The following is a 71,698-nucleotide window of genomic DNA, read 5'->3' on the forward strand; positions in this document are numbered from 1 at the left end:
CCACGATTATACTTGTCCCTCTTCTCTTCACAATTCAGAAGAAAGATAAGTCCAGGATGAATCAAGCGATCCTCCCGGTCTTGTATTTGAATAGTCGGTACCGATGGCTCATTCAAATCTTATGAATATTACGTGCTTATTACAATGTATAACATTTTTCATCACATTTTCAAATTTATTTTAATTATTTACGTGACTTTAGATTCATAAAGAAGATTCTGCAAATTTTAAGAACCAAAGAAAATAAATTTACATTATGATACATAAATAAAAAAAATACATATACTAATTAAAAAATATTTATTTTTGTAAAATAGCAATCTATTTCAATATGGAGGAGTTTTCATTAGAGAAGCATCCCACCAGAAGTTGTCACTTTATTATTATTTAATAGCTACATTGCGAGTAATTACCGGTTCAATGACATTGAAACGATTGTAGAAAAATGAATAGTAAAGTTTATACTCTGTGTCTAGAACGAACAGCGGCAGCGAATTATATTAAGATGTAGTTTCTCCGTTTTTGTTGCGCAGGCAATATTATTACTCTATAGGCATATTATATGTGTCGATTACGTAAGCTGGCGCAATTTACATTATTCGCCGCAGCCAGACACTTAATGAAAATCGCGCGGAGAAACTGGCACGCGATTATAATCTTGACATTGATCGCAGATAACACCCAACACAAGTCTCTATCATCGATCATTAGTTTCTACCGAACGTCTACCTAGATTCTGAGGCGGCCTGAAAAACATTCCGAACGGTGAAAACTGACATCACCGTAGAGTATGAAAGGCCGGTTTATTCGTTCATATAATGCTGAATGACGTGTAGAATAGAATTGTACGAAAGGAGAAGTCGCCAGGTTTGAGAGAGATTTTATAATCCCTTACTTTTTGGCAGCACGCGACTGATCCGCACATACAAAAATAATACGTTATTTTTAACATATCTTGTTTAAATTCTTTGATTTTAAATACTAACTTATTATAATTAAGAATTTAAGGAATATTTTTTTATCGTATAAAACATATATAACTTTTTCATAATCTATTTAATCTATATGTATTGTGTGTTGTATACAATGTGCTTTATATTATATTGATAAAAAATTATTAAATAACTATATAAATTACATTTAATATATACAAAAATGACTTTATATTTAAAAAAAGATAATTATTTGTTAATCGTAATATTTATACAAATTTCTCATAAATCTCTCGAGAAGAATAAAGGTTAGTTTGGCGTGGGCCTATGCACTATGTGGCATCGTAGCGATTACTCGTCGATTCGATCGTGCACGGACGAGAATCTTCATCGGTCATCGGCGATCCGGATGCCCGTCACGTGGCGGCGTTTTGCGTGAGTACCCCTATAAGAACCTCGCGAAAGCGGTCCATTGAATGGAGGATCCGGCAGGAGAATCGAGAGAGAGAGAGAGAGAGATATAGCAGGAGATATACGGAGATGACGCAAACCGTACTATAATCCTGACGGCCGTGTCTATGCAAACGTGATACCACACTGATAATACGACGACAAGTCCGTCTGCTTTTTTTTTTGTATAATCATACTTATTAACTTTTCGGTATATACTAAAACTTACGATTTCATCGACATGTTTTTCTTCGATAATTTTTTAGATATCGTGATAAATTTCTAATTGTGAAGTATGTTTTGTCGAGTACGGGTTTGTTAGTTAACAATTATTGCCTTGGTTCACTTTGTTTGTTCTTCGCCGTTTCAAACGGAAATCTTTTTTTGGGATCGTACGCCTCGATTTAAGTCGAATCACGTTTACGACTACTTTTTAGCCTCGTTATTATATCATGGTAGCATCATTTGTAACATACGCATTAAGATTTTGTCGCGTTACGACACGCAATTTTTTATTTTTATTTGCTTCTTTATCCTTTATCCATCCTTGTGAGATATAATTCGAACTACATACATAAAACTCGCATTCTCACTTGCGCTTACAACACGGCAGTACAATCGCACCAATGTGACCATTTGGGAAACAATGATTTTGCGCGATTTTCAAAAGCTGGCATGTAGAAATTAACTGCGCATTTAGCCGCATGCGAATGACTGTACAACGAAAGAGAAAAGAGGATCGAGAGACAGAGAGAAAGAGGGGAAGACAGGGAAGAAGGAGCGGAGAAGAAACCTGGTCGCCGCAAGAAATTTCTGCGATTTAATGGAATTCGTTGATTACTACTTGATGCCAATCGCTATTCAGCCGGTCCATACGCTGCTCACGTATACCGCGAAGGCATTCGTAAGAATCGCGGCTTTAGTTCGCGCCGCGCGATTTCGGCGTGCGCAGATTTTCTCCCCGCGGACAAGAGAATGGAAGCGAATGGAAATCTGTGACGTTTGTGAGATACCGGCGATCGTTGACTTAACACGGATTATTAATAGAACGCCCGGATGTTTCCCACGAATGAATCGTACTTTTATCTCTGTCTATTATTACCGGGGAATCTTGAGACACACGCGGTGTGCGTATCAGATAGCCAACAGCTCGTGAAATATTCTTAAGTGAATAAATACATTAATGATAATGGAAGAATACACTAATGCGGGAATATTTCGGCGTACGAAATATGTACGGACATGGTAACCACGATCGTGCCGCTTCGTCCATGCCATTATGTAACTCGCGTATTACGTCGCATTACCACGATCGTTTGCGCCGTGATTTTAAATTTAGTTTCAAAATTGAAGCGCTAGTCACGTCATGAAATTGCAACGATGACGAGTATGCAGCAGCTGCATTACGTTTAATACGCCACTTCGATACTTCCGCGTGTGAAAAGAATTAAGCGTACGTCCGCAGGAATTATTTTCGCGGTCGAGAAATACCAGAACGTTGGTGTTTCATAAAAGTCGGACAGCGGCTAACTCATGCGTCTCAATGGATGTAACGTCAAAAAGCGTGCAATCCGCCATGAAGCTCGTCTGTTTTTATGCGATGAATAAAACACTTTGATCTACATTAATTAAAAAATACCTGCAGTGATATTATACATCAGCTGCGTATTCTCTCTTACATGAATTCGATCCTGTAATTCAGTGCTGAGTAATTTTCGAGCACGGATATCTCCCGGCCTCTTAATCGACTTTGAAAAATTCGCGGAACCCGCTTCTCCTCTTTCGCTCTTTCACAAGGATTGCGCTTCGTTAACGCCGAAACTGCACGAAATGCACGAGATTGTTAATAAGCAATCGCGCCGTCTAACTCGATGGGGCCCTCGAAGTTTTCACTGGGGAGGAGAAACGGAGAGTCCGCAGAGTGGCCTGAACGCTCAATTTTCTGAGCGAATAACGATCAGGCCCGGGTAGTCGAGAGAGTCTAGTCTCTCGATTTCTGTCCGTAATTGACAGGTGACTCCTTCCACCGTTGATGTAGCATAGGTTAGCCCTTAAACTTGGAAACCTTTTATCCCTAATAACTGTGGGAGCCTCTGTCACTTTCTCTCTCTCTCTTTCTCTCTCTCTCTCTCTCTCTCTCTCTCTCTCGCTTTTATAAATCGTCCTTTTTTCTCTCACCTTCCGTTTTCTTTCTCACTTTGAGTTCGTTTGAGTTCTTCATTCTCCATCTCTTTTCTGTTCTATCGCTGTTTTCGTTTTTCCATTTGTCGCGTCTCTCTCTCTCTCTCTCTCTCTCTCTCTCTCTCGCGTCTCTCTCACCTTCCCTAATGGTTAGTCCTTATGGCCACTAAACGGATTTGGATAAGTTTTTGTTAACGATAGGTAGGAAAAACACCTGTTGATCTCTACCTTAACACAACCGAGTAGGGTTTGCTGTATAAGAGAGTAGAGCGAATTGCTTCATTAAGAAGCGACTTTGCTCGCTTTTAATATATCACCACGGTGGCATGAACATGCCTGACACAAAAGGTCTTCCAGAAAATCGGCATCTTTCGAAACTAATGGGATTTTAACTAACAATAAGTTAAAATAGAACGTCGCCATTAACAGTCATATCTAACGATCGATCGGTTGGTTCTTTTTTTTGGTTGTGTTCTTCTAGATGTTAATCTGTACCGCATACAAAACAAAATTTTTCACCGAACATACTTTCTATATTTATTTCCAAAACTACCACATCTCTCTAATTATTTTAAATTGAAATTAAAATGTAATTTTTTGACATATTTTATATTATAATGAAATATTTTCTTATTTAAATCTTACAAAACTCTTGGAAAATTTACTGATGCTTAAAGCAGGATGTCTAAAGGCTTTCGAACTTTTATTCCAAGGATTAATTTGCGCGGAATGAAAAAAAAGTCATATGATAGGCAGCTGCAAGGACACAGCTTGCTCGGGATTCTAACGATCGTCTTCAAAAGCCGCCATGGGAACATAGTCATTGCCGGACCAGCCCCGGCCGTTCCCGCCGGATAGATTAGATAGGTCCTTACTTGAATTTTTACTTTGATCCCCATGTGATTGTTTAATTTAACGAGCACAATATGCATATCGAGAAATAGGACTCGTGGGGAGAAGCCTGTTGGCGGTCCGGTGGTGTCGTGGTGCGCCAAACGGACGCGCGCGCACACGAGACCCTTTATTCTTATCTCGAGCTTTTTTTTAACATTAATTAACTCGACCGAGGCTTATCGTGCGGGCTTTACTGACCCAACGTTTAAACCGATCAGAGGCCTCGACACGCACACACATACGCATTGTGTAAAATACTCGTGCCACGCGGCTTTATTGTGTGTGTGTGCGCGCGCGCGCTCGGTGTGTGTGTGTGTGTGTGTGTGTGTGTGTGTGTGTGTGTGTGTGTGTGTGTGTGTGTGTGTGTGCGCGTCCGTGCGTGTGTGTGCGTGCGTGCGTGCGTGCTGTGACTCGCCAGTGCAGAAAATTGAACGATCACTCTCTGCGCGCTCTCCGTTCGTCTCATCGGCGTCATTCGATTATTACACGCCCAAATATCTGTGCCCGCCTCCTCTTAAGACTGCAATAAAAAGCAGCGATTTGCGATGCGTTCGCCAAGGGGCGGGTGAAGCTTACTTTCGCCATCCTGTTCCGACCCCGAAAACTCTCACAGGACCGTAATTATAATTTTTTCTGGGACCAATCAGCCCAAAAGCCGGATCGAGTAGTCGAATGTTAATTATCTCGCTAATAACATTTTACCTCGTTATACGATCAGAGCGCGTGGAAAGAGGGATGATATATATATATATATATATATATATATATATATATATATATATATCTATACGAAGATAACTGGTCTTACATAATCTAATACATCGAAACACGATCGCGAATAAAGTCGTGATTAATTGACAAAATGTACACGGACAGAATTTTCTCCTATAATTTTCTCTATCTTAGTAGTATCTACATTTTATATTTAGACACAAATGAAATATGAAATGTGTTTAATTATTTTTACTATAGTTTACTAAACTGTATAAAATTTTAATAATTTTGAACAATATTGAACAATTTATGCTCCTTTATTATTTTAAATGAAATAAATACATAAGCAGATAAATATATACAATATCTTACATAAATTTTATTATAGAATTCAGTATAATTTTCAATCTGACTTACATTAGTCGCTCATGATAATTTAATAATGACGCATAATAAATTGATTCACCGATTTTTCTCGCTTTACTCGCGTAATTGATGTGTCGGTAAAATGGCGCGTTTAGTTAGAACGATAAATCTCTTTTATCCCTTCATCCGTCTATATATCTTCGTCTTCGTACCGCCCGGTCATCTAATCGTTAGTGACAGCGTCACTGAATTAACGGTACGCTATATCCTTATACCTCTCCGTCGTGCCAATATATCTTCTGAAAGAACGAATTAGCGTTATTGAATCGTATGTCATAAAATATATACGTTAAACATCAATTAAGTAGCGACGGGATACTAGGGGTAAATATTAGAAATATATTATATTGGCTTCAAGGAATCGAATAAGAATATAAAATTCTTTACAATGAATAACGTTTAACGATAATTACTTATACGAGGATGCTTCAAAAAGTTTCCGTATTTTATCTTTTCAAGACGACACACGTAGTTTGTGACACATGAAGTTTGTATAATAAAATAAATGGAGTTTATATAAACCAAAGTACGAAAACTTTTTGAAGCACATTCATATTATTTAAATGATAATATTACGAGATAAGTATGTACGTAAAAATGGAAACAGAGAAAGAGTTAATTTTGAAGAACTTTATTCTTAAAATTTAAATCGATAAAATATTTTAACATTTTATGCATATTAATAAGCAAGTAGAAAGATTTTAGTTTTAATTTTGATTTTTGTAATTATTTGAGTTTTTCTTATAAAAATATATTAGTCATCTACTGATGTTTAACAAATAAGACAAGTACATAAACAATGACTTAGATTAATTACAGAATGTTATTTCTGTCTGTATGAATAACGTATATCTTGAAAACTAGGAAATTAATAACATTAATTTTCTGACAATTCTATCACTAGGAGATTGTATTAGAGATAAAAACATTGCTTTACAACATAGTTGTAAAATACTTTTACTTTTATTCCTGAATATCTATCCACGTGCTTGATCTTTGTAAATGGAATTATTTAATAAGGTTTGAATGAATAGTGAGCAGAGAAAGTTTTATTTTATCTACGCGCTCACCGAAGCGCCGCTAATTACGCGCGTTTGTCGTAAAATTTGCATATCACTGATTCGTTAATTCCTTTAGCCAGAATCCGCATAATTTCGCATACGAAGGAAAGGAACTACGTGCTATTCCAGGCTCATGGCTACGTAACGGGCATACTTGCTTTCAGCAACAATTAGCGAGACGTCAAAAGGACACCTGATGGGATAACGGAACTGGAGAAACCGAGCTATCCTGAAGTTCATGAGACGTCTGCGAATCTGTCCAACATACATTTAGACGTTATAAAATTCTAGTAAAATTAGAAAACTACATAACATTTTTTATATATTTTACAGATGATTATACAACTGATTAAGTAAAATCCTTATTGAAATTATTAACATTTATTTTTTGTAAAACTAATGTAAATAACAGTATGAGGAATATTGTGATTTTATTTGAAGTATTTCTGAAAGATAAAACTAAAATATATTATAGAATATGTTGTATATTTATTGGGGCCATTATATAATACGTATTTTACATGTGCATGAGACATTGAAGCGAATATAAAAAAAGACATTGTTAAATATTTGTTACAAGTAATTACTCAAATCGAACGTTTACATTAGTTTTACCAGAAAGAAAGAAAGTAAGAGTGCATAAGAAGCTCGCGTTCTCGAAACAGGCTATGGATGCAGCCAAATTCGAAGCAACGTACGACTGCGGTCCAGGAGGAATCTGGTATCTATAGTCCAACGAATGTCTGAAGAACGATCATTAAAATCCTCCTGCGTGTGCATACACTCCGCGCGATTTGCACCCCGTCGCGTATCCATTACATCTCCCGCTTTTGCGAAAGCCCTTCAGCAACCTAAACATAAATTCATGAATAATGAAAATAGAAAGCACTAGGAGAATAATATGCCTTGGATCCTATCAATGACATACGCACAAAAATTATATATGGAATTCATTACAAAAGTACTTCTTCGAATTCTAACGTATACATAAATTTCAACACAAATTATATGTTGTGCTTGTTTATTTAACAGACGAGCCTGATAAACTGGAATGTCTTTAGAAAAAATTTAGCGAAATCTGATAAAAAGGAAAGCGGCGGAGCAAAGGCGACTTTATGATTCTTTCATTTTTGCCACGGCGATCTGCAACATCAAAATATTCATGATTACCGGCCCAAATAATCCTGCGTCCCATGCCATTTGGATGGGCTGTTAAAAAATGTATACGGTATTGCCGACTAATTCGAAACGATCTTGTACGAAAACGAGACCAGGGACGAGAAACCCGCCGAATGTGCGCGCGTGCGTGCGTGCATGAATACCAGTAGGCAATTTCTTAACGGACGGTCGGAACAGCGAAAAGTGAGGACACGCGAGAGAATTGCAAAGTGCGAGGACCGCTAAATGCCCTTATTGCACAAGCCTTGGCGTTTTTTCCGTTCGTCGATTCATGCGTACCATTTACCGAAAATCCACACGTTTTCTCGTTTGAGCTATAATTCTCCGGAGCATTTGCTGGCCGAGCTTTTAAGAAAACAAGAAAAGAAGAAACGACGAGTTATCCAGCAAATTCGAAACGATCTCACGACACGGAGAAAACATGGAAGAGACGAGGAAGATGAGCACGGCAGCAACGGCAGCATATCAGGCAGCACAGGTGGAATCTCGTATCTGGCTGTTGGAGAGCTCGACGCGGGACAGTCGGAGAGACGATGGGGAAGCTAGGAAGAGGAATATGTGAAGGGTCGCGCGGGAGGAGGAAACCGCACCTAAACACCCTTGCACGAACGCTCGCTCACTCACGTGTTTTCCTCATCTACCAGGAGAACGCGTGTGCGTTTCACCTCGTCTTTGCTTCTTCGCGAGACTCCCCGTGATTCTCGTGTCTCTCTTACTCCTCTTACGTCTCTATAATAATGTGCTCACATATTGGAGTACCTGAGAGAAGCACTAAGGGAGGGGGGGGGGGCGGGAAGACGAGAGGAACATAGGGAACGACGCTGAGCACGAGAGAGGAGGGAGTCCGGTGAACTTCGAGATGGACCGTACCTTGTATACGCGTATGAGTTGGATTCGCAAACGCGCGCGCGCGCGCGCGCGCGTGTGTGTGTGTGTGTGTGTGTGTGTGGTGGAACATGTCTACATGCCCACGGCGGTAATAAGAGAAAATAAGTAAAACCCTAAGGTACGAACCGGAGGGGGCATAGGGTGGCTTGGCGGTGATGCGCGGCGCAGTGAGGAAAGGGGAAAAGAGAAAGAGAGAGGAAAAGGAGGAGGAAAGGAAAGAGAAGGGGTAAAGAGAGGCGGGAAAAGAGATGAACCTGTTCCCGAGGGAGTTCCTTGACCCTCGGGGGGCACACTCTCGTGAGCTTTCGAGAGATGCGAGAAGCCAACGGAGTAGCCACCATAATGCCCGCCGGCTAACTCGGGGCCCTCGAGTAAGCAAGTCCTCGAGACCAGAATGAAGAGAGAGAGAGAGGGAGGGAAGGAAAATGAGAGGAAGGCGAATGGTATAAGCAAGAGTAAGAAGAGGATGAAGGACAACAAAACGGGACGGAATGAAACGATGAGAAAAGGAAAGAAGGATAGACGAGAATAGAGAGACTGTAACGAACAAAAGAGAAGGAAGAAACAAGGAAAAGACTACGGATAAGCGTGGATCAAACAGCATCATCGTGCAGCATCCCCCTACTGATCGTTCGCCCGTTCGTCCATCCGGCCATGTGGACCACGATACACCATACTGTTGCGCTACCACACCGGGTTCGTCGTCAGATCCAAGAGACTGCCGCCAGAAGAGCAGAAAGAGAAAATAGCTCCGCCGCGTTGCAATATACCGCCCGTTACAGGCTCTTTCAGTCGAAGAGAGTCCCGTCGCAATTGGAATGACCGTGCTAATCAAAACTGGCGCAATGTTATGAATTAGAGTTTTATTTTTCAATACTTGCTTCTCGAATATTTCTATTAACTTTATACTTTTTTTTAATTATAAGTGATGTTTAGTAATGTTTGTTAAAATTCGTGTAAGTTTATAATGGTTAAAATGCCCAATCTTGTTTTAATAAATATCTTCAATTATTGTATAAGTACGTGAAATAATTAAAAATTTAATAAAGTTATCCTTTGTTTATTAAAATAAATGCTTTTAATGGTGCAAATATGCTTTTACGTAAATTTTAAAATTGTATGTAAATTTTCTATTATGATAATTTTAATGAAAACGTCAACGTTCACATATAGATTACTACTAATTTTCAGGAAAGACGCGGTATTACGCGTTAATCCGCGTTTATAATTTTTCGATTATCAGACGTCACGTAAAAGTGACATGTATCGTCATTATGTACTTCTTGAAAGGAGATCAGTAAAGAGGTTTCTTACAGCGATAATTTATAGCCATTTAACTCGACTCGACTTCTCAGTTCGCACGATACTTCGGACACGCGAATTACGTGGAACGATATATACTTTATGTATGTGGGGCAGAAATTCAATGACGATCGTCACGACGCGACAGCGATGGTATCTCTCTTTCGCAAGGAACATAGCCCGCTATCCCCATAATAACGATGGACACGCGACATCACAGGACTTGTCCATTATTTATCGTCCAAAATCATTTTTCGTGGACATATATAATTTCATTTGCCAGTCGGAGAAGCCTTATCGGAAACTCACTTTTCCGACTTAAACAACTGATTTCCGATATTTAACGATATTTAAACACTTTTTTGTCTTTACAAGAGAAGATAGTTAAAAAAAAAATAGAGTAACCTATCGAATATTTTGCCAACTCGAGTTCAACATATCCACACAATTATCGATTATATTGTGGTTTCTTCTGATTTGTTAAATTAAGACACGGACCATCATGACGCGCGACATGAGATTACGCGTTAATTCTTTCTGCTATGAAAAAATAATTTTATTTTATGTGCAGATTTTAATATTAAGAAAATTTTTACTTGAGATTATTATTTGCATGAATGTCTCGCTTAAAAAATTTTTCATATTTTTCGCTTTTATGGAAACAAACACGATTCTTATTATTCTCACAATTGTCATTTTGCTCATCAATCCGCTACTATACTTAATAAGTAAGAAATTTATATTTCTTGCATTGCGATTCGTTAGATAGTACTCCGGTAATTCCCCGCAAAATTCATATCACGAGCAGAGCAGTCGGAGAGCGCGCCTAAGCCACGCGTTTCTCGCCTCGATCGCGAGAGAAGAGATGAGAATATACAACCGCGCGCGGCGGCGTTACCGACTCTGCGATGCCGCTCGTGATGAAACCGATTGTAAGATTTATATGTGGACGCGCGCTCGCTCGTGTTCAGCATCTCAGGCTCCAGCATCTCGGCACGCGGGGCACAAGTGTACGTCGTCGTGTAATGCCTCATAGAAAGGCAATAGAGAGAGAGAGAGAGAGAGAGAGAGAGAGAGAGAGAGAGAGAGAGAGAGAGAGAGCGCAAAGGGCCCTCGAGATATTCGCGCGGCCTGCACACAGTCACGTATGCGCGCGCGAGCAAACGCGGCCCGATACACATGCGCATTCGGACATGCGAGGTGGATAGAGTGAGTGAGTGAGAGAGAGAGAGAGAGAGAGAGAGAGGGGGGAGGGAGGGGGAGAAAGAGCCGACGAACGTGTGCAAAGTCGTGATGCGCGATGCGGGAGGAGAAATGGAGAGAGGACCCTGTGATGATGCGAGGTAGAGCGCGCGGGGTACACGTAAAGGGTCCTCCGTGCTCCCGGAGGTGGAATGACTTGGGAAGGAGGGGGACAAGCCGCGATGGATAGGGGGGAGGCCCGCAGGCCGGCCTGCGGCTCCGACTCAGTAGTATCCCCGGAGCGACCGAGTCGTGTACCCCGCGGACGTTAATGCGCTCCACGAGCGTGCACACGATCCCCAGTGATAAGAACGGTACACATACACACATACACATACGCGCACACGCACACGCGCACATACATACACATTCACACGCACGCGTGCGCGCGCGCGGAGGCGCATACATTCATGCACATACATACGCGTATACCTGTGCCTATACATACATCTTCATGCACGTCGGCTACTGAGCGGCGTGCGTGCGTGTTCACGCACACAGCGAAGGCGCGTTGCACGCCGTACACGTACACGCTGAACACGTGGACACACCTGTTCGTCGCGCGTTTTCGCCGCGGCGCCGACGCCGGACGACCGATTCTCTCGCGGACTCACGCGTGTGCGTGAGCAGTGTCACACGTTTCGTCCTCCTAACGTATCCAGACTCCAGTCTCTCTCCACTTTCAAGGAATCGCTTCTTCAGAGAGGAAAAATTTATCTCTATAATTCAGGATGTGAACAATTCCTGCGACATTTTTCCCCTTGTTATGCACCGAGAATTAATTGACACGCGAAATGAGAGTGGAATTATTTGAGTGTCAAATTGTTCTCGTCTTTCATGTGCCGTAGCATGTCTATAGATTGAGAAATTGCCCAACGAAAATCAAGTATAAGATCAATCTTTATGAACTGTCGTATCGTCTGTATCATCTGTATATACGTATCTGTATATCTAAACACGTGCTGGACGAAGCTTATGCGTGCGTCAAGGAAAGTAAGTGTCGAGTGCTGGAGTAGTGCGTGCGCATCACCAAGCTTCGCATCACCACCACGATCACTTTCCCCCGACAAATTTGAAGGCACGAATCGCGTAATTAGTCGCGACTAGTCTCGCCCAAAAACCGACATCGACGAAACGAGTGAATTGCAGGACGAAGAAAAAAAGAAGAGACGCGAGAAAGAAAAGAGAACCGTATCTCTCTCGCGGTAATTGCTCGTGGTTGGAGCGTATTCTTGAGAGCGAAAGGTACCTGTCGCGTCGCGAGAGCGATATGCGAAGGAACTTGGGCGAGTCTCAGCTCACAATCAGTTCTTCTCGAATGTCGCACATGTAAAGTGAGGGAAAAGTGAAGATTCGAAAATCTCCGTGGACGGAAAACGACGGAGAAAAACGTACGTGAGTCCTCCATTTGTTCCCCAAGTGTTCGCGTGTGCATGTTTAGTGCTCAGCAGAGAGGAAAAAAGGATCGTCCCTCCACGCGGAGGACAGACGCCAGTGGATATTCGGTGTTGGTGCGTAGACCGGAAGAATCTGCGGAGTGCCGTGTGTCGATAAGAAAGATCGATAATACATATTTGGTGAGAGTGGTGACAGAAGGAAAGAGATCGAAGGATACATACAAATACGGCGTGACGAGAGGATAGTGGAGGACCCATAGAAATCGCGGACAAGTGCTTGAGGAAGCGGCCGAGAAGCGACAGCAGGGGATATCGATGATATGCGGTAGTCGAGGGATTCCCCAGGGAGAGACATGAGGGCGGCCGCCACCTACGTCCTGTTCTTAACCCATCTCATACAGGTACGTGCCGCTCCACACTTTCCTTCAATTCACCAAGGTATTCTCTCGCGTGCTTCTCTTCGCGTTTCGAAACAGGTTTGAAAAGAATCACTTGAAATGTCAAACCATAATAGCGATATCGTTGCTTTCGAGAAAGTAGATGAATAGAATAAATCTTTATATTTAGAAAAATTATATATACTTAAAAAAAGAGAGAGCAATTTTATAACGCACATGTTTAAATAATTGGAATCTCCAATTACTACATCCATCCTAGCAATGCAAACTTCGTAGCCACTGCAATATCTTTCACTGCGGGCATTTAACGCGGCATTTAAGAGCCGTAAGGAGCACAGCGTGCGAGAAGATCATGATACTATTTATACTCATAATCACACATAATCAGTGCAATATACACTTTTTGATCTTCGCGATTGTTTTCGCGATCGTTAAGACACGATTACGTTAACGTTGTACATTTGCTCGATCGCCAGCAGTAAAGCTTTACGCAGTCCAGTGAAAAGTATCCCCTTCTTTCTCTTTGCTCGGCGACAAGTGAGATCAGAAGAAAAAAGTAAATGCGGCGGTACACTTGGTATTCGAACAGATGATGCAAGCATATAGAACGCAGTGTGCATATATACCCCGAGGCGTACACTCGCAAAAATAAACAGTTGTGACAGGCCATTACGATACACATTTGTGTATAATTAAACCCAAGTCTTTTTTATTGCACATCTATCAAATAGGTTTTTTTCTGATAGATTACATAGTTTAAATTAATGAAATTTTTCACACACACACACACACACACACACACACACACACACACACTACACACACTACACATGCATATATAAAATATATAAATGTATAGTTATATATATATATAGAATGCATTCTTGGATCAAAACAATATAATGAAAAAAACTTATTCTCTCCCGGAATATTGTTTTGTTCAGTATCATGACTGACACAAGTTCCGCTACCATTGCATATCGGAACTTAATTTGCAAGATAGTGCGGGATTTCCATACTAGTCCTCGCGAGCATTATAGATCATTGCAATCTCAGCACATAATGTTGGCTCCTTTCAAATGCTTAGTTTACCACTTGTTGCATCATCGCACAAAGTGCTATCGTGTGTGATGCAGCATCTGCGACGTGAGGCCGTTCTCACGTACGTGTTTTGATCTCACAAAGTGTTCCGCCTTGGAGCGATCAACGATACAAAATCAAAATTGCACAAAAGTAACACATAAAAAGTAAAAACGTAGATTTTATCATTATCACAGCTCGATCTCAAAGAAATTTTACTTTAACATACACATGTGACAGATAATGACATTTGAATACATTGCGAGATCAAATTAATTAATTAAGAAGATTATTGCATCTATTAAAAGTATATTAACCTTAGGGTCTACGTGTAAAAACGATTATATTAATTACAATACTTACATTAAAAATCAAGCAAACTACTGTAAAGTGGAATGTAGATAAATACAGGCGAGAAAGACGATAATTTATTCGATGCAGTTTATTAAATCACTTAGCTACTATTGTAATTAGCTACTAATATGAAACTTCTTTGTTATTTTCTTGCAACCTTTATAAGAAAAAGTAGCGCTTGAGCGATATTTTTACAGATTAATATATTCTCGTTTTTATAATATTAAATAATTATGAATAAATGCATTGAATTATTATAAGAGAAAAACAGCTTTTTATCCTTGGCAGAATTATTTTATTATATCCTCGATGGGATTGAAAGAAACTATGACTTATTACTACACCTTGCGTACAAGGACTACTTGAAAATGCGATTGAATTTCATATTATAGAAAAAAGATTTTATTCTATTCCATCAGATATCGATATATGATCGGAATTCGCTATTAATCAGCATTTTTTAATTATTCTTCGTAATTGTTAGCTGTTTTCGTGTACCATTGTACGTAATATGATCTTAACGCGTCTCTCCCGCGAGTTGCACAAGGATAGGAGAGGGGCGCTACATCCATCTCCTTGTTCTCAGCCAGGAAAGATTACGCACTTACGGTGTAAGTATAGCTTTTTTTGCGGATGTTGCCCCGTCACTCGCACTTGATAATTTTCTTACTGTGTGTCTCCCTCTGTACTCTTGTGCACTCTCGCAAATAATTTCGTCCAGACAATATCGTGCAATCTTTATTCGTATTGTAAATTTACATTTTTTTATTGAGTACACTGATAAAAAAATGTTGTTAATTGGACTAAATTTTCCAACTAAATTAAATTTGTCCATTCAAGTATTTATATATTTAAATTAACTATATAAATACTTGAATTGAAATTTGTGCATTTGTTTAAGTTAAATGCATAAATTCTTGAATTAACAAAATTTTAATTTAGTTGGAAAATTTTGTCAAATTAACAATATTTTTTTCTCAGTGTAAAAGATACATATAATATTGTTTAAATTCTAAACTTATATATTTTACTTACACATTTTTATTATAACTTGAACTTACATATCGTAAACTTGAAATAACAAAGTGGAATAAAAAGAATTCTGTATAAATATTTTGCACAAAATTTATATTTTTTTTTAAAGATAGCGCGCGCTAAAATAAAAATGATTATAACTTGTTTCTTTCATAGCCATTCCGTCGTTTCGCCATGGTATTTCGGGAAAGAGCCACAATCACGAGCGAAAATGATAAAATTATAAATATCAAATGTAAATTGCCGGGTTTAAAGTATGATGCGTGTTTTCACCAGCGAGGAGGCAAGCAAATCCATGCTTCCGTAACGATCGACAATTTCGGTTGAACCCGACGAATAATGGGAGCTTAGGAGCCAGAGCGTTGGTTGCCTTGCTCCGACCTGGAGTTACAGGGGGTCACTTCCTCTCCTGGCCTTCTCTCTTGTAAACGATTTTCGAAGAACGAGCCGCGGTAGAGAAGAGGGTTCTCTCGCCGTCCGTCCGTCCGTCCGTCGTTCCCTCGATGATTTCGACCTAGTGCAATTAAGCCGCCGCCATTGCTGCTGTTGCTGCCGCGTTGCTGCGCTGCTCTCTTTCAATTACAGTCTGAACGGAATTACCGTTATAACGTGCGATGCCAAAAAAAATTCCCGAAAAGTGGTCCGAAGAAGCGCATATCTCCTGTCTATAGGTTTGTGCCGGCGTGTGTCTTTTCACTCCTTCTATATGTGGTCTGTTTTAAAAGAAACATCATTAAATTTGAGAGAATTTCTATTGTGTCAAAATATCTTGTCTTTCGACTAAAAATTAGTTAATTATTATACTTAGTTTAAAGTAATACAAGTAATGTAATTTTTCAAAGATACGAGATTAATTTAATGGAAATTATTAGCTATTCCATTCGTGAATTTTATCACATGGCACATTACGATTGCCGTGCACATGAAGGAGCTAACCGCGAAAAAAAGGTCCACGAAAAAATATATGTAAACCTGAGAAAGGGAACTTAGCCTTCGCACGGTTGCGTTGTAATTTGCAAAGCGATTACTTCCGCGCAATTTCTTGCGCGATTCTCGAGACTTTCCACGTGCGCAGCTGACGCTTCCTTCAACCACGGCGATCGATGAGCCCGCGATTGAGATCAACCCGGAAGTAAGCGCATGATTTTTTAGATGTATGTGATGAAACGATTGTGCTTCATGCTTACACACAGATCGTTACTGAAACATATGGCATATGAGAAATTATTCTTCTTATAAATATTGATATCTTTATGATTAAAAAATATTGCTACACTGATATATCGTAATTAATCTATTATTTTGAAGGGCGAGATATCTTAAGATATGATGTAAATGCTTTCTAAAATTTGCATTTGCATTATTTGTCTTGCATTTTTACGATTTTTTTTTATCTTAACCTCCAAAGTTCCTTGCAAATTGAGTATTTAATTTCATTTTTATTCGACGGGAGTTGCGGCGCGCAATTGCGGTTAATCGAGCGCGATCAACTTCGGGTCGACTGATTAAAGACAATTTCACGGGAAGCCGTGGCCTTGCGGATCGGAAGGTGTTGATGCGGCCTGACTAACGAATATCGAATCACCAGACGGGCAGATCGGCAGACCGGCTTTCTCATCGCGATTTTCCGCGGCGGAGATTCCGCAACGACGCGAACGATCGCACGGTGGGGAAAGAAAGATGCCGGTCTATTAAGTTTGAAATTGCATGAGGCGTCCGACAATTATCGTAAACCCTCGTTATGGATTCCTGGTACTGAGATCAATCCGCATATGTCTGCATACATGCAGCGGGATACATCTGAGATTCGCTTCGGTCGGACTTTTATCAGTCGCCGCCGCCGCCATGATGATAATTCATCGTGTCTCCCATCATCGCAGCTTAATTAGCCACTGAACACGCCATGGATTATTATCAATTCTGTAATATGAGAAGTTGCATTGTCCGATTCCGATTCCAACTTTTAAATGCACCTGTGATTTTTTTTTCTATTCTTACAATCAGCTATCTCCACCCCCCCCCCTCCTCTCGCTCTCCCTCTCTCTCTCTCTCTCTGGTATTCTATCTCATATTATTATTATATTCATTGACGATTTAGCCAGTTACATTTATATTTTGACCAACTTGATTATGTTATTATTGCGTATGCAAATACGAGTTACATAATTGTGTTATTACTTTTACTAACGTTTATTGAATTATAATAATCTTGATTGAAATTATTTGAAAAGTAGCTGTGATTGCAACTACTTGTGGAAACAAATATTGTATTTCTTCTCGGTATTACGTAACGTATCATAACGATCGAAAAGAGTATATTTCTTTACAAATAACAATGATTATTAGTACAACGGTAGAAAATAATAGATGCAGCAATAGGTATCGCTTTCTCATTGTCAGCGTCTTCTGCTATTTTTACACAAAGTTTTCCACATCTTAGAAAATTTTGCCGTGAAATTATATTGCTGATCTTATCTTACCGATATGCGCTGTTGCAATTTTCTCGGATAGTTCTTACAGTTTCGTTTAGACAAAGTCTTTTAGGCTCGACAAAACAGTTTCGTTTGACGTGAGTGGAGTATAATTAATCGAGCGTGATTGATTAACTAGCCGATTGACTCGCGGAATCTCGAACACGATTATTTCAAGCACAATCGGCTCGATCGCCCGTCTTAGTTCCGGCGCGCCTTGTTGGGGTCCGAGTTTAGAAGAACCTGAAAGCGGTCCACTGAGACCGTAATTACACGCTCGCGCGATTACGAGCCTCTTCGCATCGCGCCAGTATTATATTTCGCGCTGATGATATTTCGAGGCGCGGCTAATTAACGTAAGCTCGTTAAATTCGATCTATCGCGCGGTCTTAATTAAAATCTGCGGTTACGCATTCGCCGCAGCATAGACCGATGGTTCGAGTTCTTCCTCGTGACACAAGATAAAGCCGAGAAAGACGTATATACGTTCTACGCTACCTGCGTTTCTTGCTTGACGACGACGACGACGACGACGACAACGATTTATGAAGCCTCCGCGGTTGTTCCTTCTTCTGCTTTCGTCTAGAGAACCGACGGATCTTCTCGCACATCTTTCACCTCGATTCACCCTCTTTTCTTTTTTATCTCTGTTACCATTCCGTTCCGCGTCCGTTCCGATCAACGTGGCCAATTATCAACGTTAGGAAGACGAGTAGGAATGCTCCTTGAAAGTGAAAACTCCGATTAACTTGGAAGGATCCGCGGAACAATCTGTAAGATTCAATGCTCCATGATTTACATCACGAACAGTAACAAAGAAAATAATAAAGATTGATAACAGTGGAAAAGAGAGAAAAGAAAATCAAACAAAATACGAATGTCTGAGAATGGGCTGAGAAAAACTTGAAGAAATGAAGGAGCAAAGAGCGGGAGGACGGAAATAATGCGGAACGCGATGATAGCCGGGGTGTAAATAGGAAACCTCCAGGGCAGAAGAAGCGCCTTCCGCGCGGACGAGAGTCGCTGGGCGAAGACGTGCGATGGCCGAAGCGGAGCTCGAGGAAAAAGTTGCAACGGGACGAACGAAGAGCAGGCCGGGAAGAGAGATGAAAACAGAGAGAGAGAGAGAGAGAGAGAGAGAGAGAGAGAGAGAGAGAGAGAGAGCGGGCGCACAGCAGCGAAAGCGAAGCCGGGGCAGGGTTAAAGCGAAGCGTTTAGCTGGCGGTCACGCGAATCCTCTATAAAAATCAGCCCCGAGGCGGAGAAGAGGCGAGCAGCCTCGGCGAATGCTCGGCAGATAGACAGATAATGCGATCCGGTGGCGTTGCCCCGCGTGGCATGGCGTGGCGTGGCGTGGCGTGGCGTGGCGTGGCGTGGCGTGGCGTGCCGTGCCGTGCCGTGCCGTGGTGTGGCGTGGCGTGCCGTTGCGCTGGGTCCAGCCCGACGTGGTACCCTGTGGACCGCGGCGGCGCACAGGTGCGTGCCTGCGAATCCTTTTTCCCGTCGGTTCGCCGGTAGTAAGGGGCAACATCAGGTGGAGAAGCGGAGGCTGCCGAGCGAACTTACACAGAGAACTTTTACGAGTTCGTGGAAACGAGCCGCGGATCCTCCTCACAAGTTTTGAAACTTACGCGCCGAGCGTAATGAGGCGATCTGTGATACGGCACGGCTGCAGAACACGATGGGGAATTGCCAAAGTAGCACGTGATGATGTCGATATATATTAATTCCACTGATTATTCTACCGAGTTAGTTCGCAGCTTCTTCGCGCTCGTAATTTATTTATTGATTCAATTTTTATTGTATATAAATACCTGTGTAGAAACTAAACTCTCATTGCGATAGAAACGACAAAAAGGGATCGTGTTCCGACCGATGGCGGTTTGGGCGGTCGACTCGACATGATTATCAGGGTGGCTATCTTTTTACGAACATTGGCACGATTTCTTTTGATTGATGTAATCGAATTTTCTTGGTCGATCATCTCCGTTATTCGATCGAAAACCGATGGTTAAGAAAAACGAGAGCGAGAAAGAGTTCGTCAGTACGGGAATTGCGCGAATATTGCCTCGAGAAGAAAGACGCGTTTTTTTTCCTCTTCTGTGCTTCATTGGCCACCTCGTGTTTTCTTGTCCTCTGTCGACGACGACCGTGGACAAAAGAATGACAATTCGATGAACGTTGGCAGGTGTGTCTGGTGAAACTCCGAGACAGCCCATTAACAGTTACTCCATTTCGCATCGCGTTCTTTGAAGCAATGTCGCATCGACGTTAAAGATATATATTTTAATATCCCTTCATCTTCTGTGCAAAAATACAGCTTCAACGCGATATGCCGTATTATCTTTACATACAAAACTAATAAAGCACTCAACTATATCTCTTTTATTATATATTAGACCTAAATTATAACTACTATACAAGTTCTAGCAAGTAAAATCACTTATATTATATTATAGTATATAGCACTTATCGTTTGAGAATGCGAGTTCCTCTTTACATCTCATCTTAAATGCATAGTGCGTATATTTTGCATGTTACATTTCGCGTAGCATGAATAACACACGTGACAGAAATATGCGTTGCAAACGGCCGACCGTTTAGAAGGATGACGCAGCGGGATTTATCGTTGACAGTTTATTTTATTTGGAAATTTCAATAATGAGACTATCTGAAATTCAAACGGGGCCTCCGTACGATCGGACCTCGTTGCTCATTTTCGTGTTCACTGAACTCGAGCAACATCGATTATGATTAAGTGCGCGGCTTAACGCTTAGTCGCCCCATCAACGGGCGACGTTTTTCCTTTTAATTTATTATCGCGTTTCGCCCCACTCGACTTACCAGCATAATCGTTCCACCTTGGCCACTGTCGCGAGTACTTACACAACGTGTAATCGAGAATAATCGCTCTCGTAATCTATAGTCCGGTGATTAGAGGCTGCAGGCACCGCTTTTTTTTTCTCTGCGCGCGGATCAGCGCGACGGTCTTTTGTGTTGAGTGCCTCAGGCAGTTCGGTTGATTGTTTTACACTTCCAATTCGTTACCGCGAAAACCAACCGCAAAATAAAACTGGCAAGCCAGGACAAAACTCGAGTTACGGTTTCGTGAATTTGAGAGTAACACCCGCAGTAGCAGTTTCTTGGTTGAGTATAAAACTTGTGGTAGTATCATTTACTTATCATCAATTTAGATGTTAAAAGTAAAAATTATGAAATTTCAAAAATAACAAATTCCCCTGTAATTGCTGGCTCGCGCATTAAACACCTTGTAAGAAGGCACAAATTTCATAAAGGATATCTGATTAAGTCGCAATTACTGATTTGGAATTAATTACGGGGAACGCGAGAACGGACTTTTTGGGGGAGAGGAAAGCGATATTATGAAGCGATAATCACTCGACTGAAATAAGATGATCGTTATTGAGATTTTATCGAACGCCATGCACTTATTAGTTAATAGAACGAAATCGATACATCTGCCTGCATCCAGACAGACCTTACGCGTAAAAGCGTAAAACCAAGCGTAAAACAGTTCTGGCTCACACCTGTTCCCGTCGTTTCTCGGATCTACAATTCTCGCAGACAGAACAGGTAAAAGACTGTTCAAACTGAGAAGATTGCGGCCGACCTCTCAGTTTAATCTTCGATTGATATTAGGAGTTATTAGTTTCAGCTTTTAATGATTTTACGACTGTTTTTACGAATGCCTAACAAATTTTACTATTTAATCAGATGGTCTGATGATCATCTTATCGGTTTCGAAGCGACAATTAAGCAGGTACGATTAAGCGAAATACAATTAAATTAAACGACGCACGATGGCATTTTTTCTTATATTAAATAATATCTAAGAGTACATGTTACACACAGAGAAAGCATGCTGCATCTCGCGAATAAAGCATACAGTCTGTAATAAGCTTTGTAAGAGAAATATTCAGACTCGGACATTTCGATTCGGATCTCTCTTACTTGCCTACCTACCTATCCAGCCAATTAATACAATGGTAAAGGGAGAAAGCGACGGTGGTTCGCGAAACTTTCCACGCAAAGTAAGACTTTTTAATTATTTCGATAATTTGTGGCCAGGTTAAAGGTAGTCTGGCGGGTTTGTCGTGGGGCCGGCGAGTGGGTAGCAAATAATATTAAGTATAGGTCTCCCTATCTCTCGCGGAGAGGATGAACACACACACAGAGAGAGAGAGAGAGAGAGAGAGAGAGAGAGAGAGAGAGAGAGAGAGAGAGAGAGATGGACTGTAGGGGCACGATCTAAGTCTGTGGTACTGGGGCAGCATACAACACAAGTCTGTAAAACGCGAGCGAACGCGCGAGACACACGGAGCGGCGGAGCGCAGAGAAACGAGATGTGCAATACGGACGACCAACACCAATACCAATACCAACACCAACACGAACACGAACACGCACATGCACGCCCAAACGATTTGTCCGTGCAGATCCTACGGTATAAAATTAAATGGTGTTCGGTAGGTCTATTTCACTCGGGCAGGTAGCGGCCACCGGTAATTACTACCTACGACTTGGGAGCTCAGAGATAAAATGAAAGGCCCAGACGATTTTTGAAACCGAAATCGCGTCAGTCGCTGATGCTGTTACTGTTATTGTTGTTGTTGTTATTGTTGTTGTTGTTGCTGTTGTTGTTTCTGTATGCTGCTTGCTTGTTTCTTTTTTCCTTTTGCCAATTTTTTTCTTTCTCTGTTTCGCTCTTGCTCCCGCTCTTCTTTCTTTCTTTCTTTCTTTCTGCAATCAGAATGTTTGCGCGCCAGTTGACTCGCAATAATCGGCAAGATAAAAGGATGATTTTAAAAATTTATAATTTCTACGGCTTTATTAACGTATAAGGTATGAAAGATTACGTTTATGTGTAATTAATTTTAGAAAATTATTATGCCGCGCCGTGTCGCAATTTTTCTTTCTCTCTGTTTAGGTGCATTGATTATCTGAGGTCGTTTATTGTATATGTCTATTTAAGACAATGCCGAGGTACGTAACTAATTTACTTCATTCAGATGGAAATTTTTTGTAGACTCGTTGCTGTTTTCCAGTTAGCGTTAGCATTTAATGATAAGATACGGGCACTTTCATCGATAGCAGTTTTCAATTAAGATATTAAAGGAATACTTCTCTGCTGTGGGTTTACATAATTATAACTGAGTATAATTATACGTATATATAATTATATACATATATATCGTGCGCGTTTACTTTGCAGCTAATAAAATCGGCGATAACAATTGATTTGTACAGTCTATTTTCTGCATTTATTCATTTTTTAAACCTGTTTATCTTTGAGTTAAGTACAAGATTATAACTACAAATAGATATGCATCAAATTCTATAATCTTACATTTTCATGTAATATTCTCAATTGATTCGGAGCGTTATCAATAGAACTAAGATATATTGAGCTGAACTAAGATATAAGAGCTTAAATTAAAATAGTTACTTTTTTGTTATTTATTTATTATTATTTGGTGATAATAAAACTGGAAACGTTTACAAACTGTGCTGGATTTCGCATTAGTTTTTCATTCAGCGTGAGGATAAGTGTGGAAATGCACCGAAATTTTCGAAAGCGGCACTTCTGATTTTCGCGGATGTGGCTTGCAGCGGTAAATGAGTTTCTTTGGAAGAAGACAAGAACAAAGGAAGGAGGAAGACGTATTTGAAGAGGACACGGTACAGTCGTTACTCAGTATGCATTCCGCGAGCGTTTTTTTTTGGCCGTTCGAGCGAATTATTCGTACTTGGCGAGTTCTATGAGAGTGTATATAAAAGTAGGTGCACTGAAGTATGGCTCGCTGCACATTGACTATGCGGAAAGGAAAGGCTCTTCTTTCCCGACGAACGCCGACCGACCGACCGACCGACCGCCGGCGCCGTGCGAGCAAACGCGCACATTGGCACGCATGCTCGTACAATTTGCTACTACATACGTCTCTTATATCCGTACACACACACACACACACACACACGCGCGCGCGCGCGCGACTAATGTTGCAACGGGTTACGAAGGTGTATACGCACTAACGGCAATGGTACACGCTCGCGACGAGAAGACAAAATACTCTGTTTCATCGAGTTGCACTCAAAAAAATTAAAATTAAAATTTATTGTTTTTAGAAGTTAGATTGGAACGCCAAATTTGTTCATCGTTGTGAAAGAAATAAGTTTCACAAAACATTTTTCGATTGCGTCAATGCATAACTAAGAACATCGGGTATAAAATAAAAAGGTTATTTTTTAATGTAAATTACGACAACCTATTTGCACAATAGAGTTATTACAATATATGTGCAATATATGGTTAGAAATGGATGAACCTTCAACCTAATAACCGCGAAATCGAGCGTTGCTGCGAAATACAAAAGAAATAATCGTTCTGCAGAAAGCGCGGTACCAACTAGGAAAGCGATCATTAATTCCAGGTGTTTAGTTTTATTACACCTCGACAGCTCGCAAGAAACTTCAATTATTATTGGGTAGCGGTTGACTCCTACAATGTGAAAAAATATTGGGATAAAGGCTTGGAATAAAATTATAGAAAGAATAGAGAAAATGTAAGCGTCGAATTATTATCAAGTCAATTTTCTGTGTCGAGTTTTTTAAATTCGAAACATGGGACATTCCGGTTGTATTCGCGAGCGATTTTCTTGAGCTTATCTCCCAGCGGAGGCTCCGTAGCGTTCATCAGCGAGTCTCCGAGTCGGGGAGGCTCTTCCGTGTCGGCCAACTTAAAGCATCTCCAGCTTGCTCGTCGTCCGACAATTTCTCGTCGGCACGTGAGCGGACTGTGCAAAGTTTGCGGAGCGCGCGTTTGCAAACGTTCGCGCGCGTTCACTCGCCGTTAAGAGAAAAAGAGAATGAGGATCTCTATCGCTGGACCGCACGGAGGCAGGAGGTTACCGGCGAAGTCGAGAGAGCCTCCAGAATAAGTATGCTCGGCTAATAAAACGCGTACGCGCGCGCGTCGTTACACACAGCGTTCGCTTTCCAAACAAACGCGCGGCTCTCGTCACCGAGCGCGCACTCGGAAACTCGTACGACGGGATTTATCGCCGTACGGACGTCCGTCGTCGTAAACGAGAATCGCGACAACGACGACGACGTCGACACGGATCGAAGAAAAAGAACTCCAACCTTCATTTTCCGACATACAAAAAGCTCCGAGCGATGTTAATAAACGCTATATGGCGTTGCGAGGATAGTTATTACTATTGCTGAATGGGTCGGGTTAACGCGGGGATAAATCGCGATACTATTTTTACGGCGACGGAATCGCATGTACGCAGGGTCGTCTTCGTGAGCAACAGCTTGATCGTAAAGCACAAAACGGCTTTCATTTGAAATTTATTGAAACGAGTCTCCTTCCCTGCATTCCATTGCGAGCGGAATGATAAACGGTGGAACAGATTGCTTTGCAGATTGCAATATTTGGAATTGTCTCTAAACACGTACGCTTACGTACGTGTTATTGAAGTACTGAATTTAAACGGCGCGGCATTTCGATAGCTTATTTTCATGTAGTTTTTTTTGCTGTTCTTTTTAACGATTTCAAATTGCTCCAAGGTGTACTTATATTATCGTGTATATCATAATGCGAGTCAAAGGCACAAAATTGCGGCTTGTATAATACCTTGGGCGAATTTCTATACGTGCCGTGCGCGCGCGTATTGTCGGGACGCACACAAAAGATTTGATTCTTTACGAATTCCATTGTGTTATCGCTCCCTTCGTTCATCCGCCTGTCTCGAATCACTCGATTATCGTCACGCGGACGATTGCCAAGTGGTTTGCTTTTCAATTATTCTTTGATTTATCTCCCGATGTCTTTCGAACCGGAACTACGGGAGCTCAGCGCCACGCCGACCCGTTAAAATGTCACTCGCTAGACGGGCTTGTATAACACGTAGAGGGAAACGCGTTATGGAAAGCAAAGGCCAGCAGACGATCCTTTGCGCTTTCTATCTTCGATCTTACTCTTACGATAATTACGTGTGTCGTAATACATATACATATACGTACGAACACGTGCACGTATCGAATTTATCCTGTACACGCACTCGCGGTGTATAGTCACGAGCAATCCTTTATTCCTACTTACAACTCTTAAGTGAATTAAACTATAACAAAATTACTTCCTCCAGAAAGTATATTTGTATAAGCTATTCTTATATTTATATATCACGTTGATTTCTAAAAGTATTTCTTAATCGATTCTATAAATAATTTAATATTATATTATTATATGAAATTAAAAGGAACCCAAAAGGACACACTGCAGAAATGTATTCGATTTTTACTTGGGTGATTCAATTTTATTTGTTATCAGAATTTGCGTATAAGAAACTCTGATTCGCAAAAGTGAGAAAAAAATAATTATTCATTGTACCTACATGTAAAGTGTATGATGCATATCGCGCGTAACGGCACGCAGTATCGCGGCGAGCTCGAAAATTGCCCGGCCGTGATTGCAGTTTCGAAACCGCTCGATTTCTTTTTTGAGATTGGCCCGAAGCTACTGCTGCTGCATTCGGTGCACTCACCTGAGGCCTCGCTCTCTCTCTCTCTCTCTCTCTCTCTCTCTCTCTCTCTCTCTCTCTCTCTCTCTCTCTCTTCCTCTCTTTCTCCTGACTTCTCAGATGCCAACATGAGATTTCCGTTTTCACGATACGCAATAATGGACAGCAATCCAAGGCCTTTTCAGATTCCCGCGCTTGGTGCAAAAGCAGGAACCGAATTTTACGAAAAAGTTTCGTAATACTAGAAGGGGCTTCTCATTTCTTCCCTTCTCTCACTTATCGTTCATTTTCTCTAAATTTCACAATTTACGAAACACTATTTACTCCTAACAAGTTAGTGAGAAACAAGTAATTCTATACTTAACGAGTCGTTATGCAACCCTCTATGCACAAACACACACACACACACACACACACGCGCGCGCGCGCGTGCGTGCATCATATTGTGTGTGTGTTTGTGTGTGTCATCTAAGCACGGATTGTTTTATCTGAAATAGTAAAGATCTTTTATCTTAGAAGCATTTTTTTCTTGACATTAGATATTTACGTAATATAATTACGTTAATGATTATCAATACAATGAAAATGACATTGAAATATAAAACAACTTGAAAAATAATGTTTTGATAATAAATTAATTCTAAAGACGTTTTTTTTGTTTTTGCTGTTTGCAGACGACAACCGCGAGCGGATACTTTGAGGTGCAGATCCTTTCGCTGACGAATAACAGAGGCACCCTGGTGGACGGTAGATGTTGCGGAGGGGGAGGCGGGGGCGGAAAAGGAGAATTCCCACCCTGTACGACTTCCTGCTCGACGGCCTTCTGGCTCTGTCTCAAGGAGTACCAGTCGAACGTTACCGCCATCGGCTCCTGCAGCTTCGGCAACGTATCTAGTCACGCCCTCGGTCCGAACACTTTCACCCTCACCGACCCCGTCACTCTGCAACTCCACTTCACCTTCCGATGGACGGTGAGTCGTTACTTTACAACAGTCTGCACCGAAATGTGCGTTTTTTAAAGAAATTAATTATTATTCGCGTTTTTCCTTTATTGTGCATTATAAATACTGCACAATATCATGTTGAAAGGATTTCACGAACACATCCTATATTTAATTCTGATTTATAACCATTACATCTACTATGATCAATTTTCCCATTTATAACATTCGCTAATAATGTTTACTTAACACGGATTCAATGCTGACACTGTCAAATAAGAATCAGACGATCGTATTTAATGTTAAGTAAGCGTCGAGAGAATCAAGAAAAGGAGTATACTCGGAGAATCTCTGGAGTGCCGAAACACTCGCGCAGCATCATTTAATATTCGTGAGAACGCGAACGTCGGCTGAAAATCCCAACCGGTCGCCGTTACACACCGCATACGTTATATATACGAGGCGATGAGGCTTAATTCGATGTCTCACGATTAATGACGCTGTACGGTGTATATATACGGGACTATAATTTTGTTTGGTCACCGGCACAATGACGTCGCGCCGAAAGACGAACGAGCGAGAGGATGAAGTCGTAACGAGGGGACGACACATTTGGGCTTACGAATCGGCCGCTACGGATCATTTATCATCGACGCCGTGACACGACGCCGACGGAGAACGGCGGCGTCTCATTAGCGACGCCGCCCCCGGGGGCCGACACTACATGTGTGGGTATATGCGAACAACTACCTTCGCTTCTTGTTCGAACTCCCATTCTCGAAATCGCCGAAAGCTGGCCGAGTGTTCACACTATTCATAGTGGCGAACGGCGCGCGCCGTTCTTTCGCAACGTATAAGGCTAACGACCAGCAGCGAGTACAAGAGTCGTCCGCTTATTACTCATTATATCGCCGCCGGTCGGATGAATCGTGAATTTCTAGTCCCGATTTCCTTCGTCTACGCGGTGAAGCGTGGCGGTGGCGAAGAGGCGCGGGAGAGTTATCGAATCCGCGCGATTTCCGGTCGGCTGCAGGTCTCCCTGCATCCGCGCGAGTTGTTGCGTAGAATTCCAGTTTGGTTCCAGTCGCTTGGTAACTCCTCGTCATCAGTTCCATCATCTCTCCCGCTGCGTTCCTCCTTCTTACCACGTTCTCGCAGTGAACTCTCGAGGCGAAATTTTTACAGTCGTGTTCACCCACGTTGAATTTTTCACCTTTCCGCTTTTTCTGCAGTTACGAATCAATTCGTTCGACCATGAAGAATTTACGATTTTACATATGCAAATTTGGCATATTTAAAAAAACTCGCCAATTTTCTGTAAAAGATGTCTCACGCTAAACAATTTTCTCGTACATTAAAGGTAATGAAAGAAGTCATAGAAGCTACGCGACTTGAAAAATAAAATTTAAAAAGATACTCGCTTATTATACTATTATAATGCTTTATTATTAGAAACATTAAACGGTTTATCTAAACAACAGTTATGATAGGTTATCGTGCACGCAGTGCACCAGAAAAATTCCATCCTTGTCAGGAGCCGGGGGAGAGTCTTGTCGGTACCCAATTAGTAGCGCACCACCTACGATCAGACCGCCGTCATCCTCTAACGTAATTACGGCATAATGTACGAGCGATTTCGAGGATGCCCAAACAGTCCTCTCAAGAGATGTGTTGGAGTGCGCGCAAGCAGGCGTGCCCTCGCGAGCCGGGTGTACTCACAGGACCGTTGAGAGTGCCTTCTTCAGATGACGATGGGTTTGGTGGGTGGTGCCTGACGAGTCCTGAAGGGCATCGTATTCGAAAAAACGCACCAGTGTACCTACCTACACTCGTTCGCGTCGTCGTGGGTTGTTTGAAGAGCGTCAGTCTTTCTATTTATATATTTCATAACTCGCTCGCGGGTATCTTTCGACGAGAGGACCCGTTGCGCGACAAAGGAATTCGACTATGAGGTTTTTTTCTGTTCCCCCCCCCCCCTCCTCTCTTTTTTCCCCAACTGCCGCACAAGTGGTACAAACAGAAACCTTTAAATTGCTTCTCTTTCGTGAGGAATTTCTTCTCCTACGTTTTCGACGCGCCTTCGATCGCTTAGCGCTTCGCTAGTCTAATTCAATTATACCGCTGCTGCGCAGTAAATAGGTAATATGGAAAGCATACAGGTGCACGGGAATGTGGGCATGTTTGCGTACAACGAGATACGTCAAAATATGGGGACAAAGGGGAGGGGGGGGGGGTAGAAGACGCGGAGATAAAAGCCCAGATGCCTCGGTATCCCGCATACTCAACATCGTGTAATAGCTATAGAACGGTTTTCACCTAGTATCCACCGTGGAAAACGGTAAACTGCCTGACTTTCATCGTCCTTCCACGGATAATGCCATCATTATCGTCTCCGCTGATTGAATACGGTATATATAATCTCTCGTCCTCTCGACTAGTACGGCAGTCTGCGAGTGAGCGGCAAGCACTCTCGCGCAGACTACCGAATGCCACTTGTGCTTAGCGAGAATGGCTTGAAAGAATATCCGAGAGTCCCCTTCTTGCAGCCAATATAAATCTTACGACTCTCATCAGTGCTAAACAAGCTACCGATCGCGCGACCGTTTGCCGAGATTTTCAATCTAAATCTATCATTTCCATTTCTCACTTAAAATTGGAAAATGATTTAAAGAACGATTTCTCCACTTGCGCTATACGAATAACCAGTTGCGTGTACGTGCGAACATTTCGAATTTGAAGTTTTTTACATGCGGTAACTCATGACGGTAAAATAATTGGATCGTTACCGACAGTCTCAAATATTTTAGACATCCATCTAATATCTGACGCATCCATCTATATACGCGTATAACTTTCGATAAGTTATATATACGGATATATATCACCGGCAATCGCAAGTTTTCTAATAATGACCTACTTTATTCAGACATAATGTGATCGCGATAGCAACGTTAGTCATTGTAATCGTTGTCGTCAATTTTCTTTGGTCCTAATTTCAATACCGACGTAAGGAATACGAAATGGGATAAGCATCTCTCTCCTGTCTTCGGCAATCGCTTAATAGTACGGGAAGCGATCGGCGAGATCGGAGAGTGTACGGGGCCAAGCTCTTGCACAATCCACCTCGGAGCTATATGCATCTGCGAATAGTGTGCTCCGTGACTCCTTTCTCCATCACGCATCTTCTCGTGACTTGTTCTCTTTTTCTCCCCCCCTCCCTCTCCCCCCCCCCTCTCTCTCTCTCTCTTTCTCTCTCTCTCTGGCTCTTGTTCTCCGCAACTTTACATACAAATCCTTTTCCCAACTTACTTCCTCTCCTCTCGACTAATCCCTGTTCGTTCTCGATAATTTCTCCTTGTCGTTTGACCGTTGCCAATGCGACTGTATGAACTTGACTATACGATTCACGTACGATGGGCGCGTATATATATTTGTGTGTGTGTGTGTGTGTGTGTGTGTGTGTGTGTGTGTGTGTGTGCGTGCGTGCGTGCATGCGCGCAACTTGTCTGCGCGTTTTGTATGCACCGGCACGCACGACTGGCCGGTGTGTTGAATGCATTGGAACACATACAAACCATACAATGTCTCCAATCTGGGCGCCACTATGAATGGTAGAACGTCACGAGACGCCGCTGGGTCCACGTGGACGCTACGAAATTGTTCTAAGAATAACGTATCTGATTATTCAAATCGTTTTGTGATTTTTTTGCAATTTTTTAATTGTTATACATTAATTGATATTGGAAAACAATTAGTCATAAATTTTTAACATGCAATGACCATTTCCATTATAGAACATTTTGATAAAAAAAATAGGGCCTTCAATTGTGAAAATTGTTTCATAAGTATGGCATTGGCGCACAGTTGCGCGAAACATAAAAGAGAAAGAGCCTCTTCGGATTGGAAACCGTGTCCGTGGCACGTTTAATCACCTTTCCCCGGGCATGTGATTAATTCCGACAATCGTAGTTTCGATAATGGACGTATAATGATAAACGATGTTTGGCCGAGCGGTATTCACCACGTAAGAGGCGGCGCGGCGGCGGCGGAGACAGCATCGGGAGCGGGGAATGAAAATGAAGAAGCCCGTTCGAAGACGCGTCGCGGAACGCCACGGGGATCGAACAATGTGAGTCAGAGGTCCAACAGGTGTATACCTACATCCGCGTCTCAAAACGTGTCCCCCACGGCACTATAAGCATTTTCCATTCCTCCCAATATCTTCGTTGGCTTCCACTTTTTAATCTACCGCGTGTACTAGAACTATATGACTCTAATTTAGAATCGATCTTCTTTGATCTTATTGTTTATTTTTATTTGAGGCCTAAAAATGATATATCTGAATTTAATTTTCTCTCTCTTTGCTTTCCGGCTATGTTCCTTCAAAGTCTATTGAATTAAATTTTCAAGCTATTATATATATCTCTTATTTTCGTGTTTGTAATATCGAAAGTTGTGCTAAACAATTGTGTTAGTTATTAAACATAATGACATAATGACAATGATCTCTTCTTTATAAGAAGGATAACTTTGAGCGTTTTATTTTGTTTAATGCTATTCGCAGAATTGCCGGTTGCACGATGCAATCGCCGGTCGCACCATGCACTTAATAGCGTCATGAATAAATTGCGCTAAGCCTGCGAGCGGCATCTACGGTTGTTCAAATATATTAGTGCCGTTAATACGCGACGCTAACACGAATAATGAATAACGCTCGCGGGATTTACATTGCGCGGCCATTCGCGTCGCGCATCCTTGCGCGTCGCCGAGTCTTTTTCTAATCGTACGTAAATTGCACCATTTCGAAATGCGGAAGCGTGAATGATTTGTCAAAACTTCCGTGCAAACCGGTCTTCAGGGGGGAAGAGAGACCGGTGATCCGAAATTGCTCTCTTTGCGCCGATCGCCCGCGGGGGTTACAATCACGGCCAGCCGCATCGGTCCCGCCATCGAGATTTACGTTTGCGCGAATTAAAGATTTCTTGATTGCCAGTCCTCGATTGATCGGCTCCTGGCGAAGACAATTTCTCTCAACGAAAACCAGTACTGCAACGACACAACGCACACTTATGTGGTACTCCCACGTACGTGCACCGACATTAATCTTAATTCCATTAACGTAATAGCTATGCTGCTAATATAATGACCTATCCAATTTGTCACCGATTGTTGAGCAAGATATTTCCTCCGTCTGCGTTATTAGACTTATTTTTACGATATATAATAAATGCAATGTATATTCATACGCTTTCTCAAAATGATAATGGTATTAGCGAATAAATTTTTCGTGAATTAATTATATATAAAGTTATGTAACAATTAGTTAAGTATATTAATAATATTAAATTCACACTAACGAAGAACGGAGAAGACGAAGAACGTCCGACAATCGCTCTATTTTTGTTTTTACTCGCGAGAACGCATAATTTCCTTCTTAAGAACTGTGGCTCCCGGGCAGATCAACGGGTGCCGCTCATTGAAGCGGGATTCATCGTGCGGCGAGTTCACTGGGAACGCATAAATTGCACGTTCTTAATGCGGAAGCGCAGCTGATTTGTCGAAACATCCACGCGCGTGAACCGGTCCTCCCCTTGCCTTAATTCTCGCCGCGGCGCGACGCGTAGCGCGCCGCCGCTCCTAAATTGCTCTCTTTACGCGATCGCCTCCCCCCCCCCCCCCCACCGAGAGTGCAGGTTGCAATCAGACCACGGTGTGGTCTCCTCTTTTCTTTGCAAGATTAACATTCGACCGCGTTTATGTTATTGTATATACGCATCCGGATGCGCGCGCGCGCACACAGGCAGGTGTAAAACGCAATGGCGTGTTACACGAGAGGAAAAAATGTCGCCACGCTTTTTTGTTACTTGGACGATACTTCTTCTCGCTTTGGAGTATCTCCGCGTCCACAGGGGGCTTGACGAGCGTGGAGAAAACGGCGAGGCCCCGGGGCCTCCTCGATCCTTCGGGCCGGTCGTGTGTGAACCCACTGCGCGAAGCGCATACCAAACTCGTCCCTCTCTCTTTTTCTCCGTCCTTGCTCTCTCCCTGTTCCTCCTTTCCCTCGAAAGGCTGTCGAGACTGGCCGTACGCGAACCACGGCCAATAAAATGCAGTGTGTCTCCGATTCGCATTTTCTTTGATTGTGAGAGTAATTTGTCTACGAATTTTTGAAGAAATTTTATATATAGAAGAACATATGTAAAAGAATTTATAACTAAATTCTATTGTAAGTACAGCCGCTTTGGTTAAACAATTTATTTTCTTATTTGAATGTGTGTTATAGAAATTGATTTCGATAATTTCTAGAAGTCAGTTTTGGCCGTGTCGATTTCAAACTTCACTTTTGCAATTGTGATGCATGTGCGCACAAGAAACGCACGTATTACATTGTCTCGCCAATTCATTCATACATACGTATATTTTCAACGTAAAGGACATTCATCGTGAAGTAACATAAACGCAGTCGGACGATCGAGGCGAGTATTTAATGCGCGTATCCCAGACTCGTTATATATTATGCAGATAACGCACCACTACTAGCACTACCAGCACTACCAGCACGATCATCAGCATATCGCCGTCCGTGGCGTTTCCACTTTAGTTCCTCCAAGCGGGAAGAAGGCGCGCCGTGCACTTGGCCTTGTGCCCTCGCGAATGCTGGACGCTTCTCTTCTACGAGCACCTCTTCGTTCACGAAGACGACGACGACGACGACGACGACGACGACGACGACGACGGCAGGATTCTCTTCCTCCTGTCGTCTTTTCCTTTTCCTCTCCTTTTCTCAGTTCTACCTTTTACATCGTTTTGCTCTTCCTTTCATTCTCGATCCTCTCCTACCCTCTCTCTCTCTCTCTCTCTCTCTCTCTCTCTCTCTCTCTCTCTCTCTCTCTCTCTCTCTCTCTCTCTCGAAGAATCTTTCTGCAGTTCTGGCTACACCGCGAGATTTATTAGCCATCCGGCTAATTGGGAAGCGACTGCCGCGCCGGGATTATAGAACGGAGATTTCCGTCGCCAAAGGGAATGCGTTACTGCGAGAAAGACGCAACGCAACCGGACGGAATCTCTGGTGAACGAACCAGAATCGCCGGCCGCAAAAGCACCCATTGCGTTCCTCGCCGTCGCCACGTTTTTCAATTACGGCGCGACGCTCTCTACCGCGTGTTCCGGCTTGGTCAATTAGCGAGATTGATTCCCCGCTACGAGTCGAACACGTACGTACTTATTTTCCCGAGGACAATCTGCGTTACATAATATAATCCATAGAATAATATTCAAGAAAAAGATATTAGCAAGTATAGAAATTTATCTATTCTGTTTAAAACTTAATTTGTTGTAAAATATTTCTTACCTTTCTCGATACTACGCCTCGCGAACTTCAATCGAAAAATCGCGAGTTTCCATTCCCAATCATTATTCTCGAAAAATAAGGCTAACTTTGCAGAAATCCATTTCCTTTACTATCGCCGGTCACTGTTACCGACGTAAATCCCGTCGGAATGAGGGGATACGAATGGCTCTTCGACACATGCGTGAGAACGTTCCGCGTCGCGAAATCTAACGCGGTGACCAAGTGGAGAGAGGAGATCGCATGAGAAATCGGAGGAAACCCTTTGGTACTTTCGTTCGATCGTACGCTGTCGTCACGTCTTTTGTACGCGTCCTCACGTACGGCTCGTTCGATCTTTTCCGCGAAGACACGTCGCCTGACATAGAGACAGGAGACTCGGCGCACTCTATTCGGCGTACGTAAGTACCTATCTACCTGCTTGTCTACCAGCTCGTGAGCCTACCAACGAACGCACACACGAGCATATGCGCGCGCGTACGTAAGTCATAGGCTCGATAGACTGACGGACGAGGTAGGCAGGCGGGTAAGCAGACGGGCAGGCAGGCGGGCAGGCAGGCGAGCGGCCAGATAGCCTCGCAGCGGGATTCTACGTGCTTCACGTGTCCGTTCCTTCGATCTCTTTAGACTCATCTCGAATCGCCTGCGCCGCCGCGTGATGCTCTAATACGCCGGACATGCAGATTGCACGAATTCCGGACCGACCCGACCGCCAACGAGGGCCTGCCCATCAAAGGTCGAGAGGTACGACGCGTTCGAAATAAAATTCTTATTAACATTACTACGAATCGCTCAAATTGTCAGACACTTGGGACTCGAAAAGTATTTTACACTGTGTATAATGTAAAAAATTTCTTTTGTGTGAAGACTAAAAATTATAAGGTTGATATTTGCTGCGTTTCGCACATACTCTTGAATCAATTAATGAAGATTTTACATCGATAAAAATCGACGATTACTTTTAACTATATGTACCATAAAATGTACTGTAAAATTGTATTTTACAGGCTAAATTTTACACACATACATACACTCACAGACTTAATCTGTGAAATAGTCGTGCATCGATTTCTCTGAGAATACCGTTCGGCTTAATTAATTTCCTACGCCTACACGAGTTGATGCGGCGATTTTTTTCCACGTCCCGCGAAAAGACAGTAGAATCGTGCCAGCAATTTCCAATATCGAGAGATTTTGTTCTCTCGACATCGAAGCCTACGTCTACTTTTCAATTTATTTTGTGTATTTTGTGAAAAGAAAAAAATTGTTAGATACATTTATACGGTATGATCATAACAAATTCCTGCCCGCGATGCTTTATGTATTTCGGCGTGTTTATGCGCTCTGACACGCATTCAAATAATGGTTTATGCGTGTACCCCGCGTCGCACAATTTGAGAAACAGGATAATTCATGTTACGTACTGGACGTCCGTGGAATACAAGATGACGCATACGACCACAAGCAGCACGTATGCACATCCCACGCTCCCTTTCTTCCGCATTATATTTATTGTATCTTCTTAAGGTCGAGAGAGAGAGAGAGAGAGAGAGAGAATAATACACGATAAAATTGATAATTGCTATTTTTAATAACTGTTGAATATGTGTACTTTTACTTATCACTTGCAATGTGAATATTATTCTAATTATTAGTAATTGATTTTATCGTCATATTTACTGAAATCTTAATTTTTCGGCCTTACGATTGATTTTGTTCCTTCTTTCTCTACCAGGCATAGATATTTTTGGCGTTCCGAAAAAGATTTGAATATCAAATGCTTTGATCAGGTTATTAGCCGCAAGTTGTTCAATTTTTCCCTCGATATTTAACGGTGAAAGGAGAAATGTATGCGTGGTTATAAAGCTACGAGTAGAGTAACGAAACGCCCACGTGAATTCCTAGATGCACGATCGTGCTGTCTTGGTGATTCTTGGTTCTTCTCTCTTGGCGCATTCCTTTGTTTTGGGACCGCTTTCATGATAATTCCGAGCAGGTACAGCGAAAATTTAAAGATTCATTTTGCATAATATACGAATAGTCAGAAATGGAATAACCATGGCTTTATTTATGGCTGTTATTCTCATGTCTTTTTAAAGAATTTTCATATAAAGTAGACGATTTAAATATGTTTAAAATTTATAAATAAATAATTTTATTTATACATTTCAATTGTCCACAACTTTTCCGAAGGCGACGAATTAGTAAGATTTCACGTGGAGTGACTTGCGCTTATCGTGTCGAAAATTAAAAATTTGTCGAGTCCGAAAAATCTGACGCGATATTAGACACTTCCTCCGACCTTAACCTTAAACCATTTACGTTTCAATTGCGGCAAACTCGTTGTAAAGGAATAAGAGCGGCGCGACAAAGAAAGCGTCACGACGTTCGAGCACAAAGAACGTTCTTTTCACGGGGAGCAAACGCGACGGCCGGCCGTCCGGCCGCATTAGAATATATACGAGGTGTAAAAAAAAAAAGGCGAGCACGAAAGTCGCGGGCGTGGGAAAGCCGGCCCTCGAGCGAGCCACCAATTAACACCAATTAGCGCTCATCTGCTCTAGGTACTGCCAGCGAGCGAAGCTGACTTTACGTTTAGCGCGCGAGACGTCTGACTCGCCGCGGATTGGCTACAACATGCTCTTTGTACTGCAAAGATTGCATCATCGAGTATCATATTGCCTCGTCAAAATAACAGAAGCATAGCATACTGGACAGTCATTATTCCTTTTTGATAGATTTAACACTTGTAAGCTCAATGAAAATTTTCAATTCTTTTGATAAGCAAAACTAATTCGTAGAAATTAATCGATGCGATGCATAACATACAATTTCGATTTTAACAAATTTATACGTTATTAGTTGCGAATTGATGATTAAATCACGAACGTATAATTATAGTTGTGCGATTATTATTTTGTCAATATCAAAGTCGAGATTCCGAAGTTGTGTTTATTGTTTAATTTCCGAGGATCGTCAAGTTCATTATACCGATGCAGGCACATTTGCGAGCGCGCGCGAGACGCCAATGCGCGCTGATCTTTTTTTCGCCGAGACCGGTTCCATCAGAGGAACACTTCCAGCTTTCTACCATCGCATCGGCGCGCGGCGCGGCGGCTCGACTCCCGTGTAACCCCATCGGGAGTTACCTGCCTGGAAGAGCGGAAAGTCGCGTCTTCCGCGCGCAGCAGCACGATTCAAATTTATTTATTACATTAGCCGGCCGTCGCTCACTCACGGCCCTTGATTGGTGGTACCAATCAGTTTCCCCTTTGCGAACGACGCAACGACGATGGCGAAGATGAGCCGGCTATGTAAAGGACGGAACGATGTCATGTCGATACCTCGTGCAAAACGGCGTTGTAATTATCCTGATTAACGGTGATTCTCTGAGTTTTGCATTATCATGCAGGTTTTATCAATGTATCGATAATAATCATTACAACAGGGCTTACGGTAACAACCAAGTCCTACGCATACCGTTGAGTTTATTCGCATAGCGGAGTATGTCTTATGGCCTGTAAATCGTATTATGCTATCGTATAATTTAAGAAACAAGGCAATTTATATAATGCACTTTACACATTGGTGGAAGCAGGAGATGACACGCTTCGGCATCGTATTCATCTTGTTTCGTTATCAGATTTATATTACATCGATTCGAACAATACGTTTTACACCGTCCCGCTTACACCGGAAGTTGTTTTCTACCGCATCATTTCGCAGGACGAATGTGCTTTCATATACTCTCGGTTACATAAGCTCAAGTCCTGAAATTGGTAATCTTACACTATCATATAATTTAAACCGCCCTCAAAGGTCAACAGACGCTGTATAAATTTGCAAAAGCACCAGGCTTCGAAGGTCCCACTTAGAGCCATGCTTGGCGAGGAATTATTCAAGCTGGGCAAGGGTTAATTGCTGCCTTCATCAGACCACCTCCCTTCCTCTTTCAAATGAGCCCTTGTCGTCCGTGTGACATCACCGTTCTGTATTTAATTCGACTTTGTTGCGTCACGGCAGTGCTGGATCATAGACGAGGATTCGGAGAAATCCGAATAAAAAATATAATCTCAATTATAATATACGTACGTCCTTTTTTATAAAGATTTAATCAAACAATTATTTTACACAAGAATTAAAATAATACTTCTGTATAACAATAAAAAATTAATAAAATAAAAGAGATTACATGTAATGAGAGAGAGAGAGAGAGAGAGAGAGAGAGAGAGAGAGAGAGAGAGAGCAACAAAACAGTTTTTAATCTGAACGTTATCGATTGTCGCTTTGTAGCTTTTAGGAAAAATTGACTTTAATATATTCTGTTGCAGAGGCAATTCACGTTGATTCTACAAGCGAGGGACGAGTCGAGCGCCGGCGTGATTGAGGAAGCGAGTTACAGCGGCATCGTCTTGCCAGGACCCACGTGGCACACTCTCAATCATCAAGGAAGAAACGCTCACTTGGCGTATCGGGTGCGAGTCCAGTGCGCCGATCATTACTACAATGCGACCTGTACGAAATTTTGCCGACCTAGAAACGACATTTTCGGCCATTACACCTGCGATGAAAACGGGGACAAAGTGTGTATACAGGGATGGAAAGGCGTCGACTGTGAGACAGGTAAGTTTAAGTTTGACCGTTACTACTTGTTGCTGCATAACCATATGTCACTTTATCTAAAATATATCCGACTTAATTGCGATGCTAAACTCAATATTTCGCTAAAGGCTTTTTGGGGGAAATACTTTTTTCGATAAACTGATAAATTATTTTTTATTTTCTCTAAATGCTAATTCTCCTGATTTGCTTACATCGTGCAGGAATGTACGGCAAGAAAGAAAGGCAAAGAATTCTCTTAACATATTTCAGTATTAGCACCTCAGGTGTGCATCGACTTTAGAATGAATTATTACTGATTAATCCCGCATTTACTACACGCGCATAACTACGTATTACCATGCGCGTTATTAATTATACTGGACACGGTATAACGTATAGGCAAAAAACATCTACGTAAACATGTGTTTGTATTTCTTGACCCTTCTCTGAATCCTTTCATGGAAAATGTTTGGCAGATAAATTACTTTTATAAAAGTGTTACACAATTTTTTGTTGCTACGTTTGATTTTAACTTATTATTATTGCACCTTGCTTCCATAATACACAATAGCATCAATTCTTTTGACTGGGCGAGAAGAATGTGCGTTTAATATAAAATTGAAAAGGACTTGTATAATTAAATTAGATTTACTGATATAATTTTTTATCTTTTATAGCAAAATTTGCTTATGATAGATACATAGTGAGATGCACATGCCATTGTATTTTTGCTCGTCATTGTTATCATCTTATTATGCATAAAGGCAATCTCCGGCGATATCGGTGGCATATGCGGCTTAAGCTAATTTTTTGCTTTCCTCGCGTACTCCGGGACAACAATTAGTCGTTCATTGGAGCGTGAAATCTCGCGACAGGCCCTACTTACCGCTTATGGCTGTCGTTTAACTCGAATTCTCATACACGCACATACATGCATCTCTCAATCTAACCTAACAAGGCTTGCAATTTGATTACAGGCCATTAATAATCATCATATTAATAATCAAGCCATGAGTTCAATATTTTTTAAAACAGAAAAAAGTTGGATTTCTTATCTAAGGATTCTATTCTGCTTTTGAGAAATTCGTAAGTAATGAAAATAAGCAATATTACACAGTGACATCTTCATATCTTGATGTTAAATTGTAGCGTTAGTTTTTGATTCTGAAAAATATTTATTAAGGACTTTGAAAATTTCCAAGAGATCTCATCGAATATCTATAGAAGTTTACGGAAACGGATAGTACAAAAAAGGGATCTATAAGAAAACCGATTGCAAAACGGAAAGGCGAATGGAACTTACCTTCCATGTTCCGCCTTCCATGTCCCGTCTTTATTTCCACTATTTCGTTTCGGATTCTCATGGTTGTTCCCCGGGGGAACGCAATTCCATCACATCCGCGATTTAGCGTGCAGGAAGTCGCCGTGGCAAGTCCTCTCGAGCCGAGATGAGCGTCGTCGTGCGTGGTCCCGTACGGATCGTAAAACACGCGAATTATCCCGGAGCGTGCCTCAATGAGGCGGACGTTAGACGCATGTCGTACGATCGCTACAAAGGTAGCGACACATCACGCTAGGTCCCGTCGTACAATGCTGCGCCGACCAATATAACAGCTCTTTCTTCGCTGCTTAATCGTTACTTCCGCCTCGCCGTGACCGCTCCGTGGTTACTGTCATCCCTTCCCTTTTGTAACGCACGCATAAGGTCGATCACAAGCGGACCGACGACGACGACGTCTCGAGGAGACTCTCCGACCGTGTTCATTTGATGATTCCGGTTGTTGGATAGAGATGAGCATGAGTCCTCTTTCTACGTTCCGGCATTTAAATCATGCGATTCATTTTCAGAATAATTCGACTTTTGCATAATATCGCGATATTATAATAACATAAAATTTTATCTGGTGCTATTGTAAAAGACGAGAAGAGGATAAAAAGGATTTAAAAAATGAGTAAAGCCTCGATTTTTTGTTAAAGACTAGTTACGAAAAGAATCAAAATCTCGCCATGCGTAGAATTCAAATAATAATTTTGCTCGTCTGTCATTTTGCCAGTTTGAATGCTATATTATTACACCAGAAGGATTTAAGTAACATACGATTACTTCGATCACGCTACTTATTGTTTTCCTTGGCACTGTAAACTTTGAGATTTTATTGTTTAATAACCAGCAACCACAATCATCTTTGGTCGCTAATCGATAATTCGCTTTTTTCCTTGTATCAGACACGCGCGTGCAACGACGATAGTTATACATTGCAATTTTTTTGTTTCGAGTAAACTTATGATCTCATCAAAAAATTAAATCTTCTTGACACAAAGCGTCAAACCTAAAAAATTTCTTCTATTTAACAACATAGAAAGATCGAGTTATCGTTTTGAGCACGTTCTACTTACGGGGACGAAAAAATGCCCGAACTCCAATTAGAAACTATCGACGAAGATCGCGTGTTTGTGCAGGGCGATGAGTCGCGAGTCTCGACAACGAGAGAAGATACAAGGAAAGCGCGCGCGCGCGCGCGAGAGAGAGAGAGAGAGAGAGAGAGAGAGAGAGAGAACTGGCTCCGACATTTTTGTTGCGCTGTGAAAGGTCAATAGGAGAATTTCACTCGTGCATCCTCTTCACACGATACGCCAATCTCGTCGTGCGCGATAGAAGTAAAATTTGTACGTTAAGTGCATGATACTCTATTAATATTTAGCAACCGTAAAAAGATCTTATGAGTTTGTGCACTCTGCACAAAATTCATAAATTTTGTTTTTAAAAATGTTACACCGTTGTAATTGGCTATAACGATAAAGTTAAACTAGGGGGAAAAATTCAGAAAATGAATAACGTACTTGCTTGTGCGTTATTCAAGAGACAAGCCTTTAGCTTGCACGCAAGAAAAATATAATTATACTCTGGAAGAAAGGATCGCGTCAGGACAACGACCCTCCCGACGCGCGGACGAATACAAATTTTCTCGCGGCGCGTGCAGCCGGGAATGAATTTTCCTGGAAAACGCTTCCGCGTGAGCGGTGCAGCCCAGTCGTAGTATGATCGCGCGAAAAATTGCAGACCGCCGTGCCGGTCCAACAGTCCGTCTTCTCTTTGCATAGCTGTTTCGCGCAAAAAAGCATACGACGCGGGAAAAGGAAGAGAGGCCTCGTGAAGGCGCAAGTTAATTTACCTAACTGCCGGCGTATTAATCAACCGCGAATCGTACGCATGCGAGTAGCAGCAGCGCGATCGCTTCAGCCTAGGGGGGGGATTTATAGTTTCTAAATTGTGCGAAAGGACTCGTACGGGACGCACGAGAGAGTCTCCGGAGATTGTAAAAGCATGAGGCAGGGCTTGTTCGATTAGTTCGATCCTCGACGGTCCGACGACGGAAGATGACGACGACGACGACGACGACGACGTTAGCATATGCAAGCAGCTATCTCGCGGGAACCGTGGTGCAGCGCAGCAAGAAAAGTACTGTCGCGAATGCATCGTCATTTAGGGGGCCCCGAAGTATCGCGACGCACTCGTATAAATATCCGTAAATGTCCGTTGTCCGTGCCGGACGAGAGAGCGGGGCTATTAATCATTAAGAATGCCGCGGGCGGTATATACGCGCGGACGTACGTACGCGTGTACGATAATCGCGTATGCACGGTAACGGTAAAAGTGTTGGTACACGGCCGGCTCTGAAATCCCGAAAGGCGATATACGTACGTAACGTACGCGTATGTGCATACGAGCGACCAAGCGCGCGCGGCATGAGTTTTCGTTTCACGGTTGGAGGGATAATCCTTCTCTCTGTCACTTCTCATCTGTCTTTCTGTCCCACCGGCTAATTGAGTTGCCCGGTCCCGGTGAGATCCCGTCACGTTCGTCCTCTTCCCCCCTCCCACCCCACCCCACCCCCCCCCCCTCTTTTTTTCATCCTGACGGGAGAATTGGAAGAAACCGAGTCGTCATCGTCGTCACATATCTTCGTCGTTACATCTTAAGGCGGTTCTGGAGGTACTGATACCTCGGCCGTATCGAAATTAGATGTCCTTGTTCAACCACCCGTATGAGAAAGTGTACTTTGTTGCTTCGAGTATTGTTATCTCTTATCCTCAGTAAACGAGTGCATTATTCTGTTTAAGAAACTGTTAAAAGACGGTCTTTCCGCGTTTATCTCGATAGTTTCGTTTATTACAGTTATGTTAATTACGTTTGCCCTGACTCTATATGACTGTTACATGTCGCGTGCTGTGCACGGAAGGCGAATAAGAGACTTAATCCATCTACGTCACCATCCACCATCCACGAATGTTCATATGCCGAGATGCCTCGAAAGGATTCCTTTCCAATCTTTCATTCAATAGCTACGTATGAGTAACAATGAGTAAAACTTAAATCTTTTAAGAGTACAAAGTATATTAATCCTCGTGATACAGTTATGTCTTACTTGAACATTATTTACTACGGTTATACAGAAAATAAACGAGTATAATGCAAGTGTTACGTGTCTGCTTTAGAATTGTTGTAAATGTCATTAGAGGAATCGTTGAAAATTGTTATAGCAGATCAGAACTTTAAGGAGCCGCGCCGGTCATGTCATTAATAATTTGCAAAAAAATGATTTCAGCTGTGTGCAAGGAGGGCTGCCATCCCGTGCACGGCCACTGCAACGTAAGCGGTGAGTGCCAATGTCGGCACGGTTGGCGCGGAGAATTATGCGATCAATGCATGCCCTATCCAGGCTGCAAGCACGGCTATTGCAATGGCTCGAGTTGGCAGTGCATCTGCGATACGAACTGGGGCGGTATCCTCTGCGATCAGGATCTCAACTACTGCGGCACCCATGAGCCGTGCCAGAACGGCGGCACGTGCGAAAACACCGCGCCCGACCAGTACCGATGCACGTGCCCGGAGGGCTTCTCTGGACCCAACTGTGAGAAGGTCGACAATCCGTGTGCGTCTAGTCCGTGCCTGAATGGCGCGACTTGTCGTGAACTCGGGGAGACCGCGCAGTGCGAGTGCGCCCAGGGGTTCGCCGGATCATTTTGCGCCACCGATATCGACGAGTGCGCCTCACAGCCGTGCCAGAACGGCGGTACTTGCGTAGACGGCAAGAACGGCTTTGTCTGCAACTGCCCATCCGCCTGGCAAGGCGTGCTCTGCCAGTTCGACGTGGACGAGTGCACGCTCAAGGAATCGCCCTGCAAGAACTTCCTCACCTGTATCAACCTGGCCGGGGATTACAAGTAGGCGCACCACCTTTGTTATCATCAACTATTATAGATTTATAGAAAATTTCAATGACAGATTTTTATCTTTCCAACCTTCATAAGTGACATAATTATATATCTTATACGCTGCGCATAAGGAGGTCTAACGGGATCTAGAGAAATTACGTTCATATTCAACGAGACTAGATAGGAACGCGTTTAGTACTACAAAGCAATTAATTGATCTTATATTCGATAATTATAGAAGATATATGGAAATATCGAGATTTGCTCTATTACATCATAGATTGCATATAGCTTTGTTAGCTGATTTGAAGTAATATAACACGTGATAACAGTGGTACTTAAAGGCACATTAATATTACCGTAAGCTAGCTGGAATTTCCGTCCAGCCTATTTTTTTGAATCATAATGCATTACGTACAAATGATAAGTTTCCCACGAACAATACAGTTGTTTTGTGGTAATTAAATCCTTATAGACCCTTTTTTTCTATAGTACGGAGCGTTAAACAATAATAACAATAATACGTCTTTATTGTCCGACTTACGACAGCATCGTAATGACTCCCTTTACTACCACCGTCGCTCGTAAATTAGCACAGGGTATGGAGAAAAAAAAAACGACCTTGCAATTGACTGCGTTAAACGTGATTTAAAGACCTATTAATTCTTTGTGAAACAAGTGAGCGACAATTAATAAATCAGAGAGACCAAGTTATATTCGGATCTAAAGTAAAATTCTCGTCTAAGCGAGTTTCTTAAGTCGCAACCTTGTCACTCATTAAGTTTTATTATTTCGTTTCGTAGATGCCGTTGCCGGAGCGGCTTCATGGGCAAGAATTGCACGAAGAATATCAATGATTGCGTCGGCCAGTGCCAACACGGCGCGCTTTGCATCGATCTGGTAGATGATTATCATTGCAGCTGCACTCCCGGCTACTCTGGCAAGGATTGCGACGTTGACATCGACGAATGCGCGTCCAAGCCGTGCCAAAATGGCGGCGAATGCCGCGATTTGGTGAACGCTTACGAGTGCGTGTGCCCGGTGGGCTTTACTGGCTATCAGTGCGAGATCGATCGTGATCATTGCAGCCCAAATCCATGCCGTAATTCGGCACCGTGTTTCAACACACAAACTGATTACTACTGTCACTGCCCGGCACAATGGCAAGGCAGAAATTGTTCGGAATCGGTCTCACATAATCCGCAATTTGGAATATTGGACGATGGGCAATCGGGCTGTGGCAGCGAGGGTACTCCGTGCGGCGGTAAGGGCCGATGTAGCGGCGGCAGATGCATCTGCGATCCGGGTTACACTGGCGTGCACTGTCACGAAAACATCAACGACTGCCGTGGCAATCCTTGCCTGAACGGTGGCACATGTGTCGACCTGCTTAACTCGTTTCAGTGCATTTGTATGGAAGGCTGGACCGGAGATCTTTGTGACCAGAGTAAGTAATAGGACATTGTTTACGATAGAATGAATGTGATTGGTTGATTGGACTCGATATAATTGTGTGGCAAATGAATTTTTTTAGATGTGGACGAGTGTCTGACACAGCCTTGTCGCAATAATGGTACCTGCGTGGATGGCGTGGCAGATTTCACGTGTATTTGCCGGGGTGGTTGGAAGGGCAAGACGTGCGCGCTGCGCGGCGGCCACTGCGAGCCGGGCACTTGCCGGAACGGTGGCACCTGCCAGGACCGCGGTGATGGTTTTACGTGCCACTGTCCACGCGGATGGGAAGGCGCGGCCTGTCACATCGCATCGCCGTCGGCGTGTACGAGTAATCCTTGCGCGAACGGCGCGACCTGCGTGAACACGGTTGACGGCAGCTATCGATGCGTCTGTCGCGAGGGTTTCGAAGGGCCGAACTGTCTGCGCAACGTAGACGACTGTCAGCCAGTGCCATGCTTGAACGGCGGCAAATGCGTAGACGGTGACAATTGGTTTAGATGTGAATGCGCACCCGGCTTCACCGGTCCGGATTGCCGCATCAACGTGAACGAATGCGGGAGCGGTCCGTGCACCGGTGGTGCCACTTGTGTAGATGGCATCGCGAGCTATTCGTGCATCTGTCCACCCGGTAGAACTGGTGCGCGATGCGAGATCCGAACAGCTGGTGGACCCGGCTGCACGGCCGCCACGTGGGAAGATGACTGTAACGTATGCGAGTGCCGGAATGGCAAAAATCAGTGCAGCAACGTCTGGTGTGGGCCGGGCAATTGCCTGAACGGTACCTCTTGCTTGGCTCATGAGGTCTGCGTTCCTAGTCCAGGCGAGAGTTGTCTAGTACCGCCGTGTCCGGCATGGGGCGAGTGTCGCCCTGTCGAAACGGGAAGGCGAGTTGGTCCACCGGCGCTACCAGCTCCGCCGTCTTGTTGGCCTGGACAGTCCACGCTCGGGCCAACATGCTCAAGACTCACGATACTACTGCGAAGGGATACCCTAGCATCCGGCACATCGGTGGAACTATTATGCCGTCGTCTAAGGAAGCTTCTAGCCGATCCACGAAGGCCGCAATCAGTGGTGCTGTTATGCGATTTGAAGCCTGGGGACAACGATACGGTAGAAGTGACCATTTTTTCAGAGGCGGCGGCGGACGCAGCTCGCGACCTCGGCGAAACGCTCAGTCGCCCATTAGCCAGACCTCTCGTTTTGGCCTCCGTGCTAGAGGTCAAAGTAGAGACGGCGCTGCTCAGAGAGCCTAGTTCAGCGGGTGCGGCTAATACCGGCAGTTATGTGGCCGTTCTAGGTGGTGCTCTGGCGACTGTACTATTGTTGGCTCTATTCGGCAGCCTCTGGTACCTTAGAACTATGAGGCACAGATCGAACTTGACGGCGACTACCAGCAGCGAAACTTCGTTGCATCGTCATCGCAGCGATTTAGATGAAAAGTCGAACAATCTTCAGAACGAAGAAAATCTGAGGAGATATGCCAACCCGCTCAAGGACCAGGATTCCGAACCCCGTGTGTCCGTCGTGAGGCCTTTGTCAGGCACTTCGCACATTGGCACATTGACCGGCGCCGAGGAGAGTCTCGAAATGGTGTCTGAGGAAGGCAGACATCGCTTACCACCACTCTACAAACCGCTTAGCGCGGAAGTCAAAAACAATACGGCCAGTTTTAGCTATGAGGGAGGACCGCATAAGCCTTACAGCAAGCCCAGACTGCAAGAACCGCCGTATCCTCATCAGCAGCCGGGTACCAGTCACATGACAGGGCCGCATCAAGTGCTAACGGTACACGTATGATTAAATATCATTAAAGTAATGCGAAAACAGTTGGATACTGTTGATGATTTTTCTTGCATAATGATGCACTAATGAAAATTCTTAGAGACTAGAAGGTAAGAAATTGAACGCTTACTTGGACAATCTGGTTTTTTTTGTGATAATGGGAAGTGTGACTCTCTCGATTTTGAAATCATTTGAGACGGCTCTCTATTGAGAGGTTCTTCTTTATGAAAGTTGAAACAATGTTTAGAATATATTAGAGACAAATGCAGACAAAAAATAAAGAAAACGCGTAATTTTTCTATGGCACAGCAATTCGATTATGTTATATTTGCTATAACATAAATTTTTAATGCCTCTTTGAAACGTATCGTTTTACGATATTGCTTCACTCATAGTATTATTAGAATATGACTATTAAAATTTTCAATTTTGAAATAATTGTATAAAAATATTAGCACGATTTTCAGATTAAAAATTCAGAAAAATGATGACTTTTTTTTCCTTATTCAGCTTTTTCGTGCTTCTATACGACGATAATAAGCGACAATAAGCGATTTATTATAAATAATTTTAATGATAATGATCAGTTGTTATCGTTGTACATATGTATATAGCTCGTACTTATTAATTTCGCTAAGCCTGTATCTCCTTCGCATTCCCAGCGTTGTCATTCCTCTGTCCCTTATACGGCGCCCTTTTATATGTTTATATTTAATTTTATGTTCTTTTGATATTATTATTTTATTATCGCCATTGTTAGAATTTTTTCATAATTTGAAAAATAAGAAGCACAGTCGCATGAGATGTATTGTACGTTTGTCTCGATCATCGTGGAAGTGCTTGGTATGTATGATATAACGTGGGCTTCAAACGACGTTCCTTCAGACGATATTATTGTGATACTCGTAGAGAAACAACGTTACTGTATAGGATATTATGATACTCCACGTGTTCATTTACTTCAACGAGTTTTCTTTTTTCTTTTCGCGAAAACACGACACGTGATTTTTACGCGATGAGAGATACTGCCATTGCGAGAGGATCATGTGCTACACGAGACATTAAATCGCGGCGGCACATTGACTTGTAAAGAACATTAGTGACGTAATTATAAAATAGATTTAGAACGTATTAGAATGCAGAGTAAAAACGATGTATATAGTGACGCTATTACATCGTGGAACGATGTAAATAAATCTAAGTACACATATTCAGATCGTTCTTATCCCCAGTCATTGTCGACCTCACCCTTAGATGTGCAATTCGTTTTCTTTCCTTTTTTTTTTTTTTTTTTTTTTGTATCAGCGTTTCCCGTATCGCGCTCTGCGAAATGGCCACAAGTTTAAACTGAGAAACGTAACTCGTTTAGACATATAGATTTACAGCAGGCAGGAACAAAGTTTTATAATAGATACTTTATTTTGTAGAGAAAACTATATTATTGTACGAATACACATATAGAAGAGAATGAGAGATGACGAATATATAAATATAAATATATATTATATATTATTTTATATGTTATATATTATATTATTTTTATTTTATTGTCTTGTATTAATTATTTTCAGATCGTAAGCAATAATTGTCATTGTACAATTTTTTTGTTTATTCTCGTTGGCTTCAAAGTGAAGTACAACAGCAAAAATCTATCAAATTAATGCTTCTAATCGAAGACGATAAACAATTAAAAAACATCTAGTGTTGTGATTTGATATCAAGTGTTTGATATCAAGAAGTAAACGAATGCGTGTATATAAGCCCCCCCTCCTACTACCCCCTCGTTTCCTTCTCTTTCTGCATAGATTTACGACGATGTGAAGGATTTCAATAAAAAAAGTACAACTCTTCGTCGTTGACAATTATTTATTACACCCTTGCATCAACGCATCGATACTCGCGTAAGTATTTATGGCATTAAAATCACAGACAAAAATTATTTCCTTCTATCTTGTCATATTTTATCAGTAAAACATCAAAAATCAAAGTCAATGCGAAAAAAAAGATTAAGTTTTCATGCAACAAAGTTAAAAACTTAAGAAGTAAGTATCTAATGTAAATCGACAATTAAATTGATAAATTTTATCTACATTTTGACTACCGTGATTAAATTCTCTCTTTGCATGGTAATAAATAATACAATATTTTACAATCGGACAGAATTCTGTTATAATAAAAGCTTGTATTAACATTTTTATTTTTGTTAAAAACAATGCAAAAGTTAAAATAAAGCTGTGAGAATTATCGTTACATTGTTCGCTAGTCAATTAAGAAGTCGTAAATCCATATTTGCTCTTCCAAGATAGAAATACGGTGGATTTTCAATCAGCGGCGCCGATTTCAATGGTCCGTCACGATTGTTTCATTAGAGATAATATCGATGCCATGGATGCCATTGCCATCGAAAGCGTGGCCGATATTAACAAAGCGCTCGGCGGGTCATCTCATCATTGCCGCGCCGATACGACGAGACGGGATGGATCCTCTTGTGTATGGAGCATGTAACCGCTGAATGAACGATCTGCCGAAATTACAATATAATGGACCAGAAGAGTCACTTGACAAATAGCCGGTAGTAGATGAATCATGTATCCCGCGAAGAGCGATTGTGACTCGTGTGAAACGTGGTAGTAGCCGCCGGCATTGAAGAAAATGACTTCTTTCGAACGAGCGAATGCGAAATAATAACTTGATCCATTTAGAGTTAGAGAATACATTTATTATATAAACTTGAGAATTAAAATTTTATGTTACTCCAAGGACAAAATAAATTTATAATACTAGAACATAAAGGCGCGCGCTGCGCCTTTGCTGCGCATCTCAAAGTTTAGCATCTCATAAAAATACTGCAGAATTACTTGCATCCAGCATAGTTCTACAGTTCTTGATAGGTTTCAACAATATTTCCATTGAATTACCTATTTTAATTAAATTTTTATAAATGAGATGCTAACTTCCAAATGTCACATAATAGCATCTCACCGTATTTCGAATATACGACCACAGAGAAGACTAAATCTATAAGAATTCTATCGTTTAGAGACGTCCTATCAATAGTTCTGATGATTAAATTAATGGAAAAAAAATTTTTTGTTACAAAACATACGTATATATGGGTGTACGTCTGCGCACGTGGATTTGGTGTAACTGGCATCACAGATAGACAAAATTAATTAATTAAAAAATTTTAAAAGTATTTTTCAACAACTATCTTGATGGAAAACTTATATTTATAGGTCTAGACATGAGATGCTGGTCGAATATCGAGAGTTCTATTTATTTTAACGCAGTTCTCATATAGTACCGGATGCGTACAATAAGTTTCTAAAGAGTTCCGGTGATATAATTAATTAAAACAATTTTTTAACAATTATTTTGTCCGGAAAACTTGAATTTTGAGGGCTAGACGTGAGACGCTAATCGAATATCGACAGTTCTATTTATTTTAACGCAGTTCTCATATAGTTTCGGACGCGTACAATAATTTTCTAAAGAGTTCCGGTGATATAATTAATTAAAACATTGTTTAAACAATTATTTTGCCCGGAAATCTTGAATTTTGAAGGCTAGACGTGAAGTGCTAATCGAATATCGACAGATTTATTTATTTTAACGCAATTTTGATATAGTTCCGGACGCGTACAATAATTTTCTAAAGAGTTCCGGTGATATAATTAATTAAAACATTTTTTAAACAATTATTTTGCCCGGAAATCTTGAATTTTGAGGGCTAGACGTGAGATGCTAATCGAATATCGACATTTCTATTTATTTTTACGCAGTTCTCATATAGTTCCGGATGCGTACAATAAGTTTCTAAATAGTTCCGGTGATATAATTAATTAAAACGTTTTTTAAACAATTATTTTGCCCCGATAACTTGAATTTTGAGGGCTAGACGTGAAATGTTAATCAAATATCGACAGTTCTTGACAACAATACTTCGAGAGATGTGAGTATCGATGCCATGCCCTTTTTTAGAAAGGAAAGAAAGGAAGGAAAGGAAGGATGTTACGTTTTCGTTTACTTTTTCCAAATTTGCAGCTAATTTCACATACCAAATTGTCACAAATTTAGGAATTGTGTGTTATATCTTGATACAAATGATACTTACACTTATACAAGCTTTTATTATAACGTTCATTTCATGAACGAGTAATAAATATACGATCCATGAATATGGAAATCACACAAGTATTTAAATTTTAACAATTTCTATAATATGCCAATATGTTTTCTCCTTCGCGATAACTGAAAGATAGATAAATATGTTAAAATAATTTCCTTTTTTTTAAATTTAAAATAAAATCCCATGTAATGTTGAAATAGTAATTAACGATAGTAATTGAGATAAAAATTATTATAAGTAATCTTATATACATATAAATCCGCAAATGTCTCTCAGACGACATTAGAAGACATCAAAGATGTTGCTGAAGCATTGCAAGATGATGAAACGGATACGTGGACTGAATATGATGAAGATGATATTGAATTGATGGAAAAGGAACATAAAGATACAGACAGAAGAGCTAAATTTGAAGTTATAGAAGAAATAGGAAAAGATGTGAAAGCGGAATCAGAAATTATCGATGAGACTGATATACTGGCTAATTTTATAACAGAACTTGAAGCGAAAAGAACGAAGGAATTGGCAGCCAAGACTGAAGAGAAGAAAAAACGGTTGCGGCATTTAATTCATGTAACTTAAGCGTGGTAACTTGATATAGCTCAACATTTTAATAACATCCAGAATGTCCTGTATTTTAACATTTTAATGTTCCCAATTCGATCTAAGATATGTCACGATCGCAATAATTAAGCTACCACAACGTGAATCAATGATAGAACCGATCTGCCTTTAATTTTGAGTAAATTTCTAATCAAGTGCTATATGTTATACAAGGCGCAGGTTAAACGGAAGAAAGATGATGATGCGTCTGAGGAGACGCCGATCACACCAGAAGATGAAGATATTGTGAGTGATCGAGTATCCACTGAGAGTTCAATTCATCCATGTTTACGCGAGATAGACATCAGTGATTCACAGCTGCAACTAGTGAATCCGTACACAGTGTATCAGGTCCCGAATGATCCCGGATTGCTACCAGCTTTCTGGCTGTTACGCGAGCGTCCGCCGATGTATAACCCGGATGGTGTACAAAAATTTTACGACACGGTAAAACGTACAGGTTTAAGACCGATCGGTTTGTTGAAGGACATGCTTTTAACCGATCAGTTGAATCTGCGGTATTATGGACTCGAGTCACCAGTAATGAAAGCGATCTGCGAGGCTTTGGCTGATAACACTTTCGTACGAAAATTAGATTTAAAGGTGCATACAATAAATAATAGCTTAAGCAACAATTTATAATTGGATTTTATAATTCTAAATATTTTTTAAGTATAGATTATTTTGAAAGTAGTCATACACCTCAAAAACAAGTTCTTGAAATTTTTGCCCTATTAATGCAAGTGTTACTTTGATTATAAAAATATCTTATTTTTAATTAATTGCTCCTTATTTTATTATAGGACAATAAACTGTCCTTGGATGCGTGCAAACATCTAAATGATTTATTGCTCAGGAACAACACGATAACCGATTTGTCATTATCTGGTTGCCGAATTGGCACAAGCGGGGTAAAAAAATTGTATGACGCGATATCGGAGAACGCAACCCTGAAGACGCTTGATCTCAGTAGCTGCAATATTGGAAACGAAGGCTTTGGATACATCGCGTCCGCATTATCCAATAATCAAAACTTGGAGTGCGTTAATCTATTCAATAATCATCTAGATGAGACGTGCTCGGAAAATCTACAAGATCTGCTCTCACATAACAAAGGCTTGACGCACCTAGATCTATCTTGGAATTCTCTGTACAACGCAAAAATCTGGAAAGCCCTGTTCGATGGATTGAAGAAAAATGAGACACTGCGTTTCCTGAATTTATCTTGGAACGCACTTGATAGTGAATCCGTGCCTCATATTTATCAACTATTATCACGCTCGCAGAATATCGAGAAGCTGGACTTAAGTTGTAAATATGTAGCATTCGCTATAAGAAAATTATATCAATGTTTTTACATACAATATTATAAAAGGAACAAATTTGTTTTTAAAAGACAATCTTATTTAAGAGATGGCTCAATTTTTAAACATTCATATAATACATTCAATATTATGTGTATTCTATGTTTTAATGATACATATAATTTAAAAAATGAAATAGAAACACCTAATATTTTAAAACATTAATATCTCGCAGTTAATTGAAATATTTTCTCATAGAAAATAAATTTCTAAAACAAATATCTCTCTCTCTCTCTCTCTCTCTCCTTTTCCCCCTCTCAAAAGATTTTATTATTTCGTATTTTATAGGGAATACATTTACTGAACACGATGCTATAGTAATCGCAAAAGCTCTATCGAAAAATAGTACGCTCCAGGAATTACGTCTGGGAAATAACCCTTTAAAAGCACAAGGTGCTTCAGCTTTAATTCATAAAATTATACCGCATGTTTCGCCCCATAGTGCTTTACGCCTTCTGGACTTGGAGAATGTTTGGGCGAATAAGGATATTCTCTACGATTTGGAAATAATTAAAAACCTTAGACCGTGGGTCACGATCAAATTAGGTGGTATTTTAAGCAATTACCAGGTTGTTGGACCAAACGTTAGGAAAATACTTGTGAAAAGAGCGAATTACGAGGCAATGCTGACGAAACAAAAGAGAAATCAATTCAGCTTCGGTCACTTCGTCATGTCGTTGACAGATGAAAAAATATCGCGAGGCATGTTCGCGAAAATTTATTTCAGATTTCTTAATTTTCTTCAAACTTATGAAAGATTACAATTGTGATGTGTAACCTTTTTAAAAAATTAAAAATAAATTTCTTCATTTCTTTCAGAAAAATTTAAGCAGCTAGTGCAGAATTTTAAGTTAAAGCTTTCAACATCACTTATCGACGAGATTATGAATGCATTCAAGGGACCAAATGACACTGTTGATGAAGAATTATTAAAATCATTTTATTCAGGAGAATATCCGGAAACGATAGCTATACCATCAAAATTAAAGAAAAAGAAAGTTCAGATTATTGAAAATAGAAAAAACAAAAAGTAGAACAATGATACAAAAGTACAAGAAACATAAAACTTATATACAATAGGCTTAGTAAAGCTAATAAAAATTAGATTTAAAAAATAATTGAAAAATTTTATGTTACATAATAAATGTTTCAGAAATTGTAGAATCTTCTTTTATACATATGTATGTATAATACTATGTTACATATTTTTACAGTGAAACAGATCACAATGAGTGTTTTCAATGAGAAAGAGACATTTTAAGCTTATTAAATATTAGCAAACAATAAAATAATTCACTATGTATTAATTGTCTCTTACTGCAACATAAGCCAATGTAAATATTGCTTTGTAACAATTTGTCAAGCATTAATTTTTGTATTTATTGAGGTAAGAAATATTAACATTTGAATTTATCTATATTAATCCATATAAAATATTCTTGCTGCAATATCATCAACAATCCAATTGATACCATCGACTAGATTTTCGGCCGTCACAGCGGAACACTTGTAGATTTGCCAATGATGAGTCTTTATATTGTGTAACTCCAGAATATCAGCTATGTCAGAAGCGGATAATGCACCAGGCATATCCTGCTTATTGGCAAATATAAGGAGACTTGCCCCTTCCAATCTTTCCTCCTGCAGAAGCTTGTATAACTCTGTTCTACAATCATCCAATCTCCTTCTGTCAGCACTGTCTATCACCCAAATAAGTCCATCTGTCGATTCAAAATAATTTCTCCAATAGGAACGCAGTGATTTTTGTCCACCCACATCCCATACATTGAGTTTGTACCCGCGATGTTCCAATGTCTTAATATTAAAGCCAAGTGTGGGTGATATAGTGTCTATTGGTTCGCCATTGAGTCTCTTCAATACTGTTGTCTTGCCTGCATTATCCAAGCCCCTGAAAATTATAACATAATGTCATTAAGAACAAGCGATAAAGTCGCAAGGTACATGTATTTCTAAATTTAATTTAAGCTCAATTATTGACTACAAATTATTGACTACATCGTAAGTTCAGTAACATGTTAGCGTAACATTTATTAACCTGTTAACGCGTAAACTAACCACAGGCTGAATATATAAAGTAAGTACACGAACGCGAATACGTACAACATTAAAATTCTCATCTCTTTTTCCTTTTGCTTCAATTTTTTCAACACCGTTAACAGGCCCATCGTTAATCCATTAATTACTCCACAATGTTCAGATCGTTGATAAATAAAACGTTTATTAACATGTAAATAGAATTTCTTTGAATTTGACAGAAATGTTCCTAACCTCCAACCACCATCCGATTGCCTCTCTGGCTCTCTCTTTAGTAACATTTAGTAACTCGGAAAAAAATTTGCGCGATCGGTAAAATGACGTATAAAACGCCGCGCACAGAACATAGTGTGCACCAACCAAAGTTGCTACGAAAAACGACTAGCTAGGTAATTACGAGTACCATCATTATTGACTATTGATATAAAAATAAGAATTTTAACTTTTTATTTTTTATCTTAATTGTAAAACGTTAACATTCGATGAAGAACTATCTTTCACACTAGTTTTATAAAAGGTTGATTGGAGAATTGGCGTACAAAATGAATAAAGATGTATAGTATGTAAATCAAAAGATTCATATTTTATTAACATTAAATTTAATTATGTAAGTTACTTAAAAATTGAGTCTACACGTGAGTCCTTAAAATAATTACATGTTCATACCTATAAATACATCTTATATAATTTTACATCAGATAATACTAATTGATAATTAGTATCAGAGTATATACATATGACGTTCCACTTTTGACAAAACTGTTAAATTATGTTAGAAATAGGAAGTAACGAGTTACGATGAGCTATTAAAAAAATTTACTCTCAGTACACTTAGGATGTCTATACCTACGTAACAAAGATTGTCAAACAAAAATTGCTGAAAGCGGAACGTCCAATCTAGTTACACATCTAGTTACATCCCTGGTACACTAAGAAAAAAATATTGTTGAGTTGACAAAATTTTTAAACTAAATTAAAATTTTATCAGTTCAAGAATTTATGCGTTTAATTTTTAATAGATAATAATAGACAAAATTTAATTCAGTTAGAAATTTAGTCAAATTAACATTTTTTTTCTCAGTATAGCACCAAATACTAGCTCAATGTTAAACCAATATTAAAAATTATTCAATTTTTTATATTGGATATTAATTGCATCCTAACTTGAAACCAAATTTTATGACCAATATTATTGGCGTTACATTGAGAAAATATTGGCCAATGCACTTCCAATATAATCAATGTTTAGCCAATATTAATCGGTATACTGCTCATGTACTGTGCTACTAGGAATTACGTGTACATAATACTAATACTGCAATAAAAAAAAATTGATATTTCACATGCAATACATTTATATAATAAAAATTCAATCAAAATTTATTAGTAATGTCTATCTAGCAATATTTTTGCTGCTTTCCTAACAACTTCTGGATGACATAAAGCATTGATAAGAGATTCAAGGAACGAGTCATATTGGGGATTAGGTATGTGATCTCCAGACGCGCTCTCTTTATCCGACAGATCCTTTTCGTCATCTCTTTTCCGTCTTTCTTCAATAAATTCTTTAAATTCCTTCTCGTCCGCATCAGGTAACAACTTGATATAATAGGGGTATTCTTCAGCCAATTCTTTTGCCGTCTGTGGTTTAGATACAGATCTTTTCGCAGGTATCTTTGGTGCCGATTTTGCGTTCGTCTCCTCCTCTTCCACTTTTCTTATCCATTCAAAAATAGCATCTTCGACCTATTGAGAAAGTATTATAAATTAAATCATTAATTAAATTCTATCTGTATTTAATAAATAATACTAATAATGTTTTTTAGAAGAAATTACTTTTCTTGTGTAATGTTTAGTTTCCTTGTTCGAAAACTGCGTATAATCTCCTATTTTGGCTACTATCAGTTTAACCAGAGCTTCCTCGACTCGTGCCTTATTATCTTTTTTCAACTCTCCCCATATGTTAACACTCACAGTAATCTGATCTAGAGATTCTACATAATGCCACCAGCCATTAGGCACAAATAAAACATCTCCAGGTTCTAGAGTTATTAGTTTTGGTTTTTCTTTTATACTTAACACATAGTCTTTTTCTTCCTCACTCAGGCAGTAAATATTAAATCTGCTATATACAGTTGACTCCTCATAAGGAAGTCTAACTGGTATCAGATCAGTGTTAGGTGGATACAGCAACCATATTTTTCTACAAATAGATGTAATATAAAGCAACGGTACCAAGATGAATAATTCAAATATATAACATATTCACAAACCTGCCATATATTTGTGCCACTAAATTGTAACCATAGGTATCCCAATGACAATCAGTATGAGCACCTTTGCTTCCAATCCAAAAAGTAGAATTTATTCCGTTTTCTCCAAGTTTTTTATCAACCCCAAACATGAGCCAATTAAAAGACTCTATAATTTCTGTGTCATCATTAAGCCACTCCTTTATATGTTTGTAATCACAGTAATACCATTTATTATCCTTATTAACCTCTTTGCTTTGTAAAGCAACAAATTCTTCCAATGTCAAGTGAACAGGTTTTGCAGTAGGATTATCCAAGTCCCATTCCTTGTGCTGCAGGGTACACTAAGAGAAACAAATCAAATATAAAACCATTAATAAAATTATCAATCAAGCCAACAACGATCATTAAAAAAATATAAATACATAATCGCTACAACTTACTGTACGCTTGTTATGATCACCAACTCGAAATGGTAACTTCTTATCTCCAAACTTTTTAACTAGATCTGTCAAACTCCACTTAAGTAATTTCCACTCGTAAGAACCATTAGAATTTTGTAACATATTTTGAAATAATACAGGTTCTTTAAGGTTCGGTAGAACCTCTTTCAGAATTTCTTCTAATGGTCGTAAGTGGCAATTCATATTTTTAATTATCTTATAAGATACAAATGTTAGATTTAGTCACTGTTCCTGCCCTGAGTTTTAAGATGCTTGATACCTTAAAATTCGGTTAAGCACTAGAATTTCTTAAATTAAACCATAACAAACATTCCAGTTTATTTTTCCAGTCGTTTTAAGATAATTTTGTTTGTAAACTTTGTTATCTGGTTATCTCATTGACAGTAGTGTAACGTTAAAAACACGGACTGCAACAGACTGTGACGGACTACGCAACGCGTACACGCGAATCGAAAGTGAGTCCAACTTAGAAGAAGGACAGCATGAATTGTCAGTCAATTCTGTCTTTTTCTAATCATGAAAAAAACGAAAACAGAGCTAATTGGCGCAATAAAGAATATAAAAAATCACAGGAGATAGATATCAGCCATATCGGTAGTGGGAGTACGATGAGGAATGGGGACAATTGGTCAATTCGTAAAAATCTTTGTTTCAATTGGTCAATCAAACGCTTCGAAGCATTTGTAGCGTCAAGTGGACCGCAGCCTTGTGACATGCGCATCAGCATGTTTTTTTCTACAGTGTACATTCATGTGTTGTATGCGTGTTAGCCATCTTGAGTAACCACTTTTATAGAATAAAGGCCTCCGCACACACTTTTGCATAACGCATAACATAAATGCATAAGAAATTCGATTGGTTGAATTTCTTATGCACTTTGCTTATGGACCAATCTATTTGCTTATGTACATACGTTATGCGTTATGCAAAAGTGTGTGCGGGGGCCTTAAGTCTTCATTGTAGACTACACCTAAGGGCCTAAACACAATGCCAGGCAACAGGCAATAGGAATAGAAATAATGAAAGAGAGAAAGAGAGAAAGGATCTTCTCTCTTTCTTTCTTTATTTCCTGTTTCTATTGCCTGTTGGCATTGTGTGATGGCCTTAACGCATAACATAAATGCATAAGAAATTCTATTGGTTAAATTTCTTATGCACTTTGCTCATGGACCAATCAATTTGCTTATGTACATACGTTATGCGTTATGCAAAAGTTTGTGCGGGAGCCATATCCGTCAGCGTCGCTGAAACATGTGGCCTGTTCTTTTTAATTGCACTGGTACAACAAGTTAAAGTGAGACAAATATATTTTTTCTCATATTAACTTATTGCCGTTGCCAATGCAGCAGTGCAGCTAAGGCTATGTTCCGAAATTCACTGTCAGTACTGAAAATCTATAGTTCATGTAACGTGTACTATAGATTTTCAGTACTGACAGTAAATTTCGGAACGCAGCCTAAAAAGAACAGGCCAATGCCGTCTTCTGTGATTCTAAAGGGCCGCCGCACAGACTTCTGCATAATACAAAATGCATAAGAGAATTAATCAATCAGAGGTCTTTATTTCTATTTTGAGGAGGCAAATAGACGACTCTGATTGATTGACTTTCTTATGCGTCTACGCGTTATACAAGTCTGTGCAGACGGCCTATTCTGTAATAGTATATCCACACAAACTTGCATAAGCGCATAAGCATATTCATAAGAAAATTGATTGGTCTACAAGCATTTGCAAAAGAAAATAGACCAATCAAATTCCTTATGCATATGCTTATGCAAGTTTGTGTGGATATACTATTACATATACCATAAGGGCCACAACACACGGTGGCATAACCTGCATATGCATAGCAAGGAGCGCTAGGCCAATAAGCATCTTATGTTAATTAATATGACGACCTTATGCTGGGAGCTGATTGGTTCAACGGTCTTATGCTATGCTTGTGCAGCTCATGTCATTTTGTGTGTGATGGCCCTAACTCGTTAAGAGGTATCAGTATCATCATACAGTTGTTGCGCAGATATTTTACATGGTAAAAAAGCTGCGCAACGACAGTATAACGATATCGACACCTCTTAACGAGTTACAGAATCGCGGCACAGAGGCCCTATAGGCCGCCGCACAGACCTCTGCATAATACGAAATGCATAATGCACAAGAGAATCGATCAATCAGAATCATCTATTTCTCTCCCCAGGATAGAAATAAAGATCTCTGATTGGTTAATTCTCTTATGCGTATGCATTTTGTATTATGCAGAAGTCTGTGCGGGAGCTCTATCACTTGAAAAGTTGAAAGAGATCATGTATTTAGAAAATATTTGTAGATCTCAATTGTTACTACTTTTAGATAAGTTTCGAGATGTATTAAAGGCCCTCACACATGAATTGACATAACCATAACATAAGGTTTTGACGCGTCAGATTGGGCGACCATAACCGTAACCTGCCGTAACCGGCTAATTCAAGTACGTGATTGGTTGAAACCTTACTGTTACGGTTATGTCAATTCATGTGCGAGGGCCTTAATGACTTCCGAGTGTGAAGATGCCGCCATAGCATATTTTTTAGTCGATCAAGTACTTGATTTTATTATTGATTTTAATTCAATATGATAGAGGATAATTCATTCCATAAACGAAATAATTCTATCCAATTAAACAATACGAACCAAGATGTTACAAAGAATTTGTATAATTTTAATGCTAAATTTTATTTTTGGAAGTCATTGAAATATTTTATCGTTCTCTTTTTTATATCTTTGTTATCTTTATTATTTGCTCTCTATTGTACCATAGCTCTCTTTTAAAAAGACATTTAAAATTATCGCATTATATACATCTTACAAATAAATTGTGCTATTTTTATGTTAATTTGCTTAGATTAAAAAACTTTACACATTACAAAACATTTTATTTATTCTTTCTCTTACAAAACTCACAATAAAAGTCATAAGACTTTTTTACTTAATGTGTCCTATTTTATGGATAATCTACATTACAATAGAAAGAGGATAATGCTAGGAGTTGATGTAATTTTATAAATATTTGTCCATATCACTATTTTATAAAATTTTTAATTTAGTTGTATCGGCTCTTGAACTGCCGTAGTTATTTCTCTTGTTGTGTGTGTGTGTGTGTGTGTGTGTGTGTGTGTGTGCGTGTGTGCGTGCGTGCGCGCTCGCATGTGTACCAATTTTTCATTCTTAATAAAAAATGACCACATTGAAATAATCACGATATAGGCAAGGTTTAATTGAGTTTAATTATATAATGTAAATATTATTGTAATATTTTGAATAATACAAAATATAAAATATAAAGATTTTTTAAATGAAAATACATTATGAAATAGAAAAATTGTTGTCAAGTAGAATACATTGTAAAATACATTGTAAAATAGAAAAATTTGTGATAAACAATCAAAATTAAAAAATGATTTATACGTCCTAATGTGATTACTGTAAAATATTACCATTTTCAGATTTATATACAATGTGTGCGTGTGTGCGTGTGCGCGCGCGCGTGTATGTGTGTATGATATAGAATGAATTTTATCTGTGATAATGAATAAATTAACTTTCTGCCATAGCAGATGGATTACCGACATATGTATGTGCATATACCGTACATGTACATATGTATAATATTAAAATTGCAGCCGGTAACCCATTTTTCAAAAAGTTGATTTATTCATTAAAGTTCACCCTGTATATCTCAAGATTTTTTTATTAGGGAATTACAAAATGCGATCAGCAGCACTGGCAAGACTAGAGTTTTAAGCTAATGATATAATTATTAAAATATTTTGATAAACCAAAAAGTGATCTGCACTTTAATCCACTCTTTTGGACCTAGTCCCCAGATCTCAATAAGTTTGACGTTGTTTCAAAGCCTATTAAACATTGATTCTAAATGTGCAAAGATCTTTTCTGCCAAGTTCCAATAAACGTGTCAAAAATGCTCCAAAAGAGCGTAATACATTTTAAAACCAATGTTTTATTTCAGACAAGTCGACAAGTTTAAATTTTACATGGTCTGATCGTCAGAGCAATCATTAGAAAATAACCTGCACAATAATTAAAAATGAAGAAAATAATTTATTAATAATTATATAACTTGTTATATAAGCCATTTGGTGCTATCTATTACATTAATTTGCTATAAAAAAATTATATTTGGAACGATTTTCACACCTTGAAACTTGGCAGAAAAGTTCTTTGCGTATTTAAAATTAGCGTTTAATAAGCTTTAAAACGATGTCAAACTCATTGAAACCCGATTGGGCCTAAAATAGAAGGTTGAAAACTGGCTATTTTGCAAATCACTCTTTAGCCTTAATTAAACTGGACTGAACTGAAAAACATACAGACGTAATGGATTCTTACAAAGTCTCTTATTATTAAAATGTATTAAAATAGCGAAGAAATATTATGTTCTCGAATAATAAATGCGATTTAAAGCAAATATAAAAAGATTTAAAAATAAAATTGTATATAGAAAAATGTAAACAAAGAAATTTTGTAAATTTGAAATCTAAAAAATGATCTAATCGTCTATCTAATCGGCTAACTGTTAAGAACGTTTGCATCGCATAATATCGAATAAAATATTTCAAGTTATTTACCTCTCGTTCTCGTTTTCATTCACTCATTCGTCCATCATTATACTTTATTATCAATCACATATAAATAATTAATTTCCCTTTCATATTATATCCAACTCTCTAATTGTCGATGCAATTAACATGATTAGGCTCGAATGCAACAGCGTCTTTATATATACATATACACACACATATATATATATATATATATATGTATATATTCTATCATACTGCAGTGATATAATATTCTAACGAAAGATTCTTTAATGTCATAAGTACACTATATATACTCATAATTTTAAGATGCATAAACATCTTTTCAATTCCTAAAACTTTCTTGAAAATAAAAAATTTGTCATACATTATGTTATTTTTATAAATTATAAGCTTTGTCATAGTTTTTGCCTTGGATAGTTCTGTGCTTTGCTTTTTAACTTCTTTAAGGCGCATTTAGCCGCTGTACATTTTGCAATTCTGTAATTTCGTCCGATTCCTTTAAAAGAACCCTTACCAAAGACGTCTACGGTTACTCGAACTCTACGGCCATCGGCCAATTTCTCAGGCCTACCAAATTTTGCTGTTTCAGGTTCTAATTCCAATAATTCACGAATTGGAGATTTAGGAACATTTGTACTGAATTGTTCTGTAATTATATAACATTAATAAATTGACCACATGTTATAAACTTTAATAATTTGTTTTTGATGAGGTATATTACCAATTTCTGACTTCATTATTGTGTAATAAACACTCCACACCGCATCAAGAGACATTCCGCTATCCAAGTAAATAGCGCCAGCTAATGACTCAAAAACATCACCTAGTGCCTTTGGAACCTCTACGTCTTCAGCTTCCTCACATTCCTCTTCGCCAATTAAGTAATACTAAAACGCACGATATATATATATATATATATATATATATATATATATATATATATACATTCATTATCATTGTACATTTATTGCTACATCACATTTATAAATACACAATTTATTAAAAGAACATAAATTTGGTTCATTTTGTATAAAGTTTTGCAGCCTGTCTTTATTTAAAAGAAATGTTCTAGCGACTCCTACTAATTATATCTTATCGAACTCAACAATAGTGATAGTAATAATTGTTTATACCTCTTCGCTAATGGAATGTCCATTTTCTTCTTGTATTCTGACAAAACGATTTATTACTACACTTAGCCCAGGAGAAAGGTGGCGAAAATATTTATGAAAACCACACCTCACAGCTAAAGAAGCAAATATCGTGTTATTGACTAAAGCGGATCTTAAATCAGTTAAAGCACCTGGCGAATGTTGCCGAGAATCCTCATATAAATGTCTAGTTATTAAATAATCTGAAACACCAGATATAATTTCGATGAGAATAACAATTACATTACTGAAGTTTGATATCAATAAAAAAAAATTTACCTAGTACAGCATCGCCAAGAAATTCCAAACGTTGATAACAATCTGTTAATCGGTTTGGCTGATAAGAGGCATGCGTGAATGCTTGCAAAAGATAACTACTGTCACGAAATTTATATCCTATACTTTTTTCCAATTCTTCGTACCCGTCGAGCATCATATACAGTTCGCTCTCCGGATCATGAATGTAACGGAGCAATGGATTTTGTGGTTCTTCCAACTTTCCATAACAAATCTGAAAATATTTAGATGCAGAACTATTATATATAGGATGCGATCGAGTTGCCACTACGAATGCTTCGAAGCATTCTTTGAAAGGTCAATTCGTAAAGTTCATTGTTTCAATTGGTCAATCAAACACTTCGAGGCATTTGTAGCGTCAAGTCGACCGCAGCCATAAACACAGAAAAAGATTTCATTACATATATATAAACGAAATAAAAAAAAGTATAGTTTAAAAAGGTTTATTTTTAAGAAAGCATACGTACATTATGCTTTTTTACACCCCCCTCCCCCCCACCAAACACACACGCACTACTCACTTGTGTCCATGTAGTTTTACCACGTTGATCGACTTTCTTTATGTATGGTGTACTACCGGGTATTCTTTCTTCTGGCTCATTTTCGCTTATCACACAAACTTGCTCGGTAGGCAAAACATGAATTCCTAACCAAGTCATGAAGAGAAGCGCCCCACGGGGTCCACATGCTATTAAATATGCTCCTATCAAAGCTTCCACACAATCCGCGATACTTTTATCGGGAATACTGTGCTGCGTAATTAAATTGTAAGGTATGAAGCATCGCAAATTATCTAAATTGTTTGACAGTCTACTTTCGTTTTTATCCAATTCACTTTTCATAATGACGAGTTTTTCCTCAGTCTCTTTAACGAGTTGAGTTATTTCGGTAGGGTTAACGGCTTGCAAAGTAGGAATATCAGCTTGATTCCACAGAGCAGAAGGGACGCCAGATTCGATCAATGCTTGCTCGAGTTCCTTGGGAACGTAGTAACAAGGAGGTAGCCAATTGTCATGCGGCTCAAACTTGGTCGCTATCATGCTCTCGCCGAGCATCTTCTGTCTGCCGAGTCTGTAAAGATTTAAATTGCTGACCTAAAATGGAAACAGATAAAAGTGTAATAATCGAAAGATTAGAGTCGTAATGCTTATTAATAATAACATAACACATACCTGCTTTGATCTCAAGTGACTAAGCTTTCCTTCGTGGATATTGTCATACGTGCAATACAAATATGTAGTTATAGCATACTTGAGGAATGAATCGCCGATAGTTTCCAACCGCTCTAAATTAATCCCATCATTCGCATTAGACATTGTTAAAGCTTGGAGGATCAGACTAGGACTTGGTCCTGGATGACCTTTTAATTCTGGTTGATAATCGAAACTAAAGAGATGGTTATTTAAATAATTTCCTTCGTTTGGTTTGTTAATCTCTTTTTTTATCATGCGAGCAGATTCATTAGGTAGCTTCTTATTTAATACTTCGCAAGTAAATCTTTTTACAACAGTTTCTATATAGTCTTTATGTTTATAATTCGGCTTTTTGCACTCAGTTTGGCAACTCAATGAGTTTTTCCTCTTAATCGCAATATCTGAATTGCAAGATATAAAAGTACCGTCAGTCATTATTTCGTGCTCCTTTCTCTTGGCAAACTCATAATGTGCTTCTTTATGTTTCGCGAGTGATAACTCTTGATCCTTTTCCGCATACATCCAAAAATTATTGTCAAAATTTTTTTCCGTCTCTAAAAGATCCAAGATTTTTTTGTTGATCTCCTGTTTACATATTTGTTTCTCATCCTCCACTGCTTCGGCGATATTTTCTCCCATGTAAGAAATCTTTAAACCCCTACTTTCAGCCTCACTTTCGTCAGATGTATCGGCAAAGCCGTCGCTATATACGTCATCTGATTCGTAACCATCGAAATCAGACTCGTACGTTGGCGAACCATATCGAATGTCATTCCAAACAAAATCTTGTGGCAACACACAAGCCGTCACATTTAGAGGAAACGATTTCAGATTATCCGAAGTGTTATAATCCATCGAAGAATTCATCGTCACATCGTTTGACCATGCCATATCGTTTGACCATGTACCAATCTCCAGCTCATCATCTTTCTGCTCCTCGTCTGCAATCGTCTCATCTTTCTCTACTTCATCGGTTCGTGCATTGTCGGTGGGTTCCAGTTTCACTTGTTTGCACGACTCAATCTCGTTGGACGATATATACTGTTTATTATTCGTATCTTGGCCAGATGTCACATTTTGACACTTATTACTGTCTACATCGTTCAAAGACGAATCCTGAATATTGTCACTTTTAGTCTGTTTCGTTTTTTCCGTTTCCTTCGATTTTTTCAATACCTCTGCCAAGCTCCACCCAAAATCTAACGCCGGCCACTCGAAATCTAGAATAATTTTTTCGCGAATAATTATTTCCTGAAAATATATATATAAATTTCCAGATCGCGTACCTGAATTCAGATTTTCTTGTCCTAAATTTATCATATGTGCAACTTGACATCGTATCTGATTAGCGAGCAACAAGGCATTGATTCTATATAATATGCAGGGTAAGCAGACCGCTTGTCTCCATAAAGACGCTGGAAAAGGATGAATAGCGCATAATTCAGCAACGAGAATTTGTTTCTGTTCTAAATTTTCTCTCTTTGCACGTTTTGTCTCTTCGCTGCTTGTAGGTAATGCGACACCTTTGCGATTTACATATCTAGAGTAAAAAATTATTAAATTGTTTAAAAGATTGTGTCGAAACAAGCAGAACGGACAACGCCTCGACAATTGTTTTGATAAATATAGAATAATTGTTGTTGCGTCACCTAGGAGTTAAAAAGTTTAATCTGGCTGATGTATGATCCACATCTAACAATGATTGCTCTAGATTTTGTATTTGTATTCCGTACTTTTTCAAGTAATATTCTTCAAAAGTGCTATAGTCATGTCCGGGAAAAGAAGATTTTGGATTTAAGTTCGTGCATATTTCCGCTACATAGAAGTACTGTGAAAAGGAAAAAGAAGAAGTGTAATACCGCGAAAGAGATTTTGGGATGGAGCACAACAAACACAAGAACTTTACATAGTTCTATAGATTTAATTTCTAGCATATAATATATACCTGCGGTTGATCTTGACTTCTATACCATGGCATGATTACAGCATCATAATATTTAGATGGATCAAATTTAAAATTTTTTCTATCTTCTTCTGGAATCTTAGTTGGCACTGCATTTCGGTTCTGATAAATACATTCCAAAAAATTCCAATCCACACTAACATCCGATCCTTCAGACGCAACTAAAAAGTTTTACAAATATTATATATTCTACTATTTTTCGTATACAAATTTTGAATTTCTCTAAAACGATTCTATATTTTTGGGAAGAAAATTGATAGAAAATGATCAATTTTAATGTATTTATATTATTGCATAATTCGCAAAACAGAAATAAAAATAGAATCGAATATATCGCATAGAGATTTAAATATACAATTATTCAAAAATTAACAAAACATTGTACATATCGCACACACATGTTATACATGACACGTAACATTTTCGTAATAACATGTCTTACATTTATACATTTCTTATTACATTATGTGAATACATTTAGTAATTTTGACATTAAAAGCAGAAAGAATGTAAAATTATGGATACAATTGCGATAAAATTTGGATCCGTTGTAGGATTTATCTCAAAAATTAAAATTTATATTTGTTTTTTCATTGTAGAAAAGGAACTTTTATACTTACGTATTTTTACTGGTACAATTATATATGAATTCTCGGAAGCGTTTGGATCAAAGAGCATTAGATATTTTTGTAATCTCAAAACGTTTGTAAAAGTATAATTAAGAAAAGTGTCAACTCTTTCTATCTGAACTTCATCCAGAATTACAGTTTCCTTACTAAGTTTTAATTGCACATGAACTTCACCAGACCTAGTATAAATAGGGAATGGACACAACTGTAAAAAGAAAGTAAGCTAGGTAAAATACGTAGGTTAAGAAAATTAAGTTTCTTAAATAATTCTAAGAATATGTTTATTCTAACAATATGTAAAAGAAGCCTATTACCTTGGGTATCTTCTTTAATGTAAGTATACCAAATCCAATGGCCGATTCTTCAGGAGGATAAATACGTCTACCACGTGTATTTTGCTCTTCGGGTAAAGGACAACTTAGTACCATGTTAATGTGATATAGATAAGACGGTACTCCAACTACCGGTCTACAATCCGTTAATGCTTCAGCTGTCTGGAATGGAATTATGCAAAAAATACAAATTTTATGACAAATTCGATTGGATTGCACCAGTGCGCACTGAGTGCACCCTCGTTTAGTGCAGTTTAGTTTTTCCCATTCTAAATACAAGCCAACAGAATACGAAACACTGAACGAGGGCGCACTAGTGCGCACTGCTGCACCCAACCAAATTCGCCATTAATTACTACTGTTTAATTGTATCGGAAAACTGAAAATTAAAAAAAATATATTGCAGAAACCTTTTTATAATAATATTGTCGCCGTTTTGTCGTCCCCGGTCTAGCTTCTGAAAAGTCAGCTCTGCTTTCATCTGGCAAGGCGGGTACCTCTGCATCTTCGGGTTTAGCTTTAAAGTTTTCCTTTCCGATAGGTAATAAATTATCATCTATCTCATTTTCTCGATGTAGATCGATACACATTTGCAAGGCAGCCATACGTCTAGCCATCGCTCTATTCGGCATTGGATATGACTAAGACGCGAAATAAGAAATAAAGAAAAAGGCGTCGTATAAATAGTACAATTACATACGTAACCGTTTTCTAAGATTCCTAACTACTAATATCATTTTATTATATACATATATATATAAATAATGGAATTATTTCATAAAAACGTCACAGTGACATTGTAAATTATCCGAGAATAAACATGTAAAAATTAAAAATCAAAAGAGAAAATAATGCAAGACATTAATCTCATCTGGAGTCAGACGACAAAATAATCAAATCATAAACCTTACTCAATTTTTAGCAAATCTCGTTTTAACACAATTTTAATATAAAATTTGAAAAAAGAAAGACAAGTTATTGGGTTAGTTACTAGTTAAAACTCCGTGTAAATTAGAGCAATATTTGTTCTTCAAATTTTCAGTAAGTGAAAATTATCTCTCAAAATAGAATAAATTAAATTACGATTAAAAAAACATGATGCTATAATTATAATATAATCCCTATGCCATAATATAATCTATACGTATTATATAAAATATAATTATTTACCGTAATAACATATTTCAACGGTGAATTAATAGGAAGACGTAACAAACAAATATACATGACTGTATCATGGACGTTTACCCTCTCAATACGCCATTCTGGTGTTAATCTCGTGAATGTATCGCTCGGTAATTTCGCGCAATATCTGCGTGATTTAAAGCATTAATATTGGCTTATTTTAATTTAGTACAGTAAGTGTATTGTGATTTTCACTAACAATAAATATTCTAAATAAGATAAATAAAATATTATGTTACCTATTAACTAACGAAATAGCAGAATTAAAAGTCACTTTAGGAGCATCGTCACCATTGAGTGGTTTGTAATGTGGTATCATTGCAGCATACATGTCTGCTTCAGTCTCTTCGTCCTCAGTTAGCTCTTTATTAGAACATTTTAATAATAAAGTCTACAAAATAGATTGATGCTCTTCCATTACAATTTTCGACTGAAGTTGGCACAGATAATGAACCACATTAAAGGTTGATAATAAAACTGGTACGCACTGAAGTTGATGAATAAATCAAATAAAACGTATGCAATACTGTGACTTGTAAAGATAAGCCCGAATACGAATTAAATAAGATTTCTCTTGTTTTCTCACGTCAGTTATGCGAATTGCAATAATAGACGAGAAATCATACGAGTCATTTTCTTGCATTATGCAACGTTGTTGACATGAATTTGTTTGTTTTTAACATACCATTCGATATGCATTCAAAATAAATTCATAATATATATTAAAAATAAAATATACTACTCTCCTGGTAAATTACAACAGTCTTAAATCACATCAGTTACCGTTTTGATTGCCAGAAGATACATCCCCATATTTAAAAGAAAATAAATATAAAATAAATATAAAATAAAATACAAACTAAATTTTACACACACACATACACACGCGCGCTATTTTAACTTTGAAATATGTAGCAAGAAAAAATTCATATACTTTCTCACTTAAAATATCATAATTCGATATGACTGCACTGAGATAACAGGAGCCTAACAAGACACTAGGACTTTATTCAAGATGGATTATATAAAATTGACTTTTGCAAGTTATACCTTTTCTATATATTGATATTGAGCTAACTGCCATATAAGTTCTTTAGATGCTTCTTGTGGCACCAATAATACATGCAAGGCATCCATGGCTCTCGCTCTACTCTTACATTGTATATATGACTGATAATTCTTCGGAAAGTCATATCTCATCACAAAATTGCATTTTGGAATATCGATGCCTGTAAAATGTACCATTGATACATTAGGAAACGATATCTATCATGATAGATAAATGTAATGTTTCCGCGAAAAAAATTATAAAGTATAAAGGTATAGAAAAAAGAAAATAGTGTACTATAATACGCATACACGTGCTATAAAAATACATAATGTGATAAAAAGTTTTTACAAACCTTCTTCCAAGATTGAAGTTGCAATCAATAAGTTGCATTCATGAATTCTAAATCGCTTTAAGACTTCTTCCTGCTTTCTATGTTCCATTTCTAAATCTCTTGAATAACCAACGTCATCAGGGTTTCTTTCAATGGTATAAAGAGGTGACAAAAAGTGCAAATCTTCGTCATGTTTGCATATTTCC

General features: G+C 39.4%; 6 protein-coding genes across 8 annotated transcripts in view; 2 read left to right on the forward strand and 4 right to left on the reverse strand.

The window, feature by feature from the left end:
- Positions 1 to 11,509: 11,509 nt before the first annotated feature.
- LOC105832643 (protein jagged-1) lies at positions 11,510 to 49,742 on the forward strand. The gene is made up of 6 exons (XM_012673774.3): positions 11,510 to 13,067; positions 27,222 to 27,518; positions 39,168 to 39,459; positions 44,046 to 44,664; positions 45,459 to 46,102; positions 46,190 to 49,742. The coding sequence occupies exons 1-6, from the start codon at positions 13,020 to 13,022 to the stop codon at positions 47,905 to 47,907; spliced, it is 3,618 nt and encodes a 1,205-aa protein (XP_012529228.3). The 5' UTR covers positions 11,510 to 13,019; the 3' UTR covers positions 47,908 to 49,742.
- Positions 15,642 to 44,345, reverse strand: LOC114253789. Its single transcript, XM_028188782.2, has 3 exons — positions 44,216 to 44,345; positions 18,503 to 18,728; positions 15,642 to 16,246 (listed from the first exon to the last, which is right to left on the reverse strand). Exons 2-3 carry the CDS (start codon positions 18,613 to 18,615, stop codon positions 16,057 to 16,059), a joined length of 303 nt encoding a protein of 100 aa, XP_028044583.2. The 5' UTR covers positions 18,616 to 18,728; positions 44,216 to 44,345; the 3' UTR covers positions 15,642 to 16,056.
- Positions 49,743 to 51,810: 2,068 nt separating the features above from the next.
- LOC114255715 (leucine-rich repeat-containing protein 74B) lies at positions 51,811 to 55,054 on the forward strand. Its single transcript, XM_036289515.1, has 5 exons — positions 51,811 to 52,086; positions 52,298 to 53,227; positions 53,428 to 53,935; positions 54,277 to 54,690; positions 54,808 to 55,054. Exons 2-5 carry the CDS (start codon positions 52,787 to 52,789, stop codon positions 55,020 to 55,022), a joined length of 1,578 nt encoding a protein of 525 aa, XP_036145408.1. The 5' UTR covers positions 51,811 to 52,086; positions 52,298 to 52,786; the 3' UTR covers positions 55,023 to 55,054.
- On the reverse strand, positions 54,913 to 56,334 carry LOC105832638 (ADP-ribosylation factor-like protein 2). Its single transcript, XM_012673770.3, has 2 exons — positions 56,110 to 56,334; positions 54,913 to 55,897 (listed from the first exon to the last, which is right to left on the reverse strand). The coding sequence occupies exons 1-2, from the start codon at positions 56,322 to 56,324 to the stop codon at positions 55,408 to 55,410; spliced, it is 705 nt and encodes a 234-aa protein (XP_012529224.2). The 5' UTR covers positions 56,325 to 56,334; the 3' UTR covers positions 54,913 to 55,407.
- Positions 56,335 to 56,602: 268 nt separating this feature from the next.
- On the reverse strand, positions 56,603 to 59,281 carry LOC105832645 (HSPB1-associated protein 1). Its single transcript, XM_012673780.3, has 4 exons — positions 58,739 to 59,281; positions 58,317 to 58,639; positions 57,880 to 58,246; positions 56,603 to 57,789 (listed from the first exon to the last, which is right to left on the reverse strand). The coding sequence occupies exons 1-4, from the start codon at positions 58,940 to 58,942 to the stop codon at positions 57,427 to 57,429; spliced, it is 1,257 nt and encodes a 418-aa protein (XP_012529234.1). The 5' UTR covers positions 58,943 to 59,281; the 3' UTR covers positions 56,603 to 57,426.
- Positions 59,282 to 62,255: 2,974 nt separating this feature from the next.
- The window catches only part of LOC105832644 (endoribonuclease Dcr-1), a 12,099-nt gene continuing 2,656 nt past the window's right edge, over positions 62,256 to 71,698 (reverse strand). For all 3 annotated transcript variants that reach the window (XM_012673778.3, XM_012673777.3, XM_036289557.1), the window contains 16 exons: positions 71,514 to 71,697; positions 71,161 to 71,339; positions 70,350 to 70,501; positions 70,096 to 70,237; positions 69,336 to 69,566; positions 68,908 to 69,087; positions 68,585 to 68,798; positions 67,947 to 68,125; positions 67,651 to 67,829; positions 67,288 to 67,541; positions 65,981 to 67,221; positions 65,330 to 65,902; positions 64,791 to 65,022; positions 64,494 to 64,714; positions 64,082 to 64,247; positions 62,256 to 64,006 (listed from right to left, as the gene is read on the reverse strand). In XM_012673778.3, coding sequence (XP_012529232.1) covers positions 63,756 to 64,006; positions 64,082 to 64,247; positions 64,494 to 64,714; positions 64,791 to 65,022; positions 65,330 to 65,902; positions 65,981 to 67,221; positions 67,288 to 67,541; positions 67,651 to 67,829; positions 67,947 to 68,125; positions 68,585 to 68,798; positions 68,908 to 69,087; positions 69,336 to 69,566; positions 70,096 to 70,237; positions 70,350 to 70,501; positions 71,161 to 71,339; positions 71,514 to 71,697 — 4,578 coding nt within the window. In that variant the 3' untranslated portion in view covers positions 62,256 to 63,755. The remainder of the gene's footprint in view (positions 64,007 to 64,081; positions 64,248 to 64,493; positions 64,715 to 64,790; positions 65,023 to 65,329; positions 65,903 to 65,980; positions 67,222 to 67,287; positions 67,542 to 67,650; positions 67,830 to 67,946; positions 68,126 to 68,584; positions 68,799 to 68,907; positions 69,088 to 69,335; positions 69,567 to 70,095; positions 70,238 to 70,349; positions 70,502 to 71,160; positions 71,340 to 71,513; position 71,698) is intronic.

The sequence above is a fragment of the Monomorium pharaonis genome, chromosome 7 (assembly GCF_013373865.1).
Source record: "Monomorium pharaonis isolate MP-MQ-018 chromosome 7, ASM1337386v2, whole genome shotgun sequence".
NCBI lineage: Eukaryota > Metazoa > Arthropoda > Insecta > Hymenoptera > Formicidae > Monomorium > Monomorium pharaonis.

What these genes read in the sequence shown, in the direction of transcription:
- LOC105832643 (XM_012673774.3), top strand. Translation starts at nt 13,020, where the DNA reads ATGAGGGCGGCCGCCACCTACGTCCTGTTCTTAACCCATCTCATACAG. An exon ending in TCTTAACCCATCTCATACAG is followed by an intron (nt 13,068 to 27,221) that starts GTACGTGCCGCT and finishes TGCTGTTTGCAG; the next exon opens with ACGACAACCGCGAGCGGATA. An exon ending in AGGCGTCGACTGTGAGACAG is followed by an intron (nt 39,460 to 44,045) that starts GTAAGTTTAAGT and finishes AAATGATTTCAG; the next exon opens with CTGTGTGCAAGGAGGGCTGC.
- LOC114253789 (XM_028188782.2), bottom strand. Translation starts at nt 18,615, where the DNA reads ATGTGCGAGAAGATCCGTCGGTTCTCTAGACGAAAGCAGAAGAAGGAA. An exon ending in TCGTCAAGCAAGAAACGCAG is followed by an intron (nt 16,247 to 18,502) that starts GTAGCGTAGAAC and finishes CTTTTAAAACAG; the next exon opens with ACCACATATAGAAGGAGTGA.
- LOC114255715 (XM_036289515.1), top strand. Translation starts at nt 52,787, where the DNA reads ATGTTATACAAGGCGCAGGTTAAACGGAAGAAAGATGATGATGCGTCT. An exon ending in TACGAAAATTAGATTTAAAG is followed by an intron (nt 53,228 to 53,427) that starts GTGCATACAATA and finishes ATTTTATTATAG; the next exon opens with GACAATAAACTGTCCTTGGA. An exon ending in CGAGAAGCTGGACTTAAGTT is followed by an intron (nt 53,936 to 54,276) that starts GTAAATATGTAG and finishes CGTATTTTATAG; the next exon opens with GGAATACATTTACTGAACAC.
- LOC105832638 (XM_012673770.3), bottom strand. Translation starts at nt 56,324, where the DNA reads ATGTTACTAAAGAGAGAGCCAGAGAGGCAATCGGATGGTGGTTGGAGG. An exon ending in GAGATGAGAATTTTAATGTT is followed by an intron (nt 55,898 to 56,109) that starts GTACGTATTCGC and finishes TATAATTTTCAG; the next exon opens with GGGCTTGGATAATGCAGGCA.
- LOC105832645 (XM_012673780.3), bottom strand. Translation starts at nt 58,942, where the DNA reads ATGAATTGCCACTTACGACCATTAGAAGAAATTCTGAAAGAGGTTCTA. An exon ending in GTGGCACAAATATATGGCAG is followed by an intron (nt 58,247 to 58,316) that starts GTTTGTGAATAT and finishes ATCTATTTGTAG; the next exon opens with AAAAATATGGTTGCTGTATC. An exon ending in CTAAACATTACACAAGAAAA is followed by an intron (nt 57,790 to 57,879) that starts GTAATTTCTTCT and finishes CTTTCTCAATAG; the next exon opens with GTCGAAGATGCTATTTTTGA.